Source organism: Vicia villosa, unplaced genomic scaffold (genome assembly GCF_029867415.1).
Source record: "Vicia villosa cultivar HV-30 ecotype Madison, WI unplaced genomic scaffold, Vvil1.0 ctg.003776F_1_1, whole genome shotgun sequence".
NCBI lineage: Eukaryota > Viridiplantae > Streptophyta > Magnoliopsida > Fabales > Fabaceae > Vicia > Vicia villosa.
The window spans coordinates 27007-99095 of NW_026706296.1; the positions used below are offsets into that span (position 1 = coordinate 27007).

At 36.9% G+C, this 72089-nt stretch overlaps 2 protein-coding genes across 11 annotated transcripts; both read left to right on the forward strand.

Moving 5' to 3' along the window:
* Positions 1–20542: 20542 nt before the first annotated feature.
* On the forward strand, positions 20543–34635 carry LOC131641478 (histone-lysine N-methyltransferase ATXR7-like). Of its 10 annotated transcripts, none has more exons than XM_058911779.1 (20): positions 20543–20910; positions 21289–21887; positions 21982–22098; positions 22544–22855; positions 22956–23276; positions 23353–23664; positions 23742–24206; positions 24341–24761; positions 24846–25004; positions 25091–25240; positions 25378–25808; positions 25898–26020; positions 26600–26680; positions 27468–27521; positions 27634–27785; positions 28770–28856; positions 29234–29353; positions 29880–29996; positions 30828–30880; positions 34372–34635. In XM_058911779.1, the coding sequence occupies exons 2-16, from the start codon at positions 21354–21356 to the stop codon at positions 28789–28791; spliced, it is 3654 nt and encodes a 1217-aa protein (XP_058767762.1). In that variant the 5' UTR covers positions 20543–20910; positions 21289–21353; the 3' UTR covers positions 28792–28856; positions 29234–29353; positions 29880–29996; positions 30828–30880; positions 34372–34635. The 10 variants fall into 10 exon arrangements, with proteins under 10 accessions (XP_058767762.1, XP_058767758.1, XP_058767759.1 ...); XM_058911775.1 differs by lacking the exon at positions 34372–34635 and adding an exon at positions 31634–34278 and having other exon boundaries at positions 29880–30576; XM_058911776.1 differs by lacking the exon at positions 34372–34635 and adding an exon at positions 32923–34278 and having other exon boundaries at positions 29880–30576.
* A 24064-nt stretch (positions 34636–58699) lies between these two features.
* LOC131641479 (uncharacterized) lies at positions 58700–60470 on the forward strand. Its single transcript, XM_058911781.1, has 3 exons — positions 58700–58936; positions 59218–59285; positions 59372–60470. The coding sequence occupies exons 1-3, from the start codon at positions 58834–58836 to the stop codon at positions 60407–60409; spliced, it is 1209 nt and encodes a 402-aa protein (XP_058767764.1). The 5' UTR covers positions 58700–58833; the 3' UTR covers positions 60410–60470.
* The last annotated feature ends 11619 nt before the right edge of the window (positions 60471–72089 follow it).

Sequence of the window (72089 nt, forward strand, 5' to 3'; positions counted from 1 at the left end):
AACTAGTTTTTAATTAAAGAATGTTGGTGGATGTTGGGTAATGAATCGGTACTGGTGTAATGGGCCAAAACAACTTCATCAAGCATGTTGGGCCTAGGTGTCGTACGGATCAGGGTACGGTGGACCGGGTCAAACCTGACCCGGATCTTGTTCACCTTCACTCTCAGCCAAGCGCAGCCGTTCTACCAACGACAAACCCTAATCCAATAATCATCCAAAACCAGGCCCAAGTCCAGGAATCTCCAGCAAATCCTCAAGACAATCTCAGTTACACAAATCAAATCGGATCAAATCTTAACAAAATTATAACATAAATCAAAACATAAACAATAACAAAGCAGAATCAAATCTTAACAAATGAAAAACCAAAATAAAGGATTTTTATTGAATGAGATGATGAATCAAATTACAAACCGAATCTGAATCAGACTATTCCTAATTCAAATCTAACTTAAAACAACTAATATAAAAAACGAAAAAGAAATCGGAGATGGGGGGGATTTTGGCCGAAGAACTTTGGGCGCCGCTACAGAGACGAATCCTTGGAGCTTGAATCCCAAACCAAAACCTGCGAACAAAAAAAAGAAGAAAAGACACAAAGTGGGAGAAGACGGAGACATTAAGACGAAAAATACAGAAGGAGTGGAGAAAGAGACTTTTGTGGTGAGATCGCCCAGGGGCCTCCTAGTTGATTCTTCCGCCGCCTCCTGAAACAAAGCACAAGGAGAAGATCATAAATTGGGGATCCTCGAAGTAAATCAAAACAAAACCGCAGGGATACTCAAGGAAAGGAAGGTAATCCAATACTTAGCTTTGATGTTTGATAACGCATGTTCATGTTAAATTTCGATTTAGGGGTTTGTGGGGATGAGAGTTATAATTGATTTTGAAGAATGGTGTTTGAAGGTTTGGGGTTTGTTTATGTGTTTAAGAAATTTTTATGAACATTACTGTGTTAAGAGGAGAGAAACGAAAAGGGTAAAAGAAAAGAAGATGGAAAGTGGTTGGGATAAGAGGGAGGAGTTAACGATGATGTTATCCCTTCATCGTCCATTAGCGTCGTAACACGTGGCCACCTTCGGGCCGCGTGATTGGATATTGGCCAGTGATTCCCCATAGGTTCCCCATCGCGCACCTTCAGCCACTTTAATATGTGAACCGTCTGATCTTTTTGTTTTAGATCTACGTGCCAAATTATAATCTTGTGAACCATCAGATCTGAATCAAACGATCAGAACTCTGCAGTCGATCGTAACACCGTAGGCGCACCCCTACTGTGCCCAGACGGATCTCAAAATCTTTTGGGCCTAGCCCTTTTACTATTTACGCCCCCAAAATCACTTACCAAACACAAAATGCACCCCCTTGCAAATTAAAAAAAATAAAACTTATTTGATTAATTTTGATAAAAACTAATTGTTTAATTGTTTTGCTTCTTTTGATAATTTAATTTAATTTTCTCCTCGAACCGACTAAATCCATTAGTCGCATTATACGAGAAATAATTTTTTAATTAATTAATTTATAATCCTATTAATTCTAAATCAATTCTCTCCTCAACTCGACTAAACCTATTAGTCGCATTAGACGAGAGATAAAACTTAATTATAAAACACATTCAATTTGCTGCCCGCGATGATCAAACCTATTGATCTGAGTAACCAGCAATACCCCGTAATCCGTTAGTTATACTGATCAAATCTATAGATCATCGCATCTAACGGTGTCATATTAAATCAGGGTTGTACGCCCGAAACACCTAAAACACACTAAACCACGACACTACGGATTTTCATCCTTTTCAATCAGGCAATTCAAAAAGCCTTTCAAATCACTGCTTCTAAAACTACGATAGGCCATTCAAAAAGCCTTCAAACACCTCCATAATCAATTCTAAGGCGTACAACCCTGTGCCCGAACTACGTTGACTCTGATTCTCCATAAGGAGATACGTAGGCACTTGGATAACCAAGGCGAGTCCCCTTCCCCATAAATCTCATTTTTCCCCCTATTCACTTCCTTAGCTATTAAACCTGAATATTTTAGCCATAAAATTTGACCTTAGATTCAAATCCATAGGAAAGGGTTGAGGGTGCCTAACACCTTCCCTCGACCTGATTATAATAATCTTACCCCGATCTCTCAACTGCGTAGGGTTTCCTATTCGCCATTCAGAATAGGTGGCGACTCTAAAAGCTAATTTTTTATGGCAGGTTGCTACACAATTCTACATGGGTCAAACCAAGATAAGTCTGAAAGAACTGGCTAGCATCAAGAGGAAGTTTACGGAGCCTATAGATGATTACTTGAATAGGTTCTGTTTGTTGAAATCAAGATGCTTCACGACTGTCCCAGAGCATGAATTAGTCGAAATGGCTGCAGGCGGTTTAGATTACTCAATTCGAAAGAAATTGGATACTCAATACCTAAGGGACATGCCCAAGTTGGCAGACAGGGTTCGACAAGTCAAATGACTAAAAGCAGAAAAGGCCAGAGCAAATAAAAGTTACAAGAAAGAAAAGGTAGCATACGTCGAGGCTGAAGACGTAGACGGCGAATCTTTCGAAGATTCGTACAGCGTGGAAGAGGTCGAAATAGATCTAGCTGAATTAAAAGAAGCACCACCTTATTCTTGTAAATTGCTCACCCCTGCCAATGGAAAAAATCCAGTGGATAATGATAAAAATGATAGATTTCCTAAGAAAACTTATACATTTGACGTCACTAAATGTGACGAAATATTTGACTTGTTAGTAAAAGATGGCCAGATGATAGTGCCTCCTAATTCCAAAGTTCCTCCGTTAGAACAACGGAAGAAACGAGGCTTTTGCAAATATCATGGTTTTTTAGGCCATAAAACCTCACAATGTTTTCTTTTCAGGGATCTAATTCAGAATGCTATCAAGGACGGACGTCTGAAATTCGCCGACAAAACCAAGAGTCATATGAATGTTGACACAGACCCTTTGAATGTTGCTTCCACTAACCTGTGTGAACCACTTGACGTCAACATGGTGGAAGTGTCTGAAGTAGATGTTGCTGAATCGGAGACAATTTCAACTAGAAAGCAGGCTACTGAAGGTCTAAATGACAATGCAGTCTTCAACACTGATGTTGAAGAATCCTTCGATGCAGCTACGACTGAAGATCTGAAAGAAAAAACTAGCGAGGCCACTGAAGACCTCAGGGTGAAACTTCAGCAGATACAGATTTCTGAAGCTCCTCCGGCAGTTGTTAACATGGTCAATGTTAGGCGTCCTTTGTCTGAAATAGAGGAACTAGAAAAATGGCTAATAAGGGAGAAGGGAAACATTGAAATCCCATCAAGAGGGGAAAGCTTGAAAGATTATCTCTGGAATTGCCATGAGAAGAATGGCGGAAAGATGCTGATGTGCCCAAGGTGTTCAATCATGCTAAATCGAAGGGTTCAGGCTAACTTCGAAAGGGCCTTACGAGAAAGATTGGAACAACCCTGGAGAGGAGGAAACCCTTTGCTAAAGGTGTACCCGAAGATGGAAGAAAGCTTGGTGGGTTTCTTGGTCAAGTGTCATAAGGAAAACACTAAGATTACATTGTGTCCCAGATGTGGAGAAGTCTATGAGGAATTGCTGGCATGATCATTCGAAAGGGTATATTTCTACATGGGTCGAGAAACCCAGGGGCTTCGTCCCAACCTGTATGGGTTCGATATATGGACCCCATCGAAGAGGCCTGACAGCCCACACCCTAGAGCTCGAAGGGTCACGTTCAAAGTCCCTGCAGACATACCCAGTGATAGATGGATGCAAGCTGGTGCGAGAACCAACAAATGGCGAAGTTGGGACCAAGGGGGAAGGACTGCGATGGCATACAGGAAGCAATTCCAAACCTCAAATCGAGAGATGTACAGGTTGGAGAATTACAAAGGCAAAAATCCTATGTCCATATCTCAATGGAGAAGGCATCAGAGGATGAAGAAGGCCCAAAGAGAATACAAACCAAGGGAGATTGGAGAGTCTAGTAGCAACCAAGTCCCAACCCAGGGGGCAAGGACAAGTAAACCTCCAGTAGAACGCAAGTTGTTCGACTCTGAAAATGAGAAGGAAGAAGAAAAGATGCATTCCAGCCCTTGGAAAGAAGACGATAGAATGACAAATGATTTTGACTCAGATGGAGTATCATCTATAAACCTCAATTGCAATGTTGTGTCAGTGCTCCCTCATGAATTTAATCAAGAAAAAAAGCCGAGGATTGTGAGGAAGCTGATATGGAAGAGATGGCAAGACACAAACCTGTGTGTTATTATGTGCTAAACAACGAGGCAGTTGAAGAGCAGAATGCATTCTTCGAGAGGCCAGATGAAGGTATGAGAAATCATCTAAAACCACTCTACATAAGGGCTAAGATTGAAAATGTTGGCATTAACAAAGTCCTAGTAGATGGAGGGGCAGCAGTGAACCTAATGCCCCAGTACATGTTAAAGAGAATTGGTATGTTCGACACTGATATAAGGCCACATAATATGGTCTTGTCTAACTCCGAAGGCAAAATAGGGCAAACTCTCGGTGTCATTCAAGTAAATTTAACTGTGGGTTCGGTCACTAGACCAACGATGTTCATGGTGATACCGACGAAGGTAAACTACAATCTTTTGCTAGGTAGAGAATGGATCCATGGAGTTGCTGTTGTGCCTTTGACAATGCATCAAAGACTGACCATTTGGAGGGAAGATGGTGTCATACCCCAAAATTTGCCCAACGTATTCATTCATATGTCAATCCATCTGAAGATAGAAGAGGATTGAAAAAATGGCATAGTAGAAAACATTGAAGGAGATCAGAGTTACTACATGGCTGAAGTTAATCAAGTCAATAAAACCAGTTTCGACAGGAATCTGGCGAATATAGGACCTTGCCATGCTGCTGAAGATATATACACTCCGAACAAGAATGCTTTATACTATTTGTCTTTACACCCTAATGGATTCCAATGGAATAGAGAAATAATGGACGGTACAGAAGATACCGCACCAATAGAGCATTTTCCAACAATACGGCCAACAGGCTGGGACGACGACGTTGATGATGCCTGAATCATCCTTCTTCGAAAAGATCTCGACTTACATAGCCGAGAACAAAAGAAAGACGGCTCTCGAAGCCGAATTATCAGACATGATTGTTGATACAATTTCAAGAAAGGAAGAAACGACGGATTCTGGTATGCATTCGATCCCTCAATTCCTTGAAGATACAGTTCAAGCTGAAAAGATTTCAGGTGAAGAGTTGAGTCAAAGGCTGGATGCAATCTACGAAGAAGAACCCTTGGGATTCGAGAAAGACCCATTGGGGGCAAATATCAAAATGTTAGCCCAAGATCCACTCGAAGAAGTAAATCTTGGAGACGAAGATTAGAAGAGGGTAACATATGTCAGTGCAAAATTAGAACCAGCATTGAAATCAAGAGTCATTAAGTTATTGAAAGAAAACAAAGATTGCTTTGCATGGGATTACGACGAGATGTCTGGTTTAGGGCGAGATTTCGTGGAATTAAAGCTGCCCATAAAAGAAGGGAAAAAGCCCATCAAGCAGACTTCTAGGAGGTTCGCACCAGAAATTCATTCGAAGATCAATGCAGAGGTCGAGAGACTTCTACGGTGCAAATTCATCAGAACCACAAGGTATGTTGAATGGATTGCTAATATTGTGCCAGTTATTAAAAAGAATGGTTCATTAAGAGTGTGCATAGATTTTCGTGATCTAAATGCAGCAACGCCTAAGGATGAATATCCCATGCATGTGGCAGAAATGCTAGTAGATTCAGCCGCAGGCTTCGAATATTTAAGTATGTTGGATGGATATTCTGGGTATAACCAGATCTTCATTGCAAAAGAAGATGTGTCCAAAACAGCTTTTCGTTGCCCAGGGGCAATAGGCACCTACGAGTGGGTTGTAATGCCTTTTGGCCTAAAAAATGCCGGGGCAACTTATCAAAGAGCAATGAATTCTATATTCCATGATTTTATAGAAACTTTCATGCAAGTATACATAGATGACATTGTTGTAAAGTCTGTTTCAGATAACAGTCATCTTGACCATCTGAGCCAATCATTCGAAAGAATGAGAAAACATGGCTTAAAGATGAACCCCCTTAAATGTGCTTTCTTTGTGCAGGCTGGAGATTTCCTGGGCTTCGTGGTCCATAAGAAGGGAATAGAAATAAATCAAAATAAAACAAAGGCTATTATGGAAACAAAGCCTCCATCCACGAAGAAAGAGTTACGGTCTTTACTAGGAAAGATAAACTTGTTGAGAAGATTTATCTCAAACTTGAGTGGACGCACGCAAGCCTTTTCCCCCTTACTTCGACTCAAGCAAGGAAAGTTCGAATGGCGTGCTGAACATCAAGAAGCTTTTGAAAAAATCAAGAAATACTTGATGCATCCACCAATATTGTTTCCCCCAGATGGGAAGAAGCATATGCGCCTGTATATCTTAGCTTCAGATAATACAATAGGCAGCATGCTAGCACAAGAAGATGACAATGGTGTTGAAAGAGCTATTTATTATTTAAGTAGAGTACTCAATGATGCAGAGACTAGGTATAGCGCAATAGAAAAACTCTGCCTTTGTTTATATTTCTCTTGTATCAAACTCAAGTATTATATAAAGCCAGTTGATGTTTATGTTTCGTCTCATTGTGATGTTATTAAACATATGTTATCAAAACCAATATTGCATAGTCGAATTGGCAAATGGGCTTTAGCCCTTACTGAGTACTCTTTGATATTTCAACCTCTTAGAGCAATGAAAGGTTAGATCGTGTCAAATTTCATTGCTGACCATGCAGTGGTTGAGAACCCTCAACAATATGTAGACTTGAAGCCTTGGAAGTTATACTTCGATGGTTCGACTCATAAAGAAGGAACCGGCGTTGGAATACTGATAATTTCTCCTGATGGAATTCCAACAAAGCTCAAGTACAAGATTGAAGGTCCCTTATGCTCCAACAACGAAGCTGAATACGAAGCAATGATCGCTGGACTTGAAGCTTTGTTAGAATTGGGGGCAACCAGAGTCGAAATTAAAGGAGACTCCGAACTAGTGATTAAGCAATTGATGAAGGAATACAAATGTATCAAAGAAAATTTGATCATGTATTTTGTCATAGCAAACAGGCTGCTTAAAAAGTTCGAGTACGTGGATTTAAGTCACGTTTCAAGAGTGAATAATCAAGAAGCAAATGATTTGGCACAGTTAGCCTCAGGATACAGAGTATCAAAAGAAAAACTAGAAGAGCTGATCGAAGTAAGAGGCAAAGCAATGGCCACCATGCTCTCCCCAAGTGATCTGGAGAATTCACAATTAGGTTTTGCTAACAAAGAGGAGTTCGAAGTTTTAAATATAGTCTCTTTAGCAGACACAGATTGGAGGAGTCCAATTGTGAACTATTTAAAGGATCCTTCGACAGATACAGATAGAAAGGTAAAGTATCGAGCGTTATCATATTTCTTGATGGGAAATGAATTGTTTAAGAAGACTCCTGAAGGAGTTTTGCTAAAATGTTTGGGTGAAGCTGAAGCATATTTGGCTCTCTCGAATGTACATAGCGGAGCATGTGGTCAACACCAAGCGGGGCACAAAATGAAATGGCTTTTGTTTAGGTACGGAATGCATTGGCCCTCTATGTTAAAAGATTGCATATAATTTGCTAAGGGATGTCAAGAGTGTCAAGAACATGCAGGTATTCAGCATGCTCCTGCAAATGGATTAAGTTCAATAATAAAGCCATGGCCTTTTAGAGGTTGGGCACTAGATTTAATTGGGGAAATTCACCCCAAATCTTCTAAAGGTCAAAGATATATCCTAGTGGGAATAGACTACTTCACAAAATGGGTCGAAGTGATACCACTTGCAAATATGGATCAGGAGGCTGTGATTGAGTTTATTCAAAGACACATTATATATAGATTCGGAATCCCAGAGAGTATAACCACAGATCAAGGATCAGTGTTCACTGGGCGAAAGATCCAAGACTTCGCCAAAGAAATGGGGTTCAAGTTGTTTACCTCTACACCTTACTACGCTCAGGCAAATGGACAAGTTGAAGCAGCAAATAAGATAATAATTGGTCTCATAAAGAAACACGTAGGGAAAAAACCCAAGAGTTGGCATAAAACTTTAGACCAAGCACTCTGGGCCTATCGGACGTCGCCAAAAGAAGCTACAAACACTACACCTTTCCAATTGACGTTCAGACACGATGCAGTGCTTCCAGTCGAGATATACTTGCAATAACTCAGGATCCAGAGACAGGCAGAAATTCCTCCAAATACATATTGGGAATTGATGATGAACGAATTGGTAGATTTGGACGAAGACAGACTTCGAGCGTTGGAGATGATAAAAAGGCAAAAAGAAAGGGTGTCTAGAGCATACAATAAAAAGGTGAAAGGTAAAACATTTATAAATAATGACTTAGTTTGGAAAGTTATTTTACCTATAGATCGAAAGAATCAGGCACTTGGTAAATGGTCCCCACACTGGGAAGGACCCTTTCGAATCTTAAAAGTATTCTCAAATAACGCTTATGAGATAGAAGAATTGGCAGAAGATCGTAGGATCTTAAGAGTAAATGGAAAGTATCTGAAAAGATACAAACCAAGCATGCACGAAGTAAAGATTGCAAAAACGTAGATATTCGAAGTATGCTACGTAGGCCAAAATGGTAAAACAAGCACCAAAATGGCTTCATGTTCAAGCAAGATATGTGGTAAATAAAGTAAAAAGACAAAGCAATGCCAAAACATATTTCATTAGAAGAAGAAGAGTACATCCATTTGGGGATTGTCGTTTCCATCAACTACAGAATTAAAAGCATACTAGAGGCTAACAAAAGAGGCATTCAAAAGATTTTGGATAATAAAAACTAAGGCCTATAACACCTCCAGCAAAGCTTCAAACAAAGCACCTTCTAGTTGATCCTTTGTTCTAAACCCTCCAAGGATAGCAGGGGCAAGCTTTATGCTTCGAACATGTCTAGAGACCCTGAATTGCGCATTCTTCTCACTATGCCCTTTTTGAGGAACATATAGGATAAGAATCTTCCATAAGGAAGGCACGTCACCACACCTTGACGAGAAGCAGCCATGGAAACAGCTTCGACAAGCCCTTTAAAGATCAGCAATGGAAAGTTGATCTTCTTTCCCCGGAGGGCACCGAGTATAAACTCCAGATCCTCCATCATGATGCTGTCTAGGTTATGGCTTCGTGGGCGGAAGTTGCCCATTAAAAGCTGGTGCCAAATCTTAATGACTTTAGCACTAAAGGGATCCTTTTCCATGAGGGTCCTCAACATACGGTAGGTGGTCATGTTGATGGTGGTATCATCAAAAGCTTCTCCAAAATTTTCACATCTCAGCAGTTCAAAAATGGTTAAGGGAGTGATGGTAATGTGAGCCCTTCGAACCTCAGATATGATGGTGGTTCTCCCTTCTGGATCTATGCGCAAGGATGCAAACATCCAGAAATCTGCTAACATGTTGGGATAAACAGACCCCTCCAGGATTTCGTGATAGAATTGGAGTTGTTGATTAGCAAAAAGTGCGCTGATGCTGATGTGACTCTCTTCAAACTCTTCCTCAGAAAGTTTGAACTCCTTTTTGATACAGGCCCTGATGGTATTGTAGGTCAAGGGTTGCGCCATTTTTGAGGGAGAGAATACAAAGAGGTTTTATTAAACTCTGTATTTGAAAGAGTGTAAGGGGAAAAAGGAAACTTGATAAGAGTATGATGAAAGAGTGAAGGTTTGAGTAGAATGCTAACGCTTTATATAGACTAGGTTGGCCAAAAGAACGATTCATTTTTTAGTGTTGATTGGACTGCATTTGGTATCCCCAAGAGAAGTTATGGCCTCCGCCGTTTCCCGCCTTGGAAGTTGAAGTGTAGTCATGATTGAAAACTGATACACGCACGTCTCAAGTAGACGTTTTGAAAAAGGTGATGTCATCATTTAATGATGGTTACGGCTAAGGGAAGTGGAAACGTTAAGTCTAGGCTTAAGAGGCTGCGAAGGGTAATCATGTCACGTTGGTGCATTATTAAAATCATTATGATAATAAAATAATTTTGGCAATTTTTAGGAATTGTTAAAATACTACTCGTGACAATTGCAGAAACAGATATATGGAAGATGGAAAGACAAAGTTACTTATGTATTTCTGGAGGAAGTTCGATTACAAAATAAACTAAGTACGGAATACAAAGGGTACTACAAGGTTCAAAGTAACTAATTAAAGTCCCTAGGAAGATTATCTTTCATCTTCGAATACTGAGTTTCCCATAAGGACCTACGACGTTCGATTAATGCATGTTGTCTTTTCAATTCTTCGATCTCTGGCACTAGCTTATGTGTCGTCTCGAAGTGTCGAATCCCTAACTGCGCCACTTCAGTCAATTCATCCTGATTAGTTTGTTGGATTGCTGCCTGACGAGATTGAGCATTCTTTATCTTCTCTTCGAGGAGCTCAATTTCTTGCTTCCAGGATTTGATATTCGTTTCGCAATCTTCATATTCCCGCTGTTTCTTCGAACGCTCAAGCTTAAGGGCGTCAGCCTTTTTTGTTGCATCATCTGCAGCTTTCCAAGAAGAACTATGAGAGGTCACCTTTTTTGTAAGTTGCTCATCAATATTCCGTTTTCGAAGAAGATTAGATTGGAGTTGTTCAATCAGAGAACCCAGTAAAACAATCACTTCTGAGACTTCCTCTGAAACTAGAAGTAAGTCCACTTTCTTCAAAAGGTTGTTTAGACTATAACATTTGGTGGAATCCTTGCTTAGAGCTTCAACGAGGTTGGTTTCAAAGAACTTTTCTCTTATCTGACGAAGGAGATTAGGAATATCATCCTTGTCGCCAATATCCGCCAGGACGTTAGATAGAGTTCCAAGCCCAATGGGAGAAACATTATCAACACTCATCATGGTCTTGAGGAAGCTTACGGGATCAGTTTTCTTGAGTTGCTCAAGTTTTGAAGGAGTAAGCATTGCAGAGGCCTGCTTCGAAGTAATCGCAGGGATGACTATAGTTCCAAAGGTCGAAGTTTCATGAAGACCAGGTGTAGGCTGTTTTGAAGTTTCCTCTGTAGCATCTTGTTTAGATATAGTATCTTCGCTGCCAGTTGGTTGTCCGGCTGCGTTATTACTATTCGAACATTGAGGGTTCTCCTCCATATTTTCATCTTGATGAATAGGTGGAGACTCATCATTTGAATGGCTCTCTTCAGCAGGCACAGTCGGAATGATAGTTGCAAGGGGCTGAGTGTCGAGAAACACCTGTGGTGGGCAGTTTAGAATTGATCAAAACGAGAAGGGTGCAAGAAATTCATCTGTCATTCGAAAAGTCAGATATTTACCTCGAAGATTGTCGAGATCAATGTTTAAACTTGAGGTTTTGAGATCAGAAGTGGCTGTGCCAGCATCATCCTGCATTTATAAGGTAAGATGTGAACTTAATCATTGGAATTAGAGTTTGAAAATGATTAAATTGGGGAATCCAAATACCTTGGTTGGAATGTTGTCTGGGCTTGAGTTATGACTCTCCACAATGGGGATAGTACTAGCAGCCTTCAAGGGTGAGTCCTCAGAAGATACCTTGTCACTCGATGAAGTGAGCTTCGAAGTCCCAGATCCCTTTCCTTTGGCTGAAGGGGTGGCAGATTTCTGTCTTTTCTTTATTGCTTGTCTAGTACGAAGAGGAGATTTATCTTCGTCATCTGAAGCAGCTGTTTGAGGAACTTTTCGCTTCGAAGACGCTGGAGGTTTCGAGCTCTGAAATACATATTAAAACCAAGTGAGTAATATTCATTTAATTTCACAAGTTAAAATATAAGGTATGCATGTACCGTGGGTTTCTTGTCAGTGGTGACAGAATCACTCCCACTCGCCTTGGTGTTCCTCGAAACTCCAGAACCCTTCTGTATAGGGGCTTCCTTGATTTGTCTCTTTCGAGTAACAGTTGTGAACAAAATATAAATCGGTATTTCAATGAAAAAGGAAAAGTTAGTCGAAAGATTGTCTAAACCCCAACCTTCGGGTATTGGAGTCAAGACACGAACGTGCTTAAGATCTATATGAAGATGTCCTTTGAAAGTATCCAAGGTATGCTTAGTCGGGACCACTCGTTCAGCGCGTTTTTTAGATTCTTCCTGAAGAATTTTTATGAGATTCCCACACATGAACCAGTCTGGAAAAGGAGGGCTTAAGGCCACACCAAAATCAGCACTAGGAAGTGGAGGAAATTTTGGAGGATGAAGTTCGAAAGCCACTTTATAACGTAGTTCAGGTCGAACAGACGTGGGCAATTTCAACTTATCCAATTTAGCAGAGAACTTTTCACGTAAAGTGACCGCAGCTTCACGAACGGTCCGACTAAGGTCATCAGGCCTGTAGATAGTTTCAAAGAACTTTTGAAATGCTTGGATTTCTTTAATATGAGTCGAAGTACCTTTATGGAAATTCTCATGCACATCAGCAAAAGCTTCAGTTAGTTCCCGAGTAAGGCTTTCGGCATCGAAGATTTGTGTAGAATAATATTCTGTCCACCATTGATGAAAATCTATGGTAGAGTAAAAAGCAGGTTCGAAAGAAACGGGAGACAAAGTGGTGATGCCAACATATTTGGAGATTTTTGACTCATATTCATCTTCTGCCAAATGCGAAGTGTGTAGACACATGTGATTCCTTTTGTCATACAAGCACTTTGGTTTGAGTTGAACCAATCCAAATTGTCTCGAAACAAGATTTGGTTGATAACAAAGGAGGCAGCAGTGACTTTTTGAAGATCGAAGTCGGTGATATAACAACTTTGGGGTGAGGAAGGCTTCCCAGATAGCCATGGATTCAGCTTGTTGATCAGGAGAAGTTGCTGGAAATTCTCGAGTAAACCATTCGGGACCCACCTTACGTTGTACGAATGGAGCCATCGAGGGAGTGAATTGATGACGTTTGGCGAACATCATTATGTATGCCAAGAAGGTTTCACGAAGTTTGCCAGTTTCTTCTTTTGGGGTTAGGTAAGCTAATCTGGTTCCTTCCACTGTTCGATTCTTTATAGCTGCACTTTCTTCATCCACGACACTTTTATATGGGAGGTGAGCCTCATAAGTGGCATTAAGCCATAGTTGCAACAACCAGAAAGGACCAGCAAAAAGAAGAGATCCTGTTTTGTAGTTCTTAACAAGGTCTGTTGCTTCACCAAGGTTCTCGTAGAGAAATCCTAGGATTAACTGACTTAGGTTTAACTTTTTCCCAGCATTTAGCTGGTTAGCCATGCAAAGGTATCTCTTTGCTACTTGAATGGACCTAGAGCAAAAGACGCATCTCGAAAGCCAGAGTGCTAGAAATGCTATATGTTCTTCATCTGAGACGTCTGGGTTTGTTTCGTTGTGGTATTGTTGAATAAAGGCAGTATAAGTGACTGTTGCTTCATTAAAATTGATGGTGTCAGTATCCATGAAATTGGGGTCGAAGGTTTCCCCAGTTGGTCGAAGCCCTGTGATGGCATCTACATCAAAGAGGGTAGGGGTGACCATTCCACATGGAAGGTGGAAAGTATTGTGAGAAGCATCCTAGAAATAAACTGACGCTACTAACATGGTTTGGTTATATTCTAGGCCTGTTTTGGATAACTAGATTAGGTCATAAATCCCTAATTGTTTCCAGAAAGAAGCCTTTTGTTTTTCCACCTTCGCTAGCCAAGAGTAATACAGTTTAGTATCTTTTGCTAAAGGGATTGACCTAAAGACTTTCACAAAATTGGTTACATAGTTTAACCTAATTTTCTCTAAAACCAAAGAAGTTTCAGTTGAGGTTTCTGTTGTGTGATCAGGATCAGCTAAGACTGGATGACCTTCTTCATCTATCTTATTCTTGCTAACTAAAGGTCTAGTCTTATAATAAGCAGGGAAGAATTTACTCAAAGAGGGGTTGTTTCCTCCTGGTAAAGGACCCATGAAAGCATGAGTTTTTCCAGAAAGTTCAAAAGGGATGATTACCTGAGAAGCGTAGATAGCGCGCGCCTCTACGTCATTTGGGTCTGGAATATGTTCTTGATTCTTTATCTGGGTAGGATGTTGAAGTTTCTGAATGGATTGAAGAGCATTTGAAGAAGACGCCATGAGTGAATTTGATTTAAGATATAGGTTAAACGAGGCCAAAGAGGATTTTTTCTATGTTGAAGGTGAAGAAAATAGAAGTGGAAGTTATGCGAGGGTAGAAGTTCAAGTATTTAAAGGTTTAGCAGAAACCCTTTCAAATCTTTTGGGTAAAAGTCAAAAGACACGCGGCAGGTGTTGATTTAATCCAACGGCGGTCGAATAATTATTAGCCTTACTCCTAGTATATAGGAGTAATGATCATGAAGTAATCAGTTGTCTTGGAACTCTAAGAAATGAGTAAAACGAAATCTCATCATGACAAGAATCGCCTATTTCTCTTGTTTTCAAAACAGGCATTTATTGGGGGCAATTTGTTAGTTGAAGATTTCGTTTAGAAAGAATATCCTTTGAAGAGTTAGAATTCGAAGGAAGATGGTTACTGATGACCATTTCTGAGATTAAAGATGGCTACTGATGGCCATGTTTCGAGAATGTTTGTTTGAGTTGGAGTAAAGATGGTTAGACTTTGAGCTAATTCGAAGAGGATTATCTTTAAAGACTTAAACGTTTTGCGAAATACGTAAGGTACTGAGGCTGAACGTGTTTTCGTGGCATTCTCGGTTTTGACCACGTTGCCACGCGTCGAAAGAGGATTCAGGCGGGAGGATTTGAATTTCGAAGTAGTTTGTGTAACTACACAAAGACAGATGGCATCCCAGGGATTCTTGTGGGCAACGTGGCATCAGATTAGTGTAGGACCGTTAGGGTCGAAATTAGTATAAATAAGGGTCTTAATGTTAGGATTCCGTGTGTTCATTTTGTACAAATCACTCACAAACCACTTAAGTATCAAGTGTTTAGAGAACGAGTTCGCTGAGAAATGTACGTATGACACCAACACCAGTTTAATACATTTGTATCTTTCTTTATTCAAGTATCTTTTCATTATTACTGCTTTCGTTTACTTTCTGTTATTTACATTCCTGCACTTGTTTTATTTCGTCTAACTTTCATTTCGAAGCACTTTATATTTCTGCATTTAACATTACTGCATGTTATATTTCTGCACTTTATATTTCTGCAGTTTATACGCTTTATTTATATTTCTTTTGTCGAAAGACATACTTACGTGTATAACAAGTGTTGTTTTTAAGTAAACATTCACATGATCATATCATAAACAAGTTTTCTCGAAGCCAGAACAAACAAGCATGAATCAAATCATATCGAAAGACAATTGTTTGACTATGTCCTAGGATCAATCTAGTCGATCCTGCGAGTCACCAAAGTATATTTTATAGTTTGGAGGACTAGCGGTTGTTTATCGGATATCACCGTAAACAAATTGGCACGCCCAGTGGGACAGTGTCAAACAGATTGTTATTAATTGATTGTTTTGTTTTGTCTAGAAAATATCAATACCTTGTATGAACCTTAGGAACGGTAAATTAACCAACAGTGCACAACTGATTCCTAAACGAAGGTACAACAAGAAAATGGTCAATGCGGCCAGTGGAGGGGGAGATCAAGATCCCCCACAAGGGTCAGGAACAGTAGCGACAAATTCTACGCACGTTTCGACTTCTACTCAAGAGGCGCATGCTATACCGGTTTCGACAGGATCTGAACCCATAGGTAGTTCCCAGGCGATACCCGAAAATACTACAGGGACAACAGGGACTGTACCAGTTTCGAGTTCGACTACCGCGCCTCCATTCATCAGCGCAAGCGAGATACCACATTTTTCGACAAACACTGCAAGTCAATTATTTTCCCCAGGACCATCATCCACCTTCGAAGGATGGAGACCCAACAATCCATATGGAATGCCATATTCATATATGACAGGATTACGAGGATCAGGGCCTACATACACTGCAACTAACCCGACGATATTTTCGCCGAATGTTAGTTCGATATGTCGAAGCGCACAGAATACTGGCTTCTCTGCCCAAATACCCCCTTTCACTACAAATAGTCAAGCAACATTTTGACAGGAAATGGATGCAAGTAACCATGATATGTTAGGAACCCTTGCTAAAGAATTGGGGTCGATCTTGAATCCATTAGCAACAAACATTGCCAGGACTAACCAGGATAATGTGAAACTTTCCAAAAAATATCATCCCAAATAAATCGAATGGCGGATTTCTTAGGAGTCCCACAACCTAGGCGAAAAAGTAATCAACCTCCTTATAGGGAGGGTGAACCTATTATGGAACGTGTTCAAAATACGATTCCTCCGCCTAGAGCAACAACTGTTGATGTAGTTCCCCCATCTAGAACGGCAGCAATCGAAAGGAACCAAGTAATAGACCTAGAAGGTTCGAGTCAAAGGACCGTTCCTGTCCAACAGGAGATTGCGGAGGAAAGACCAAGGTTAAGGATAGTAGGTAAGAATGAACACCCGGATGAAGTAGTTCAAAGGGTTAGAAGAGAGAACCTGGCAACAGAAAACAACCTAACTACCATGATAGAGATAATTGTGGCCAATAATGGCCTCAATACTGGGCTTCGACGTCCAAATTATACATCCCCTATAGCAGAATATGTTATGCAAATAGAATTGCCAAGGGGTACCAAAGTACCAAAATTCACTAAATTTTCAGGGGACACCAGTGAGTCAATCGTGGAACACATAGCCAGATATTTGACGGAAGCAGGAGATTTAGCAGGGAATGAGGACTTAAGAATTAAATACTTCCCTAATTCGCTAACAAAAAATGCTTTTGTTTGGTTCACCACGTTGCCCCCAAATTCCATAGATGCATGGGCACACTTGGAGAGATTATTCCATGAACAATTTGTGATACCCCAAAATTTACCCGATATAATTCGCATATTTTAATTTGTTAAGAGTGTTAAAAATTAAGAGTCATAGGGTTTAATATATCTATTATTAAACTCGATCTCTTATAAAACTCCCTTACAAATCGGTTAAATAAAATAAAGGGTATGTTAAAAATAATAAGAGCGCCTAATAGGCTTGACATTTCATTTGTCAAGCCCATTCTTAATTGTTTCTCCAAAAAAAGTTCAGAATGAAGATGTTCTTTAGAAGAAATTCATTTGGGCTCAAAATGAGTCTAGGCCCATCTAGTTTTTAGAAATAATAAACTCTTTTTCAGAATTTATCATTTATTTAGTGGTTATTCTGTGTCTAATCAATTAAAATTTATAAACAATGCATGGGTAATAATAATGCCAATATCATTGTTAGTAAATTTTTATTTTTTAATATGGTGGTTAATATATTATTAAAATTAGTCTGATTAATAACTAGTTTTTAATTAAAGAATGTTGGTGGATGTTGGGTAATGAATCGGTACTGGTGTAATGGGCCAAAACAACTTCATCAAGCATGTTGGGCCTAGGTGTCGTACGGATCAGGGTACGGTGGACCGGGTCAAACCTGACCCGGATCTTGTTCACCTTCACTCTCGGCCAAGCGCAGCCGTTCTACCAACGACAAACCCTAATCCAATAATCATCCAAAACCAGGCCCAAGTCCAGGAATCTCCAGCAAATCCTCAAGACAAACTCAGTTACACAAATCAAATCGGATCAAATCTTAACAAAATTATAACATAAATCAAAATATAAACAATAACAAAGCAAAATCAAATCTTAACAAATGAAAAACCAAAATAAAGGATTTTTATTGAATGAGATGATGAATCAAATTACAAACCGAATCTGAATCAGACTATTCCTAATTCAAATCTAACCTAAAACAACTAATATAAAAAAACGAAAAAGAAATCGGAGATGGGGGGATTTTGGCCGAAGAACTTTAGGCGCCGCTACAGAGACGAATCCTTGGAGCTTGCTTCCCAAACCAAAACCTGCGAACAAAAAAAAGAAGAAAAGACACAAAGCGGGAGAAGACGAAGACATTAAGACGAAAAATACAGAAGGAGTGGAGAAAGAGACTTTTGTGGTGAGATCGCCCAGGGGCCTCCTAGTTGATTCTTCCGCCGCCTCCTGAAACAAAGCACAAGGAGAAGATCATAAATTGGGGATCCTCGAAGTAAATCAAAACAAAACCGCAGGGATACTCAAGGAAAGGAAGGTAATCCAATACTTAGCTTTGATGTTTGATAACGCATGTTCATGTTAAATTTCGATTTAGGGGTTTGTGGGGATGAGAGTTATAATTGATTTTGAAGAATGGTGTTTGAAGGTTTGGGGTTTGTTTCTGTGTTTAAGAAATTTTTATGAACATTACTGTGTTAAGAGGAGAGAAACGAAAAGGGTAAAAGAAAAGAAGATGGAAAGTGGTTGGGATAAGAGGGAGGAGTTAACGATGATGTTATCCCTTCATCGTCCGTTAGCGTCGTGACACGTGGCCACCTTCGGGCCGCGTGATTGGATATTGGCCAGTGATTCCCCATAGGTTCCCCATCGCGCACCTTCAGCCACTTTAATATGTGAACCGTCTGATCTTTTTGTTTTAGATCTACGTGCCAAATTATAATCTTGTGAACCATCAGATCTGAATCAAACGATCAGAACTCTACAGTCCATCGTAACACCGTAGGCGCACCCCTACTGTGCCCAGACGGATCTCAAAATCTTTTGGGCCTAGCCCTTTACTATTTGCGCCCCCAAAATCACTTACCAAACACAAAATGCACCCCCTTGCAAATTAAAAAAAAATAAAACTTATTTGATTAATTTTGATAAAAACTAATTGTTTAATTGTTTTGCTTCTTTTGATAATTTAATTTAATTTTCTCCTCGAACCGACTAAATCCATTAGTCGCATTAGACGAGAAATAATTTTTTAATTAATTAATTTATAATCCTATTAATTCTAAATCAATTCTCTCATCAACCCGACTAAACCTATTAGTCGCATTAGACGAGAGATAAAACTTAATTATAAAACACATTCAATTTGCTGCCCGCGATGATCAAACCTATTCTAAAACCTTTCGTAAAATGTTTTTAAACTCTGAAATTAATTCTAAAAAATTTTGAAAATCAAGTTTTTATGAAACACACAATTCATTTTATATATTGTGTGTGAAGTCACATGTGCAACATATTTTTCTCAACCTTGCCACTTATGTAAACATGTTGAAATAAAATTTGATAATATTTTAAATGAGTAAAACATTTTATCTAAAAATTGTTTATCTTTAAAAAGCCAATTTCATGAGATAAAGAAAGAAAATGAAATGCAACTTTGGTTTCTGCAACATTTTATTAACGGAGAAGTCATTCATGGTGATTATTTGATATTAATGGAAGTAATTCACGAGTCTTCGAGCTGATAAATTTAAGGCAGATATTACTTTCTCCAATTTTAGGTATCAAAACTATATTATTTGCAATACCTTGATTGTAAAGTACACTAGATATTATGTTTATTCCCATTCATCTAAAAGAATCGAGTTGACAACACTTTTTTGTTGCAACTAAGTAAAGAGTTAACTTAGGTCATTTGTTGGCATAATTTAGGTTGAAAGTGATAAAATGAACCTTTTCAAGTCAATGAAGGCATGTTCACACCAAAGAGTCCATTAAAATCGCTCATGCATTTTTGAGGAACCAAGATAAGGATGATAACCAACCATATAAATGTGTACTTTTTGATGGATGTCATACTTTACATTTTTATCATTTTAACATCAACCAATCGTGTTGTGTAAATGATTTCTCGAATGAAACTTGTATTTGCCATCTTATGAGTTTCTTTATGTATTGGAATCTTGTATGCCAACTTACTTTTCTTATGCACCACGAGTCAATCTTTATGGTCGACGGGTAGATGGCGGGAGACTTCCTTTGGTTTAATTCCTAACATGTTAGTTTGACTCATCGAAAATAGATTCTAGATGCCACTCAATATATGTGCTAAAGGGACTTTCTCTTTAAACCCAAATTAAGTGGCGACCTTTACGACCTTATCACTATATGTGAGTTCAATCTCTTTTACCTTTTTTTTTTCCGTAAATTTGAGCTTGTGATTTCTTTCTTCTTTTGGATCAAACTCTACGTACTATCTTTTTTTCTCTATATTCTTTTGATGAGATGTCTTTCTCATCTTGGTCAAGTCCTTGGCGATTTTTATTTAGGTTGTTGATAAATTATTAATTTTTTTTAGGTATGATATAATAATTTATTATTAATTTTTGTTTTAAGTTTTTTTTTCATTTAACTATAATTTTAGAATAAAAAAAAGTTAAATTGGGCCAAAGAGAAAGGAAACGGATTCTCTCATGCTCTGTGTCTCTGCTGCTCACTTCTCCTGTACAATTTTTGACCATTGGATTAAATCTAATGATTGAATCTCTCTATTTATTTACTACCATTTTTTACTTTTCATTGTTAGATTAATCTAAAGGCTGGAATTAAAGCAAATTAGGTAGGAGGTGTTAAAAATTTCGAGAGGATCCATATACAACGAGAAACCAATAAAAATGGTAGCCGTCACTCACAAGCCAAATCCCGAAGACAATTTCGCAGCGCTATAAGCAACAAAATGAAAAATTATAGAAAAATCAGTTATCAAGGAGCTAAGGAGAGAGTACGAAGAAATACTCGTCACACCCTCTTAAATTTCATAATCGATTCCCATCCACCGCAAAAGCTCGAAATTGTTCTTTGAGTAGAATCCAGTTTTGAAGAAGAATCAATTTTCTCCCAAACAACTTTCAATAGAGGAAAACTGCGATTGACCGAACAAAACGCAAGTTAAACACCGTCGGAACCAGATCCACCGAAACCCTATCACATTCAAATCAAACCATAGCTTCATCGTCGAGATCCAAAGGTTTCTTCCTCTATTCCATTCATCTCGATTAATATTTTGATTGTTTCTTCGTAGTTAATACCTAACTGTTAGTTATTATATACATGATGATGATGTTAAAGATGATGATGATTAATGTATATTTCAGAACAGTGCCATAAAACGGAAGCAAAAAACAAAACAATTTTGTAACGTTATCATCAATGCAGTAACACTATTCTTTAATTAATTGTGTATCACTTTCGTCAAACTTGAATTAATTTTGAATTTTCTACTAATTTTCCTTCTAATTTTATGTACTATCACTTTTTGTTTTCATGTGAAACCCTAAGTCCATTGTTCTTTATGTTTTATTATTATGTTTATTCAACCTACATGCTTGAATGCTTCTTGGTGCAGGAGTACTGGTGATATATATTCTCTCCCCGTGGCTTAATTGATGAACAAGTTGATTGAGTTCTGGAATGGAGATGAGCTACCCGTCAGATGTTAATCGAGATGTCACCATGTGTTCTACGAGCGCAGTTAATATTTCAGACTCACACCAGAGTTTTGTGCAACAGCCTGTTTTTGTGAGTGGATGGATGTATGTGAATGAACATGAACAAATGTGTGGTCCATATATTAAGGAGCAGTTATACGAGGGGCTAACTTCAGGTTTCTTGCCATTCGAGCTTCCTGTGTATCCTGTAATCAATGGCACAATAATGAACCCTGTACCATTGGATTATTTCCAACAGTATCCTGACCATGTTTCCACCGGGTTTGCATACATGGGTATGAATTTCGCAGACACAATGATGTCTACTAATGGCTCCTCTTCTTCTCAGGATATGACAATATACGGGCAAGATAGATCTTGTGAGCCTGCTGCTCTTATGGCTGTTAACCCAAATTCAAAGTCTGTTTCACAGTCAAATGTCAATGACTGCACTAAGGAATCAGATCACTTGAATTTGAATTCCGAGGCATTCAGGAGGATTATTTCTTGTCAGATGGTAGTGCTATATCTGTTCTCTGCTTTGTTAAATATGAGTTAGGTTGACATTCATATTGCTTATTTTGATGACTGTGTCCTGTTTCTTGTTTTAGCCGGGAGGAGAATGTTGTTGGCTTTATGAGGATAAAAAGGGTACGAAACATGGGCCACATTCCATTTCAGAATTGATTTCCTGGCATCACCATGGATATCTTGAAGATTCAACAGTGGTAAGATACTATAATTTATTCAGTGAAATAATATATAAGCTGTAGATCTGGTGCAGGAAAAGAAATGATTAGTTGATAAGTTTTCTTAAAGCATTTTATGATAAATTTGTGATTATTATCAGTTTCCTTTACCCAAAGTATACATTGCACCTCATTTTTTCCCCCATAAGTTTATTCATGAAGCTAGGATTAAGCTTTCTTCTATTGCAAGGATTTTGGAGGTGTCCACTAGTGTTGGTGGGGTTTTCATGGATATCCTCAAATATAATCTCCTGAACTTATCCTTTATTCTTATAGTGGTGTGACTTTTATTTTTCAACTGGACATTATTTTTGACTCTGGTGTTCTATAAAGAGCGATTTGTTGGAACATGATGTTATTGCCCATGTTTGCCACTGGGTTCTAAAAATAATCATTATTTTGATTTCTTTATATTTATCTATAGATCTCCCATTTTGACAATAAGTATGGAAACTTTGTGTTGTCGGCGGCTGTAAATGCATTGAAAGGAGATATATCTGGAACCATCTGTGGATCAGATTCCCAAAGCAACGGAGTAGGTGATGTGATGAACTTAAATTGTGAAATATCTGAAGACATTTCTTCACAATTGCACATGGGTGTAATGAAAGCTGCCCGAAGAGTTGTGCTAGATGGGATTATTGGCGATATCATTTCAGAATTTGTTACTAAAAAGAAATGCAAAAACCAAAAGCTTAAGTCTTCTGATCGAACTTGCACGTTGGACAGTAAAATGGTAATGTTAAAATGCTTTGCAGTTTTTGAATACTTGAAATTTTGTTCTTTGTTCCAAGTCATCGAATATTTCCTTTTAACAGTTCTTGTTTTATGTGTAGATGAATAATAGTACTTCCATTCCTCCTAGTGAGCCTGCAGCTTCCCATTTTTTGGATGACCAGGCTTGCCATGAAATTTCCAGACAGTCTTCAATGAGTGTGAAGGCAGTTGGAAGCATTGAAAATTTTTGGTGGTCATATTCTGTTGTTCGTAAAGCACTTGTTGATTATTGCTTGCAAATCATGTGGAATGCAGTGTTTTTTGACACGGTAAAAGAGTACTTATTTTCCTGGAGGAAGAGGAAATATTGGTCTCAACCTAAGCCTCCACCAACTGTTAATGAATCTAAAGATTATGTTGAAAAGATTAAATCAGAAGCTGTGAGTTCTGAGTGGCTTGCTTACTTGAGGTTTTTGCTTTAATTGTACTTATAATAATCAAACAGTTGTTGTCCAGTTGGTTCTCAGGCCAGGTTCCTCTATATGCAATGTTGATGCTGATATCCAGTCTGGCGTGATGGCGACAGAAAGAGATTGTCATCCTGAGTTGTTTTTATCTACTAATAACTTCGAAAGCCGAAACATAACCGAAAGTCAAAGAGTTTCATGCAGTTATCCTAATTCTAAAGTTTTGACATGTATTCTTGAACGTGTGGAGAACGATCTTCACTTCTCTGCAAAGGTGTCTTTAGCTGATTATGTTCGAAGTGTTGTTGAAAAGGAAGTAAACCAAGTAATTCCTTCCTTAGAAATAGATAAATTCAGCGAGGTAACTTGAATACAAGTGTTCATATTCTTTGATCTATTTATACGGTAGACACTATTTGTTGAAGAGTCCTTTAATAGTTGCAGGTTGATGATAGTAACTGCCGTATCTCAGAGATGCTTACCAGTAAAACATCTGTTAAAGAAATTCTAAATGACAAGTCTGTCGATCCTGTGAAAAATAGAGACTCACTTTGGGTGTCTTCACCTGGAAACCGAATGTCTAATCTTTTCTCAAAAGCATTTCAAGAACTGCGTGGACATTTAAATGATGTGGTTGACGAAGAGGAGGTTGGTGACATGCCACCTGGATTCGAGAAAAACTCTCAAATGACATACCCTCACCACAGCTCAAAATTTCGACCTTCAAGAATAGTTGAATGTAATCCCAAGATTACAGCGTATGTTGCAGCTGCACTGTGCAGACAGAAGCTGCATGACGAAGTCCTAGAGAATTGGAAGTTGTCGATTCTTGATTCTACAATTAAACACGTTCTTATGTCATCACGTACCATAAAGAAGAATTTCCAGTCTCGTGGTCATGAGGTAAGAACTTGTTCAATATTATGAGAAGTTAAATACTGCATTTGGTTTCTCTGAATGTCTGTCTTTGTTATTTGGTTTTATTTCATCTCATTCTTGTATCTTGATTTATTTATCTTAACTTTATAATTCGTTAGAAAAGGAAGTCATTTGGTGCAAATAAGGAACTTTTGAATGATGCTACTTCTGGACTGGGAAAAGGGAAGAAAGGCTCAAAAAGTTCTGGAGTTCCTCTGTTGGATGGAAAGCATACATATCAACGTAAGAAGCTTCCACGGAAAGAGTTTTGCTCCTCTCAGCCTGTTGTAGATGATAATTTAGGGCCAGGGAAGAAGCCTTTGGCTAACTTATGGAAACATGTTTCTGGAGATGTGAATGAGAGTGCAGAGGTTAAAATAACTGCTATTAAATGTGGAAAGACTAAGATGATTAAAGGGAAGGATACATCTTCTAAGAGCAGGTCTTCTTTCAATGTCGATAATAGCTCACCCAGTGATCAATTATCCTTGAAGAATAAAACTAGCCAGAAAGTAGTGAAGTTTGCGCATACAGTTCAAAGTAAATAATTTCCTTGTTAAGTTGTCATTAGTTTTATAATTATAATTTTTTTAGGAATAACATCTGTTATTTCCCATTATTCAGATGGTGTTATGGATATTATGAAGTTTAATGAAAAGAGGCCATCAGCATCTTCTAAGAGCAGGTCTTCTTTCAATGTCGATAATAGCTTACCCAGTGATCAATTATCCTTGAAGAATAAAACTAGCCAGAAAGTAGTAAAGTTTGCGCATACAGTTCAAAGTATATAAGTTTCCTTGTTAATTTGTCATTAGTTTTATGATTATAATTTTTTTTAGGAATAACATCTGTCATTTTCCATTATTCAGATGGTGTTATAGATAAAATGAAGTTTAATGAAAAGAGGCTATCGACATCAACTGATAATATTGTTGGTATGAAAGTAGCTAAAGTAAATAGCTCTGATGTCACCATTCACAAGAAGACCACTGGTCATATATCTAGCGAGAAACTTAGTGGTATGTTTATTTGTAATATGTCTTTATTAGTTCTCATTTCTTGTTTCTTGTTGAAACTTACCCGATTGATCTAAAATGTCTTTATTAGTTTTCTGTATAAATTTATATTGTTTTTGGCTTGTTATTTCCATTTGCAGTGACAAATAAAGTGTCAAAATCAAAAAGGAAGCATCAAACAGATGTTGTTACATCCTCACATCCTGCCAAGGTTTTGAAAATTTCAAATAGGGGGTCTAGTCTGAGAGCTACTGGCAAACAAGTAACTGAGGCACAGAAGAAATCTTCCGTATCCAAGTCATTGGATTTATGTCCTAAATCTAATGGATGTGCTCGGACTTCTATTAATGGATGGGAATGGCATAAATGGTCACTAAGTGCTAGTCCTGCATGTAGAGCACGTGTCAGGGGTCGTCTTCCACGTTCACAAAACAAGTGCAGAAATTCTGAAAACACTTCATCCCAGGTGTCAAATGGTAAGGGTCTTTCTGCAAGAACCAATAGGGTGAAATTGCGTAACCTTCTTGCTGCCGCTGAGGGTGCAGATCTTCTGAAAGTGCCTCAATTGAAGGTGATTGAAAAATGAGTGTGTTTTTTGGTCACACTTATCTAGAGCATTGTGTAAATCAGATTTCAACTATTATATTTTGCTTCTTTCAGGCACGAAAAAAGCGATTATGTTTTCAAAGGAGCAAGATACACGACTGGGGTCTTGTTGCCTTAGAGCCAATAGAAGCGGAGGACTTTGTGATCGAATATATTGGAGAATTAATTCGTCCTCGGGTATAAACAAATTAATATTGATTTAAAGATGCATATTTTAAGGCATATCAAGCTGGTCTATTTTCAAAGTAAATTTTGACTTTAATACTCATATACCATAACATACATAAAATCAATCAAATTAGGCATTTTTCTTGTAACCTTTCCAATTTTTTCTGCAAATATTTATGTCTAGGAAGATGCGTCACTTTTTGCGTAATTCATTGCAAATGAGCGCCTATATTCTTGGTGAAAGATTTTCTTTTGAATATTTTTAATCTAATAGTTGCTTTATTGAAGAATGAATAGTTTATTGTTGATGGCTATAAAATCTGTAACTTGTTCAGAGTATAATAATTAAGGTGCACAGAAACTAAGGAACTTGGAATATAAGTAAATCAATATGCATAGAAAAGGATATAAAAAATAAATTATGTGTACTTATTTTTTTTGCTCTACATATAAAAAATTGATCATTAAGCATACTAGGTCTTCCAATTTGCAATCCAGTTCTTGGTTTGACTTGTGGCATAGGCTGATTTTTTTACAATTGATTTTTTTTATTTGATATATTGACTGATGTGGTTTTATCGCTCACAGATATCTGATATACGTGAGCTTCAATATGAGAAGATGGGAATCGGAAGCAGTTACCTTTTCAGAATTGATGATGGTCATGTGGTTAGTATGCAGTGTAGTATTTTTAAAATTTTTGATGTTGAAAGTTTCATTAATGTTGCTTTCCTATTACAAGTTTGGGTCAATTTTGTCAGATGTATCTGATATCCTATTATCCTTATTTACCCTATGTTGGTATTGAATGGTATTGTTGACCATACTTTTCTGCAATTAAAACATAGAGAAATTAAAGGACCAAAGTCTTGCAAGAATTAAACCTAATGGATTGTGTTTGAGACTCTTGCAATTTTGTTTTGAAGTTGATGAGAATTCACATACATGTCCAGGTGTCTATGGATAGACTTTAGAAGGTAGATATGAACGCTTGTAATTAAAATCTCAGCTGTTACTTAATCAAGAAGATGATTCACTTTTGTGCAGCTATGTTTTGAATACAATAGTTTGGTAAATCCACTGTAGTTATAATTTGGCTCGTGGGATGGTTAACTTAATTGTTAGTTGTTGCTTTCTTAATCTGATCATAGGTTATTTAGTCATGAAAACATTATAACCCATCCTTGAGAACTGAAGCTCCATGCTATGGCTTGTAATGCATGTATTATTTGGTTCTTCACTTCTTCTAGACACATTTTATACGACAATCCTTCCAGACACACATGAACATGTTTGCATATGGTTGATTTTTCCACTAAATAAGTTTGAATAATACCTAATCTACAAAAGCTTATCTAAAGGAGTATTAGTTAAATTTAGTTTTTCATGTCCTTTAATTAGTATTATTATGTTGGGAAATCCAGTGATGACATTTGCTTTTCCTGGCTGTTTGTAGGTTGATGCTACAAAGAGAGGCGGGATTGCAAGATTTATCAACCATTCTTGTGAGGTACTTGTGCAGTAATATTATATGTTGAAATGCATGTGTGTTTGGGTGCATGCTTGTTTTACTTCAACTCTTGATTTCACATTCTTCCTAATTTGAACTGAACTTTTGGCAGCCCAACTGTTACACAAAGGTTATATCTTTTGAGGGTCAAAAGAAGATTTTTATATATGCAAAGCGGCATATAAATGCCGGTGAAGAAATTACATACAATTATAAATTTCCCTTGGAGGAGAAAAAGATTCCCTGCAACTGTGGTTCCAAAAAGTAAGATTATTATACTCTTCAATTTCTTTGCATAATATGTCCTACAATCATATTGGTACTATTCCAAGATATTTGAACTGTATTGATTTAATCTATTTGATGCACAGACACGATACGAGTGTATCGGATACAGATTGTATCCAATATGGCAATACCCCATTCCTTGAAAACGAGTAGGGAGGATGAGTGGATATATTAGAAGTGATGAGATCACAATCCGATATGGCAATATGTGAAAACTGAATAATATATTTCGATCATGAAAATGTCCAAGCACTAATCTCTATATATAGACTATTCTAATCTAATGGGCCTGACTAATGGACTAAGGGTCCGTATATAAATTACTATGAACAATAGTAAAATTATCTACAGTAGTATTCCTTAAAAACCAGTACAGGAGTTGAGTTCTGCACTGGATGAGTGGATATATTATAAGTGACGAGATATCACAAACCAATGTAATTTGACGGCAGTTTTAATAGCCTCCTTTTGATGAGTAGATAACTAAAATTCCCAAAGATAAGGGTTTGGTCATGTGAAGAAAAGACAAAACGACAATCATTAAGAATGGGTCTAATTGATCAAGTGAAAGTTGGTCCGATTAAATTTTGTGGAGAAAAACTTCAAATAAGTCCTCTCCTTCCAATCTCTCTACACCTCCTTTCCGCTTTTAATCAATTTTCCTTCTTTCTCTTCCTATTGAAATAGAGAATCCAACTCCGTTTGGTTATTTGATAACCCTACAAAATCTATATAAGGTTTGCTTTGGTGATTGGGATGAGGGAGTTCAGTAGTGTGAAGTGATAAGGAAGTTGAGTTTTCCGTAACATTTACTATCATTAGAGATTCCCCAAAAAGCATCAATTTGATAGACACTCGAGTAGGATCAGCTTTTTATCAGAACTTTTAGGATGGAATAAAATGTGAAAGTCACCTTTTTCTTCTCTTTGTAATTGCAACATTTATGTCCTTATTATGCAGGTGTCGCAGATCATTGAATTAAGCTGTTATTGAAACTAATACGTGCATGCACTTACTACTGGAGAGTGGAGAATTTTTCTCCCTTAGGTATGCACTTGTCTTTAAAATTTGTGCTTAATCTTGGCATGCATTGAACAAATGTTGATCATTTTATTATGTGCTTCCTCAATCTGTGCAGTGGTCATGTATGTTTATTTAATCTTCCTTATATGACATCTTGATCTTTCATTGATTCAAATGATAAAATTTCCATGCATTCAACTCTATAAACATGTATGTTCGGCTTCAGTTTTATCATTTATGTGTTAAAGACTGTTTTGGAAATGGGCATATCCTAGTTAATTGTGAATGTTCAGTGGATGCAATTGATCAGAGATGATTATTTTATTGACTGGAATATTTGTCAGAAAGAGTTATTCTTCTTCGATTGGAATGTAATCTTATTGTTGCTTTCCACCTTGCAGGATAATTCTCCCAAAATACACGTTGCTCACTGAATATTCGAGGACTGTTACTTTATATTTCACTGGACTGTTGACATCAAATTGGACGTGTTGCCACAATGCTTGTAAACCTTTTACCTTGTATGTTTCACTCCCTTAAATTTATCTGGTGTTCACTGGGTTAAGTATCTATTTTCTAATCATCAGCATGCTATATTAATTTTTTTATTAGTTGATATGGACCTCATGTGAGTAGTTGCATAGATTGGTTTCCTCTGTTAAAGAAAGGACATGTATTGTTCATTTGGTGTCTGCTTGATATATGTTGTCTGCACTATTACATTTACAACTTGCATTAGCTTTCCTTCACTAAGTGGAAATCTTGTGGTTGTTGACACTTTATTAAAGTGTTGTAGTTTTTTTTCTTCTACGTGCTCTGTATCTAAAGATGTCAAATGCTTTGCAAGCTAATCTAGATTCCAACTACCAATGAATGCATGTTTCTATTGGATAGTTTAGCATACCTTGTTTTGTGATAGCTCTTGATCCTTTTATGCCAAGAATTTTTTGATGTTTTGATGATAATAGTAGAAGTTAAACTAAGACATACCATCCAGTGCATGAGTTCTGGCCTCTGGGTATTGATTTAAGTATTATGGTGTTTCAGGTAGTTATATCACCATTTTTGGAGAAAGGCTGAACTGAATGCTGTTGGTGACCGGTGTTGCCTACTTGTTTGGTGATGGGATAACAAACTTGAGCATTCTTGTAGATGGTTGTGGCAGTTGAGTTTCTCATCTTAGAAGCTGTAAATAATTGTTTTTCCATGTCTATATAATTTAGTGAAGGAATGATTTGGTACGAAGATGCCTAATTCTTTTAATGAGTAAAAACTTTGGAACATTAGTGCATGCTTCTCAAAATGACCATATTGCACATCTCAAACCCCTTTTTTTGCTCCCCAGTTCCTTCTTTTTTTTGTCTCACACTCCTTGTTTCTATAACAAAAGTTTGATTGAATTGTACTAGTGCAGCTGAATAGGTGGCAACTACTTGACCGACGTAACTACTGGCCAACAATATATTAAAATTGGAATTCCTGTTGAGAAGTGGATTGTAAAATTATTAGACGTCTATATCAACCTTTTTGAACAGTCAATTGTTAAATATTAATGTGCCAATACTTGTTTTATTTGCATGATGGATTTAAGGATTTTTTTTTTCTTGCCACAAGCGAAATCACTTGCCTATAACATTAATTGGCAACTCTTTTTTGGGTCCGGAAAACCATACCTTAAAAATGGTACTCATGCATGGTGTCAAATCTCTCATTTATCAACGTTGGGAAATTGATAAGATTTCAGGTAAAATGGTTTGTAATTGGGGAGTTCAATTTAGCTATGTTAATGATGATTGGTAGGAGTCATATAGTCAAAATAATTATGGATTTTTTTCGTCCACTAAATAATAAGTGATATTGAGGTTAATGAGTACTTAACATTTAATATCTTTTGTGGCAAATCTTTGTTTGCCAGGGACCGTGCATACTTAATTTTTGTTCCATGTTTTCATTTCGTTTATTTTGCTTCCCACCTTCAATTCCTGTGGTTTGCAGGAGTAGCTCAAGTAGGAAAAACTGTTAGGTTGCTGAATTGGATTATGCTCCTGGTATGTTTCTCTTTCTGCCCCTTGTTATAGTCATTCCTGGTCAGCTTTTTTTATATGTTCTCCAGAGGTACCCTCAATCAACTCCTCTGCAAATAAAGCGAGCACTAATCAGCAACTTAAGGTATTAAAGCATGAATTCCTGGCCAATACCACAACCATTTAGAATGTACCAATGTTTGGACGGGAGAGCAGTAGTTTTCGGCATTAGCTTTGTTTTGTTGATCGGTTTTTAGAAATTACTTCAAATTGTTCTATACTAATTAACCAAATAATTTTTAAATTTAAATTAGTGTGGAGTTTGAATCGGTGCGATTAACAAACATAACTCTATTTTACATGTTTTCTTTACAAGTACAAAAAAAGAACTATTTTTTGATGAAATGGCAATTTACATATGAATACACTCTTAAACATACACATTCCAGCATATTTCATTCTATTGGTCAAAGTTCACGAGTCCACTAAATTATGTAGGCTATATAATTTTTAACCATTAAATAAGTGTTTGAATGCGTGTTAGAGAAATTTTTAGCATTTTGATTTTTTAAAAGTGATAAAATGTAGAGATTAATTGAGATATTAACAACGTTTGTGAGAGGGGTTGCATGAAAACAAGGCCGGGAATGGGAAACTGGTATTTGGTACGGATGAAATTTAGAATACATTGTCACTTGTTTTTATAGTTGTGTGTTAAATTGTGTTACTGTACTAACATTTTTATCATTTGTGTTAAACTGGTATTTGTTTTTGTAGCACTAAAACTTGGCACCGTTGAAATGACAAACTCATGAATACTCCAACATGAACTTGGATGTGGTAGAAATTCAATGACTGAATCTAAGTGCTTATTAAAACAAAAAAATTTAAATTAGTGCAATTTATAACTTGTGTTGAGTTATTGAGCACCAACATTTAACAATAAATTTCAATATCACTTGAACATACATCAGTGATGTATATGGAACATTAAGTACCTCTTTGATAAAACTAAGCATAACATTAACAAACCAAATAATCTTTAAGAAAGAAATCTGAATTTATAATATAATAAATAATGAGTTACCTTTCAATAATATGCCATTTGAATTAGAGGAATATGTGCAATGCAATGATTTAGAAGGAAGCACGAACATCCAAACACGACACTCACACACCGACATCGTTAATAATTTTACAAATGTTAGTGTTTGTGTCCGACACCAACACGAACATAGCCACATCTTTTTCCAGAGGTGTCGGTGCTACCTAGGGTTTGGTAAATATGACATGAAAAATATTTGTTCATGTGATGAGTTTGTGTTTATTAAAATGATTAAAATTAAAATTAATATTAGATGAAGTGCCAGAATAAGTTTGTGTTTATTATAATGATTAAAATTAATATTAGATTAGATTAGACGAAGTGCCAGAATAAAATTGTAAATAAATTACAAATGTGATGTCTTTTTTATTTAGTGTTGTTAGATGTATGTGTTAAAATTGAATAATATTTTAAAGTGATATAAAAACAATGTATTTGTTGATTCAGACATGTAAAAGTTTATCTTTAAATTGTTTTATTTTTGTGTATTATTATGGTTAAGATGAGAAAGAAAGACTAATTTTGTGTAATCCGAAAACATGTAAAAGTTTATCGTTAAATTGTTCTCTTTTTGTGTATTATTATGGTCTAGATGAGAAAAAATGACTAATTTTGTGTGATCCGAAAGTGCACTTTTGGACAACTTTTGCTACTTAAAAGTATAGTTCTAAATATATTAAGCGGTGGTTGTAGTAGTTCTTTTTGATAAAGGCATGCATGCCAATCTTGGTTTTAGAGTAAATTGTTTAATTGGTCATTGACTTTGTAACATGTTCTCAAATAGATTTTTGAGAGTATGAATATTTTAGAGAGTATGTTCTCAAATAGATTGAATTGACATAGAGATATGGATTAAGTTGATATTTTAATAGAATCAGAGACTTCATGGTTTTTTACCTTTCCATTCATGAAATTTCCGGTTCATCACTTGGTTTTGATTATTGAAATTTCCGGTTCGCAGACAACATGCATGGAACGTTGGGACACTTTCTTCTATTGAAAATTCTCCAGCAATTGAAAATTAAGTAAGACAAAAATGGACATAAAGACCAGTGTAGTTGCACTATGTTGGACCTATTAGATTATGAAAGCTCTATGCTAACCCAAAAATAAATATTGGGGTGGTCTATGAGGGTAGAGTTTTTGAGGTGTCAAGACCGACAGAAGAAGGATAATGGGTTGATGCTTTGCAATTATAATGCTCTAAAATGTGCATGTCCATTGTAGGATTTCTATATTGAATAGATACAAGTATTTTATGTGATATTTTAGTCACAATGTTCTTTCATCTTATGGACTAATCTTTTGGATTAGACTCTCATCAAGTGCTTAAATTCTACCCATGAGTGTATTTATTGTGAATTGAACATTGCTGGATTAAGGTGCACCACCTAATACATGTAGGTAAGTGAAGCTACCAAAATGAAAAGAACTGTTCTCAAGGGCAGTGCCGAAAGAGTGAAAAATTGCCGCGGACATGTGCTCTTAAAGGGTGTGATAATGTTAAATTAGTCAAAGAGATTCTTCTACTTAATAGCCTAGTCTTTTGAGTCGATTTAAATGATCGGAGTTTGTTTCTCTTCAATGAGAGAGACAATGCTTAAAGACATGGAGGATTTATGTGATTTTTGCAATTAACTCCGCCTGTGTCTCATTTGATATAAACACAGCCGGTCCCCAGCCCGGACAAAGGAGGAGGGTTGCACTTACAATGGTTATTTTGACACACAACCAAGTTGGGTTCTTTACGGACTTTTGGTGAACCTAGTAATGGCATGTAATGTTTAAGATCATTGACAATATTTTCGACCAATGGTACAAGAATGGGAAACGCAAGAACTATGCAAAATATTGCAAAAATTGGAATTCAGGTAGACAATATTCCACTTTTTCACGTCTAGGGTTCTTTAGCTAAGCATCAACATCTTCACATTTAATGTGTACTCAGATGAATATATTTTCAACAAATTGCCAATGATTGCAAAAACCTTTGCTTTTCACACATATTTGGAAGTATTATCATTTAGGTAAGGATCATGGAAGTGAAGAGGTGTAAGGTAAAGTTGATGGACTAGTGAGTGGAGTGAGCTTGTTAAAGCATTTTTTAGCAACAATCTTCGTTAAGAAATTTTTCAAGGCTTTGATTTAGAAAGCTTTTTGAACTTTAAGGTATTTGCCTGTTGAGTGAGTACAGTACCACATTCCTAAGTATATGAATAGATTTTCATTCATGTATCTTAAAAGTGTGTATTATGTAAATTATTAAGTGGAAATGTAAAGGTGAATTTACAATAATGTGAAAATGTGGTTATCTAAATGTGTTTTGTCCGAGTTATTGTTATACTCACTGTGATTTGAGTATTCACCCCTTTTGTTTACTTGTATTTGCATGGTTGTTGTGATGACATAGACGAACCACAAGAAACAAGTGAAGAATAATGGCTCTGAGGATTATTTTGAGACTACACCGCCACCTGTAGTATACCAAAAGCCAACATTTGATTTCATTGTCCTCGACTACAATTTTTGATGGCTTTTCATTTCTCAACAATTGTATATGATTTCTTTAGCTTTGAGGTCTAATAATGCATTATTTTTAGGAATTTAGGTCTATATAAAGACTTGTATAATTGAGAATTAAACACCAAATTTTTTATATGGTACTCTTAAATTTAGTTTATCTTTTTGCACTTTTTTACAAGCTTTGTTGTTATTGTAATTGTCAAAGTCTCTTTAAATTTAATATGAGTACTATATTATATATTTAACACATAAATATTATAAGAGCTCAAGGAGTATTTTCCATATTTGAATATTATATGCATATTTAACTATATTTATTTTAAACGAATATATTTATTTGAATATTACATATTTAGTCACATGCAAGTAGTTTTCACAAAATAATAATAATACGTTAATTGGTAAAGTAGTTGGTCCTATGCAGCTCATGTCTATAAATAATATTATATATTAATTTTATGTAATAAATAATATTACAAATGTAATATTAATTTAAATAAAATGAATATCTAAATAATATTACATTATTTGTTATAAATTTATTTGCTTATTTTAAATAAATATAATTATATCAAATATAATATTTCAAATAATATTACATATTTATTTCAAATAATATTCATTTATGTTTTGTATTTTTGATATATATACACACTAGTATTTCAAAATGATTATGAAAGATTATATTTAATATTATTTGAAATTTAAATTAGTTTTAAATTTGAAATGCGCATTATTTGAATTAAATAACTATTCTTTGAAATAAATATAATATAGAGAAATAATTATGAAATAAAATTTAAATAAATATTATTATATAGAGAAATATTCATTTTGTTTTGTTTGGGAGTCTCTTTCTCAAATCAAGTACTTCAAAGACCTTTTGGGAGTCTCTTTCTTTATCCACCTTCCTATGGGGTCACCCCCAGCGAAAACCCCACTTTATCTCTGTTTCAGAAATACATCTCCGAAGTATTTTTTTCTCTAAATTTTCCCAGACTTCGGAAGTGCATCTCCGAAAACATCAAATTGGGGGTGTTTTCGGAGATGCGCTTCCGAAAACACATTTTTTTACATTTTGGGGGGTTTCGGAAGTGCATTTCTGAATTATGCCGAAGTCTCTTTTTTTTTATGCTTTTTCTAATAGTCCAGTACGAAATATATACAAAACGAAAACGCCGAACAAAACAAACGACATATCAACGTAAAATACTAATATAATAAATAAAATCCAAATAATATATAGAGACCGAGTCATAGTGTGCGAAATATACAATCCGAATACAAAAAAAATAAACCCGAACCCCTACTGGGTATGCCTAGCCCTCTCTACCTGGGACCTTCTCTGTCTCCTGTATGCCGCCGCACGGCCCACATCACCGACGATCCTCTCCACCAGGCGACTGCCTCTAGACCGCCCTGATCAATGATACCTCGACCCAACGCGTCTCTCCCAAGCAGCTCTATCCGCTGGCAGATCGCCAAGAGATCAATGGCATGGTCATCCTCGGCCTGGTGGTTCTCCAGGATCTCCTCGTATGCTGGCCTAGGAGCGCCGGGAGCGTCGGATGTCATAAGAGGATGTGACACCCGATAGAACCATGTGACATACCTCTCCACACTGTGTCAGTCCTGGGTGACTTGCATGCGACGATACTCCTCCGAGACCACATGACATTCCCAATCCGCAAATATGTTAGTGAGCTGCACTCGGGTAACTGTGTCGGGAGCAGCCTCAAAAGGTGACCTGGGTATCATCTGCACAAATCCAAATTGACGCATGCACCGCTCAGGGAGATATCTCACCATGGTGTTGGTCCCGCATGTCAACCAGCCAGAATATAACGAGATGCTGTCAAAGGTGACAACATTAGTGTAGTCGCTGAATTGCCTCCAAATGATGTCATCATGCATCGTGTGGTCGAGGTACCCACGGTATGGTCCCACTGCATTGTTCCCCCTCTAGAGAACGTATTGGGCGGCCTTGGGCATGGCGTCCTCGTACGCAGGATCAACGCGGAAGCCGTGGATGCGGGGAAAGTAGGAGATGATCCAACTCTGAAACACAAACACGATAATGTATTAAAAATAAATATGAAACATAAATAAATGTGAAACAATTAAAATGGAACGTACCGTCAGTAGTGTGCAGGATCCGGTCAACAGCTTGGTCCTCCAGTTGGAGGCCTTATTCAGCTTCTGGTATAGGTATACCAGAATAGCTGACCCCCAGTTCCACTGGTGAACGGTAGTCAAGTCCATGAAGTAGCGGAGGTAGGTCACATCGACATATCTTGCACTCTTGTCCACAAAGAGTGCAACGCCTACATAAACATGAACCAACACCGGAGAGCGCAGGCACGGTGATACTCCACAAATAGGGCGTTATCTGCCTCCTCGGATTCTGCCGCCGCCACCAGGTGGTTCGCGAAATAAGCGCTCAGTGTGGAGAACCGGATATGAGGCCCATTTGTCGTCTGGCACTCAAAGTCAGCCATATCTGGCTCCATACCTAGATAGAGCGTCATCCACTCACTGGCTTCGACCCTCTAGATCCGGGAATGGTACAGCAGCATCCCCCTAATTGGCAAGTGGAGAAGACACTGCACATCATGCAAGGTGATCGTCATCTCCCCAACCGGTAAGTGAAAAGAAGACGTCTCCCTGTGCCACCTCTCCACAAAGGCCTCCTGCATGTCGTGGCTGATGGTGGTATACCCCGTCATGCACAGTCCCCTAGCCCTGAAGCTGTCACCGCGTCGTTAAACCACTGCGCCTCTGGTTTAAAGAGACTAAAAATCTTCTGGGCGTGGTTCACCTGTTTCAAAGTCTGTCTCTCCTGTTACAACAAAAACAAAAAAAACACTGTTAATTAGACCGTTAAGAAAATGTTGAATAATCAGCTAAATAAAAAACGGTTAAATAATAAAGTCGGACAAATTATAAAAAATACCTCCCCCCAGATACGTCGAGCGACGTGCTCGTGGTAGGTAATCAGCAAGGTCGTGTCACTGGGACCTCCCGGATAGCCCTCCTCCTCCTCCTCCCCGTGTGGAGGGTCAACATCTGGTACCTCCTCCGCCTCCTGGTATCTAACTGCCTCCTCCTCCTCCTCCTCCTCTCGTACCTCCTACTGGCGGGAAGAAGAGACCAGAGCCAGACGACTCCTGGATCCAGATGAGGAAGTACCCTCGTCCATCTGCACGGGTACTCGCACACGACCCCGTCCCTGCGTCGACGCCAGCTGCGCCGCCCGCTCGCGTCTAGTCGACGTTGTCTGAGTCTCTCTCCCCTGTCTGATGCGTGCTGGGTTGCCTGCCATGTTCCTGAAAACAATTGAAATCAATAAGAATGCGAAACAATTGAAAAAAAGAAATTCTGGACCACTTCGGAAGTTCATTTCCGAAACTGGGAATGGAGGTGTTTTCGGAAATGAACTTCCGAAACACCCTTGCGAAGCCAACTTTTGCAACTTCCATGGAAGACCCCAAAATCCAACATTAAAACAACTTATAATGATTCTAAACAACCTATATACCACTACCAACCTACCCCTATATCATTTTTGCAATCTCTAAACACCCTAAAAGAGATTTGAATCATAGATCTAAAGATTGAAAAGCTTACCAATTGAAGAGATTGAGTAGCTTTAGGTTGAGATTGAGTAGCTTTTGAGTAGCTTTGATGTAGACTTCAAACTTGGTTTTGCAAAAAATTTGAAGAGAGGAAGTTTGATGATGATTTAGGGTAAAAATGAATGGGGGAGGGGGCTGTTTTGCTTAATCTGCAAAACGCGCAGTATTTCGGAAATGCACTTCCGAAATGCTGTTTTCGGAAATGCATTTCCGAAATAAGACAAATTTTGAAGAAAAAGAGGCGTTTTCGGAGATGCATCTCCGAAAACAGCATTTTTTTCCATTTCGGAAATGCATTTCCGAAGTAAGGGGTATTTTGGGTTTTTCAGCAGAGGTGACCAAGAAGACATAGGGGTGGATAAAGAAATTTCCTTAAAACAAACATAACTGAAGCTAAGTGTCCTCCCATACCTATGGTGTCTAATCTTAAGCTAACAAAGATGAGTTCTGATTATCTACAAGACCCTACATACTACAGGCTAGTAGGCTAGTTGTGGGAGCATTACAATATGCTTCACAAGACCTGAGATTAATTTTTCAATCAACAAAGTCTGTCAGTTACTATCACAATCCTTAGAGCATGAATATCGCTAATGTTTTACCGTTCTTTCACAAATTTCAAAGACATTATGTCAAAATACAATGGATATTTGATTTTTTTATAGGCAAATTTATTTATATCAATTATATGATGTGAGTACTAGGGATACTCACAACCCAATACAAATCCAGACAGTCTACAAAAGCAATTACACATTTTTAAGCACTTCCAACGGTGCTTGTAACCAAGAGAAAAAAGGAATAAAACTTCGTCTTTTCGACCCAATCGAAAGCCAAATCCAAGAAACCGTTTTAATAGTCACAATAACGTCATCTAAAACTATTATAATGTTGTTGAAGATGAGATTGTTTCTTGAATTCCAAAGCGACCACACCGTAGCTAGCCAAATAAGACACAATTTCTTTTTTTTATCCTTCCATGTAGCGCCTGAATGTAACGAGATAGATGTTCTACCACTGCCAGCCCCCCTCCATATGAATATCCAGCCAAAGAAGAATACTGTCCCATACTTTTTTGAAAACGGACAGTGGCAGAATAAATGGGCAATATTTTCATAATCTGTCGAACAAAATCTGCACAATTTGTCTTCCTCATTATGAATAATATTCCGCTCAAGCAGCTGATCTTTCATCGGCAATCTGTTTAACATAAACCTCCAACCAAACACCTTAATTCGTGAAGGGACCTCTGAGCGCTAAAACCTGTTAATGGCCTCTAGATTGTTTGATTCTACAACTAATTCTAAGTTATATTCCCGCAAACAAGATGAACAACTTTTAACCGTAAAATTACCGTATGAATTTTTCCACCATTTTAGCACATCTTCAGCACCTTCCTCGGGCCGCACCCCTCCTAACAGTTCCAACAATTCAAGAGCCTCCAGCATCGCCCCCGGATTTTCCATCAAGACATTTAAGTCCACATGAAAATTCTAAGACCAAACCAGCCCCACGCGAATGCCCATCTCCATAATACTACCCCGCGGCTTCCTGGATAAACTGAACAACAAAGGAAACAGATATTTTAGAGGAACACCTCCAAACCATCTTCCAAACCAGGACATTATATTTTTGCCATCGTCGAGTTTGAAGCTTACATTACCTGCAAAACAATCAAATCCGTTAGTTTTCGACATGCTTGCCGCCATCATATCTTTCCACCATATATACTCTGTCTTTCTCGACTTAAAATCCACACCCATTATCACAACTTTCTGTACATCCCCATATCTTGATTCAAGAGTATTCTTCCACAAAGATGCCCCTTCTTTCATAATCCTCCACTTCCATTTGGATAACAATACGTTATTAAAATAACCGATATGTTTGATGCCCAATCCTCCATCCGCTTTAGGTTTACATATGTTATGCCAACTAACCCAATTAACACACCTTTTATCTACACTCCCTCCCCATAGAAAATGACTTTGGATACAAATAATTTCTTTGATGATTTTCATGGGAGCTTTATAAAAAGACATCGTGTAAATCGAAATGATAGAAAGGACCGCGTTAAGAAGTGTTACTCTGCCACCAATGGATAAAGATCTTGACTTCCACAATGATAACTTATTCTTCAAGCTATTCAGAACCAACTTCCACGAGTCTCCTATCCTAGGATTTAGACCCACTTGAATGCCAAGAAACTTAAATGGAAGCTTCTCCCTACTGCAGCATAAAATTGAGATGCTGCTTCCAAAAAGCTCTCCGCCACGTTCACACCCATCACCTTGCTCTTATGGAAATTCACCTTTAACCCCGATAGTAATTCGAAGCCCCTGAAAATTGTTTTGATACTTGTCATACCCTAAAATTTGCCCCCACAGATTTATGGACGCCATTTTATTTTGAATAAATAAATTGGCACAATGGGTAAGAATTTGAGCGTGAAAGTTACATTAGCGCGAGGTCCCGGGTTTGAATCTCATTCCCAATACATTTTTAATTTAATATTGCATCTATTCAAAAATCGAAAATATGCATTACATGTTCATCTTTGCTCCTTTTTGTTAGTTTCTACAATTTAACAATATTTTCGGTTAACTAATCCTTTTTAGGTTGATAGTTTTAATTTTTATCCAATTTAAATTTAAATTGAATTTTTAATTAAAATTAGTTATTGTTAGTTGTATTTTGTTCTATCCTTTTTGTCTTTGTTTTTATAGGTGCAAATAATAGGGATAAATTCCATTGGACTCAAGTTGGTACAATTACCAAGCCCATTTATTTCTAACCTAATTTTTTTTTTATATAAAACTAACATTCATGTACACGTTACCGACCCTGGGACACAAACCCTATTTTCTCTGTGGCCTCTTTCACGTGCATACATTCCACAAAACCTTATTTTCTACAGTAACCTATAAACGTCATCCTTTGTACATAAGTCCGGCCAATTTCTATTCACTGTATATACCACATCAGCTTTCCATCAAACTTAAACCATAACCTTCATGAGGAGTGCTATTCATACACCCAAAATCATACACCTATATTTACACTAGGTAGAATACAGCAATAACAAGCATTCATTTGTATTTGAAAAAGTGAAAAATTAATTATTAAATAAAATAGAAATATCAAACCGTATGAAAATACGGTGTAGTTGTCATGTGCAGTGTACAAATATCATTCCTGTTCATCCATACACTAACATTCTTAGTTATCCCATCCACCTTTCTTTTACACACTTTGACACCATATCCAACAAGCCATCAACAACAGCCAGAACTCTGCATCGTTATCATCTTTAATCACCATTCAATCAACAATCATTAACCACATCTACTTTTGTCGTTTTTATTTTGCAGGTTAAAGAGAAGAATTGAATTGAAAGGAGCAAGAAGATCCAAACACCGACTTGATATGAGTTGATTTCGAAACCCGAATATCTTTAAATATATAGGAAACTCAACGATAAGCTTCGCAATGGAATTTGTGGCTTCATCAACAACAGAACCACACGAACAGAAAACGCAGCCAACAATACCAAAGTGACGATGACAGTCGCACGTCATCACCTATCTACAACGCTTTTACAACAACACAACCTCTAACTTCATCCTTCAACAACCCAAAATATCACCATCATCTATCTAACAATTTCACTTGAATTTGTTTTGCAGAAAAAACAAGTGGAAGAAGATCAAGTTCATATTCAATCTAGTGCTTCAATGGTTCTGAGTAATCATGTGGATCTGGAAATCTATTTGTCTGATCCACAAGCTGGGATCCAATTGCAGCAATGTGTATATGACTCTAGACATTTACTGGAACAACAATTCGAATTCGAGCGACCACAACCGCTGCTCACTTCTATCACCGCCGACGAACTCCGATCGACCCCGCGAGCAACAACCTTCGGCCACCGCCTCAACAATCATCTTCCGATCAAAGCCTCCGATTGAAGCCGTGACAGCCGCGACGGAACACCCCTCTCTGCACAGCAACCTCTTCGATTCAGATCCTCACACGCAGGAATTCGACCGCCAAGCCCCCACCGCATCTTCGTGGTGTTTCTGTTCATATACCCAGATCTGACCGCCATTACCTTCCCTCACTTTCGATCGGTACCCCTCTATACAACTTCTTTCTCTGTTATTTTGAGTTTACTCTGCGCTTTTTTGTTTTATTATGTTTGTGGACTAAAAGTTGAATGGATCTTAGAAATATGATGCGTGTGATTGGCTACTGGGTTTGTATTTGGTTTGTTTTAACTGACATATCATGTATTTAGTTTTATGTTAGGAAGCAAAAGCTAAACCCTAACAAAATTAGAGAAAGACTAATAAAAGGTGTAAAATAAAAGAGACAATAAAACTAGACTAAGAAAATAAACTTCATTTCTTTTTATTGATATCACAAATGTGTCAAAGACACTACATTATATAACATCCCTAATGGACAATAAACTAAAAAGCCCAAATACAATTAGAGCCCAATAATAATACCAATAATACTAATAATAATGCTAATACATAATACTATAAATATTATTATAGCTCTCTATCATTTTATTATAGGTGTGAATAAAGGTTTTTGCCAAAAGTTTTTTTCTCTAGAATATAATAGTAATACGTGGTAATAAGAACCACATATGTATTAGTGACATTGTAAGAATTAGAACACTAAAACTTAGGTTGGATAACGAATGTCTAGTAACAAGTAATTTCCATTTTATTTAATATTAATTTTCACTAATAAAAAAATATTTTTGTGATTAGCATTTGTTTATAAATTAATAGGTTTGTTATCTCGTATTAATTTTTTATTAAGCACTGTTCATATTTCCTTTTCATTTTTCATCATCATCTTATATATAGAGGTGGCTAAACATTTTCTTGTTTATTACGAGGAACATTCGAGCGAGTACATCCGAGCTGTGGATAGTCGCAAATTCATCCTCACGCTCTCGCCAGGAGATCTCCAATAATCCAGATCTAACCTCCAAGAGGTGCACCTCCACCATGCACCTTCACAAGGGAGCCACACAAGATCGCAAGGTTAACCAAAATTCTTCAGCCACGCGCCGCCATGTCAATCAAAAGGCTAAGTTCCTGAATTCTTATTTTATTTAATATCATTTTATTTTGCGTCTTTTAATTAAAATAGGATTCTCTTTTCCCAAATTTCAGGGTTAGCCAACCGTCAAAGCTCAACAGTCGGTAACCCTAAAACTTATCTGATTTATTTCCCTTTTAATTATTACTTATGTCAAACCCGCTGGATTCTTATTCCCTTCCCCATATTCTAATGTATATGCTTCTAGTATGTATTGACTGGCCTTGAAGGCACTTAAACTGCTTTATACTTTCTGCTGTGGTTAGTAATCTTAGGGAGTGCAAACCTTTAAATTAATTTAAACAATTAATTACAAGATAATTTTCAGAATATAATCACGTGATTGTTGCACCCACGCACGCTTTTGGGGTAACCTCTTTGTTGCCTTGTTGCCTTGTTGCCTGCTGCCTTGTGTTTTTGCAGAATAGCCATGTCCCTCGAATACGAGGATACCTCAGCCATGTTGCCTCGACAAATACAAAGGTCATATGACCCTAAAATGATGCTGCCTTCGATACACTAAACATGATCTCGACCCTCGGAAGTTGCCTACGGAAAAGGCTGAGGTATCTTCTGGTTGCCTACGAAAAAGGCTATTCTGATCCTTCCCTTTAGACTACCTGCCTCTCTATGGCATGGGTCAGTCTTATGGCGAACGATAATGCGATGACCTGTTTACATCCAAACGAAAGGCTTCCTGCCCTCTCATGGAATGGATAGACCCTTTCATCCTGAAAGGCTAAAAAGAACATTTTTCATCTAACCAGGTAATTTGCCCTTAATTGCATGCTCTGGTTTAAAAACATCTTTCTACTATTTTCTAAATACTTTAAGGCTACGCTCATTTACGAGCTAAAGTCCTTATTTTCTCCTTCTACATTTCTAAAACTTTTTGTTTCGAAAACGAGCAAAGCAATTAAGAGCCCATGGAAAACCATGGATGCAAAGGGTGCCTTACACCTTCCCTTTGCATAAATTACCCCCCGAACTCAAAATCCTTTTAAAAGGTGTTTTCCTGTTCTTTTAGCCTTTCTAATTAATTTGGATAAAATAAAAGTCGGTGGCGACTCATGCTTAACCGCGACATTTTCAATTATAAAAGTCAGTTCACCGTATCACAATACTCCATAAATTCTGCCAACTCCCTTGCCCTACTATTACCGTATCGTCAGCGAACTGGAGGATCTTCACATCCACATTGTTGCTTAAGCTGTAACCCTCAAAACTTCCAGATGTTGCAGCTGATTTAAAAAGCACAGCCAGCCCTTCCGCCACCAAGGTGAATAAGAAAGGTGACAAGGGATCTCCTTGTCTTAATCCCCTTTCAACCACAAAATCTTTCGTCGGACAACCATTTACCAAAATCGATAACGAACTATTGAAAATACATGCTTCCATCCACTTACACCAATTCGCACCAAAACCAAATTTATCAAACAGAGATCTCAAAAATTGCCAGCTGACACAATCGTACGCTTGCTGAAAATCCACCTTGAAGACAAAACACTCCCTCTTTTGCCTTTTCGCATGATCCACAATTTCATTAAGAGCCAAGACCCCGTCTAAAATTTGTCTGCCAGGAACAAAAGAAGATTGTGTTGGAGATATAATGTTATCCAATACCTTCTTCAATCTATTCGCCAATACTTTTGAGACAATTTTGTATAAGCACCCAATTAAACAAATGGGACGATATTCCTTTAAGCTCTGAGGAATAGAGTTTTTTGGGATCAAAGCTATGAAGGATGCAGAGATCGCCTTTGGAAGGGAAGCAGACTTATGGAACTCCAATACGAATTTGAAGATATCCTCCTGTAGGAAAATTCCAGCATTCTTGGATAAAATTTAGATTGAAACCGTCGGGGCCCGGGCTTTTATCCCCGTCTGAATCCCAAACAGCAGCTCTAATCTCCTCCCTCGAAAACTCTGCTTCTAACGACATTGATTCCTCCTCTGTTAATCTCTTGAAACCATCATTGATCATAACCGGTCTTCTAAGCATAGGTTCCTTGAATCTTCCTTCAAAGACTGTCAGAACTTCGTTGCAAATTCCGCACACATCTTCAATCAACACCCCATTCTCATCCCGCACAGCCACTATATATTCCTTCTTCTTATTTCTTTTATCACTTGATGAAAATATCTGGTGTTTAAGTCTCTATCCTTCAGCCACTTTTGTCTTGATTTTTGTTTTAAGAGACTTTCTTTCAAATGAAGATTCTTCCATAAATCATCCTTGGCCGCTACATGCCCCCTGACCATCAGCATCCGCTCTATTGATCTTCTTAGTGTCCTCTTCTATATTCAATTCAATCCATCCAAACTTTTCCTTATTCCATGCCCTTAAAGGAACTTCTAAGCCTTTTGAGCTTCTCTTTTATCATATACGATTGTCTGCCTACCACCTGCATACTATTCCACGAATCCTCCACAACTTTTTTGAAATATTTATCCTCAAACCAACAGTTATTCACTCTAAAAGGTTTGGGACCCCAATCCTTGTCATTAGCCTTCATCCACACAGGAACATGGTCAGAGATGTCCCATTCCCCAATCTTTTGCCCCACAATTTTCCAATTTTCTATCAATTCAGCTGAAAGCAGGAACCTGTCTAACCTACTCTTAGAACTCCCATCCTTATTAGACCAAGTATACTTGCCACCAATTGATGGCACATCTACCAGTTCCAAAGCCTCGAGAAAATCATTAAACTCGTGCATTTCATTACTCCTCCCAACTGCACTTCTTCCCATTCTCTCACTATTGTCTCTATTGGAATTGAAGTCACCTCCTACACACCACCAGCCTGCTCCCATCCTGTTTTTCAACTCCCCTAGTTCCGCCCATAACATTCTTTTTCCATTGATGGAACACGAGGAGTATATGTTAACAAAGAAACAAACTTGACCCTTGTATTTAGCTCCAATACCCAAAGCCACTTCAGATTTGAAACTAAACAGGGGAGAGATAATACCTTTCTTCCATATTATGATTAAACCTCCTAAAGCCCCAATCGAATCCTTCCCTTTCCATTCACAATCCTCTGCCCCCCATAGACTCCTGACAAAGTTAAAATTCATATATTTTGCTTTGGTTTCCTGCAAGAACACCATGTCCGCTTGACCAACCTCGATCATCTTTCTCAAACACCTTCTCTTAATTGCACTTCCACACCCTCTGATATTAAAAGTCATTATATTCATGACCCATTCAATTTTTTCTCCTTCCTCCCCTTCAAAACTTCTGCATCCCTCCTTTCTAAACCCCTAATTGCTTCCACGAATAAATTCTCCCTTTCCCCTCCTGAAATGCCTAACGCAGTTAATTCCTTCCAGACTTTATCAGCCACATCCTGTGATTCACCCTTGTTGATACTGATTCCTTCTTTGATTGGAAAACAGACCTCCATAGATTTACTGCATATTATTGTTCCTTCTGATGATTGAGAATTCAAGACTTCCATTCTGGGCACCTTTGATGATTCTCCCCAATTTAGGGTTCTTGGACGCGCTAGAACTGAGAAAAAAGACTTTGAAATCTCAAAGTTTGACACCTCAGAAGACACTTTGGTGGAGTCCTTACTCTTCCCCTTGCCGGATATTTGATTTACTATTTCGTTGTTTTGTTTGCAAGCGTTTGTCTGCCAAGTTACGTTCTTTAACTTGAAATGGAGTAAAAAAATATAAATAATTAAATTTAGGATATATTGTAGTGTTTAATGAGACACATTGTATAGTTTTATATGAATTGTATGGATATTTCATAAATATATATGAGTTGTTAAGATAATTGAAAAGTGTGAAATAATATAAAATATTATATGGAGTCCAGTTAAAAAACCAAAATGAGGTCTTTGGTTGTGGGTGCTCTTAGAAAATTATTAGACTACAGTTAAAAGGATACTCAAGTATCTTAAGGGCACTCTCCATCATTGTTTTCTTCTCACTCCTGCTAATTCTCTCAAACCACTCTTATCATTGTTCTCTCTGATGCAGACTGGGTTCAGATCCCGATGATAGAAAATCTACTTCAAACTGTTGTGTCTATATGGGTCCAACCTTAGTGTCTTGGTTGTCCAAGAAATAGACACTCGTGGCTAAACTAAGCACTGAAGCATAATATAGAAGTATGGCTACAACAACAACAAAGGCACTTTGGCTTCAATTCCTCCTTGCAAAACTCAAAGTGCTCATATTCGCACATGTCTTGTATTGTGATGACTAGAGCATCGTGGCTCTTTGACATAAACCAATTCTCCATGCCAAACAAAACATATGGAACTGGATATTTTCTTCTTAGAAACAAGGTCATCAATAAGATACTCCTAGTCAAATACATTCTTGCCACTCATCAATATGCTAAGTTTCTCACAAAACCCTTATCCTTCTTAAGGTTTCTTGCTCTAAGAGATCAACTTAAAGTTATGAATAAAACAATCTTGGCTTAGATGGAAACTTGTGAGAGAATTCTCCACCATTTGAGGAGAAAATATTAGAAAATCCTAGTTATAGCATAAGTAACTCTTCTTTGAATATTTATACGTAAGTTGCATTGGGTATTATGCTTTAGTAAGAAGTTTGTGAGGTTGTTACAACAACTTGATGTGCTGACAACAAGTTAGTAATACTTACTGTACTTAGCCACTCTATAAAGATGTCCAGATTATCAAATGTAACTAATTTTTTCTTATTCAATAAAATCAACAACTGTTTGGATTATGATTGTTGAGAATTTGGACTGATGCCATAAATGGAAAATAATTGAGCCCCAGAGTCAGCTCTAGTGATTTTCTGAAATGCAATAGCAAAAAAAAAAAAAATACAAAAACACTTGCAGTTACAAAAACACAACCACTAATTTATTAATTGAATGAAATATAGGTTACTAATTCAAGTTTAGTGAAGTTGAAAATTAATTACCATAAGCACAGTGAACAAGGAGAGTGTGTGAAGACAATCTTTCTACAATTTGGTTTTGATGAAGACAAGATTTCAATTGCAAAAGGAATGGATCAATTCATATGAAAGCATAAAGATTCAAGCATTTCAAAAGAGCTTAAACTTCATTGATCAAAAATATTAAGGTATATGATATACAACTCTCTTAATGCATAAACAAGTGTTCTCAAACATTCATACATGTTCCATAATATTTGCAATTCATTAGAAAATCATTCAAGCCATTGAAAATGAGTTTTTAGTATTTTTTGCATGTGGGAACCGAGTTCCAGTTTGGAGGAACCGGTTCCCAGTTCCCACTGCCCAACATATTTTCGTTCATCAAGTCCAGGAACCGAGTTCCACTTTATGGGAACCGGTTCCCCAGTTCAAATTTTCAAATTTTTTTAACGTTGCATATAGGGAACCCGGGTTCTGTTTTAAGGGAACCGGTTCCCACGTGAATTTTTTTAAAAATTCAGAATTCTTTTCATTCTTCAAAAGGTACCTCTTCATCTTTTATTCTTGCATCCTTCCATACAAAATAACCATTTGTAAAGGTGTCTTAGAGGCTATATATTTCAGATTTTTCATAATTTATTTCTTACCTCTTTCATTCAAATAATTCAAACAATTCAAGTGTCCATATCTTTCACAAAAATCATTCAAGTGTCCATACTTCATTTTTATTTGAAACTTTGTTCATACAACTTTCATTCAAATATCAAAGTTTCATATCATACATCCATTGAACACTTGTTTATCATTAAAAAGAATTGTATGTTTGAAAGGGAAGATCAATCCAAGATTGATATATTATTCATCTTCATAAATTCTTGTATCATTCAAAAAATTATTTCTCCTTACTATCCAGGATTGTTGGAAGTAAGTGTTGTGTTTGAAGAGGATTGTTCTTCATTCACATTAGTGTTGTTTTGGTCTTAAAGGTGTTAAGAACCTTTGATCACCCTATAGGTTAGATAGTAGGCATAGGCTTGTACAATAAATCTAACTATAGTGAAATCTCTTTCGTGTTTGAAAGGGGACTGGAGTACTCTCGGATTGTGAGGGGAACCAGTATATATCGTTGTGTTCTTTATCTTTTCGCTTTTACCGCTTTCATTACCATTACCAAGAAAAAGATAAAAACCATCAAAAGCCTTCAAACACTTAACCAAAAATTAGTAAAGACATTCTCATAAAACCGATTAATTTTTGAAAACCTAATTCACCCCCCTCTTAGGCATATCTGATACTTACATTTGGCATCAGAGCAAGTTATAGGTAACTTGTTCCTAAAGATCCAGAATGGCTTCCGCAAATCAAAGACCGGTTTTCAAAGATGGTGGTTCTAACAACAAGCCTCCATTGTTTTGTGGTGAATATTTTGACTTTTGGAAAATCCAAATGAAGGCTCATCTAGAAGCACAAGGAGAAGAAGTTTGGGAGGCTGTCCTACAAGGTCCTCATGTTCCTACAACGGTCGTTAATGGTGTTGGATCGGAGAAACCTAAAGCGTCATGGGATGATAATGATAGAAAAAGGGTTCTTGCTGACAAAAAGGCGATCAGTCTTCTTCATGGTGCTCTTAGTATGGATGAATTCTTCCGAATATCAACATGTACAACATCAAAGGAAATTTGGGATACTCTTGTAGAAACTCATGAAGGTACCGCTGAAGTTAAAAGATCAAGGTTGAATACTTTAAGCCAAGAGTACGAACTGTTTAGAATGAAGCCCGGAGAAACTATTCTCGATTTGCAAAAACGATTCGTACATTTGACAAATCACTTGAAGGCACTTGGTAAGACTCTTACTACCGAAGAACTTAATCTTAAAGTGCTCAGATCTTTGACAAGGGAGTGGCAACCAAAAGTGACGGCGATATCCGAAAAGAAGAATTTATCAAAACTTACTTCCGCAACACTATTTGGAAAACTTCAAGAATATGAGACAGAACTTGGAAGATTGGAAAAGCATGAGAACTTAGAGAAGAAATCCAAAGGCATTGCATTAAAAGTAGATTCAATAGAAAGCAAAATGAAAGATGCATCGGATGAAGATGAAAACTTCTTGCTTCTTGTAAAAAGGTTAGGCAAATTTTTTGGTAATAAAAATAATATTGATAATACTAACTATGTCAAAAGAAAGAAATTCTCAAAGCATAAAGATAAAGAAGCATCCACTTCATCACAAGAAGTTACATGCTATGAATGTGGGAAACAAGGACACATAAAGCCGGAATGTCCAAAGCTTTCGAAGAAGAATGGATTCAAAGGCAAAAGGGAGTTCAAAAATAAAAAGGCCTACATAGCATGGGAAGATAATGAAGTAAGTTCCTCATCGGACTCCGATAGTGACGAAAGTGCAAACCTAGCACTAATGGCATCACACCACTCCGACGATGAAGAAGGCGAGGTTAGTTATGATGATTCTCTTTTTGATAATGGTGCGCAAGGTGCAATAGAAGAATTATTAAAAGAATGCAAAATTCTCTATAAAACTATCTCATCTCAAAAGAAAATAATATCATCGTTAGAAGAGAAGGTTAAGATAATTGAAGTAGAACATAAAGATGACAAAGAAAAAATGATTAGTGTTCAAGAAGATAATGTTGCATGCAAGAATTGTGAATCACTTTCCTTCCAAATTGTCCAATTAAAACGTGTTTTAGAAAGATATGAAAAAGGGCAAATTGGATTGGAAAATGTTCTTAGCACACAAAGATACTCCAATGATAAGAGCGGACTTGGTTTCTCTAAATTTGATAAATCAACATCCAACAAGACTATCTTTGTCAAGGCTAGTAACCAACCAATTCAAGAGAAAGTGATCAAGCCTAAAGTAATACAACATTATCCTAAAAGGAAGAACTTTGTTAAGAAGAAATCTTATCCTCCTAGATATAGAAGTAACTTTGAATCTACTTGTTTTTATTGTGGTATTATTGGTCACACACCCAATGCTTGTTATGTAAGGAACTTTAGTGTTCCTAGTGGACATTATGTATGGGTGAAGAAAGGAACTAACTATGATGGACCCAAAGCCATTTGGGTACCTAACAAAACTTAATTTGTTTTGTAGGTATGCTTGAAGACCACTTCAAACCTATGGTATCTAGATAGTGGTTGTTCAAAGCATATGACGGGTGACTTAAATCAATTTTCAGATCTAAAGTTAAAGGCCAAGGGTTTTGTCACTTATGGAGACAACAATAAGGGAAGAATTCTTGGCAAAGGCAAAGTTGGTGCACCACCTTTCACATCCATTGAAGATGTTCTTTATGTTGAAGGACTAAAGCATAATCTTCTAAGCATTAGCCAACTTTGTGACAAAGGCTTCAAGATCAAATTCACTAAGGAAGAATGCTTGATCATCGATGAAGTCACCAATGAGGTAAAACTCAAAGGTACAAGAATTAATAACATTTTTATGATTTCTTTAAATGATTTATCTTTGAAAGTAAAATGTCTTTTGGTAAACAATAATGAATCATGGTTATGGCATAAAAGAGCAGCCCATATTCATATGGATCATTTAAATAAGTTAACCAAACATGATCTTGTTATTGGCTTACCTAAGATAAAGTTTGTCAAAGATAAACTATGTGATGCTTGTCAAAAGGGAAAGCAAACCAAATCATCTTTCAAACCAAAGAATGTGGTGACTACAACAAGACCACTTCAATTGTTGCATATGGATTTATTTGGTCCATCAAGGACAAGAAGCTTCGGAGGTAATGTATACGCTTTAGTTATTGTTGATGATTATTCTAGATATTCTTGGACTTTGTTTCTTGTGCAGAAAAGTGATGCTTTTAGAGCCTTTAAGAAGTATGCAAAACAAATCCAAAATGAAAAATCATTAAAGATTGTATCCATAAGAAGTGATCATGGTGGAGAGTTTCAAAATGCATCATTTGAAGAATTTTGTGAAGAACATGGTATCTCTCATAATTTTTCAGCACCAAGAACTCCACAACAAAATGGAGTAGTTGAAAGAAAAAATAGGTTTCTAGTGGAACTTGCAAGAACAATGCTTAGTGATGCAAATCTTCCTAAATATTTTTGGGCGGATGCGGTTAGTACGGCATGTTATGTTGGAAATCGAGTAATTATTAGACCTATCTTAAAAAAGACTCCATATGAACTCTTCAAAGGAAGAAAGCCAAACATTGCTCACTTTCACATTTTTGGATGCAAGTGCTTTGTTCTCAACAATGACAAAGACAATCTTGGTAAGTTTGATGAGAAATCCGACGAAGGTATATTTCTTGGTTATTCTCTTTCTAGTAAAGCATATAGAATTTATAATAAAAGAACTTTAACTATTGAAGAATCCATGCATGTATCTTTTGATGAGACTAACACCTCCAAAGAGGAAATAGTTGTTTGTGATGATGATGATCCTTTAGATTTACCCTCGGAAGAACCTTCAAATGATACAATTATGAAGGCACCGAAAGAACTTTCAAATGATACAATTGTGAAGGCACCGGAAGTTCAACAAGAAAGTGTTCAACAAGAAAGTGTACAACAAGAATCAAACACCAATGATCTACCAAAAGAATGGAGAACTCATAGAGATCATCCTATTGATAAAGTTATTGGTGATATTAGTCAAGGAGTTGCAACAAGATTAAATCTCAAAGATGCTTGCTTACACATGACTTTTGTTTCTCAAATTGAACCTTCCAAAGTTGATGAAGCCTTAGGAGACGATCAATGGATAAATGCAATGCAAGAAGAATTAAATCAATTCGAGAGAAATCAAGTTTGGGAACTTGTTCCTAGACCAAGTAATAAACATATCATAGGTACTCGATGGGTGTTTAAGAACAAACTTGATGAGAATGGTATAATTGTTCGAAACAAAGCAAGATTGGTGGCCCAAGGTTACAATCAAGAAGAAGGAATCGACTTTGAAGAAACATTTGCTCCGGTTGCAAGGTTAGAAGCTATTGGTCTTTTACTTGCTTATGCATGTTCATTAAATTTTCAGCTTTATCAAATGGACGTCAAGAGCGCATTCTTGAATGGCTACATCAATGAAGAAGTCTATGTCAAACAACCCCCGGGATTTGAAGACTTCAAGAATCCTACACATGTCTTTAAGTTGAGAAAGGCTCTTTATGGCTTAAAGCAAGCACCAAGAGCATGGTATGATAGACTTAGCAATTTTTTGTGTGAAAAGGGTTTCGAAAAGGGTAAGGTTGATAAAACTTTGTTCATTAAGAAAATCAAGAGTAACACTTTATTGGTTCAAGTCTATGTTGATGATATCATTTTTGGATCGACTAACAAAGAAATGTGTGAGGAATTCTCATTAATAATGCAAGGAGAATTCGAGATGTCTATGATGGGAAAGATGAACTACTTTCTTAGACTACAAATTAAGCAACTCAAAGATGGAATCTTTATCAATCAATCCAAATACTGTAAAGAATTATTGAAGAAGTTTGATATGGATAATTGTAAAGCAATGAATACTCCAATGGGCTCCGGTACATATGTTGATCAAGATGAATCCGGTACTCCAATTAATATTACTAAGTATCGAGGTATGATTGGTTCTTTATTATATTTGACGGCAAGCCGTCCTGACATAATGTTTAGTGTTTGTCTTTGTGCTCGCTTTCAAGCAAATCCAAAGGAATCACATCTTATGGCGGTTAAAAGGATCATGAAGTATCTCAAAGGAACGACCAACGTTGGCCTATGGTATCCTAAAGGTAGTGTTTGCAATTTAATTGGTTATTCTGACGCGGATTATGCAGGTTGTAAAACTGATCGTAAAAGCACAAGTGGTACCTGTCACATTCTTGGAAATGCATTAGTTTCATGGGCTTGTAAAAAGCAAGCATGTGTTGCTCTTAGCACGGCCGAAGCAGAATACATAGCAGCGGGTAGTTGTTGTGCACAAATTCTTTGGCTTAAGCAACAACTTCGTGACTACGGACTTGATCTCGGATGCATTCCTCTTCGATGCGACAACACTAGTGCAATTAATATTACAAAAAATCCGGTCATGCATTCTAGAACCAAACACATAGACATTCGACATCATTTTCTCCGAGACCATGTCCTTCAAGGAGATGTCGAAGTAAAATTTGTGGATACTCATAACCAACTTGCGGATATCTTCACCAAGCCACTCGCAAAAGAACCTTTTTACAAAATTCGGCGAGAACTTGGAATTTTAGATGAAAAAGATATATGATTCTTCTTTTGGTAAAATAAAGGTACACATATATCTCATACATTTTTTTTATATGTACTATAAAAAAAATGCTTGCATTATATGCTTTTTTTCATTTTTTGGTTAAGGAACCCGGGTTCCCAAAAGAGGGAACTGGTTCCTAGTCTAGTCTGCCAGATTTTTTTCGCATGCTAAGGGCTGGAACCCGGGTTCCCAAAAGGGGGAACCGGTTCCTGCGTAACTTTTTTATTTTTTTTTACTTTTTATGCTACATGTGATAACTCTCTCTTCTTTCTATATGACATATTCTCTCCTCTTTTATGTTCCCTTGTCTTTATTCCTATGTCATAACTTGTTCCCTTCTCTTCTCTCTATGTATCATAACTTGTTTTTTATTTTAATTTATTCACTCCATCTCATTACTCTCTTCAACAACTTTGACCTACTTTATTCACATTCAAACTCATTCAAACTCATTCATCTCACTCTTGACCACACTACTCATCTTCTTCAACCTTCCTCCACTACCATTAAAACCCACTAAATCAAGCTTTTACTCCACCAAAATTAAAACCCACTCATCAAATCTCCTATATATACTCTCACATATCCAAAACTCATATCACAAAACTCTCCATAACATCAAAATCCGAAAATCCCCTTCTCAAACCCTAACTTTCAAAAAGCTTCATCCATGGCTTCTTCATCAAGAGCATCAAAGGGAAAGAAAAAGGCAAGGAATGATTTCGATGAACAACCTCTTCCAAAGAATCCAAAGCTTAACATTCGGAATAGGCCTCTCTTGATCTCAAAATATGGTAACCTTGAATCCTTTCCTTCTCATAGTTTTATATTTCCGGAAAAACTAAGATATCAAGGGGTTTATGATTTTGTAAGTGATTATGGAAAAATATATCCGGATTTGGTTAAGGAGTTCTATGATAATTTGACTATTGTGTTTGGTAATGATCTATCTAATCTAGAAGAAATTAAGCTCACTTCTTCGGTTCGTAACAAAACTATTAGGATGGATGTTGCTTCTTTTGGTAATTGCTTAGGAATCCCTACTACCGGCCAAGTTTTGGTTGCCGGTTATACACCCGAGTGGGAAGGCTTTAGCAAAACACAAAGCTTTTTGGATATGATCCGACCATCCCAAACCGCTACCGTAACTCAACAAAACCCTCTCTCTTCAAAGTTTAACATGTTTGGATCAAACTTTCCGGTTAATGAGAGAATGCTCCATTTCATCATTGCTTATGTTTTGCTCCCAAAACATTCTAATCACTCCCGTGTCAATGAGGTAGAACTTCAAGTGCTTTATGCTCTCAAGAATAACATTCATATCAATTGGGCTGTCACAACGTTGCTCCACATGCATAGGCTTCAACACTTGAGTGGTGGTTTACCTTATAGTAGACCCATTACACATATCATGAAAGCTGCCGGTGTGAACCTTAAGAATCAACCTTCTTTACCTATGACTCCAAGGGAATGTGAGATCAATGACAAAACCGCACTCAAGAATACCGGTATTGTCTTAGCTTTGGATGGAACTTTTGTTTACAAGGATGATGATGTTCCACAACCCATTCCGGAAGGAGGAGCTACTTTGGATATAGTCTTCAACAAATTGTGCTCTATTGAAACCACCATTGCTAATCACTATCAAGAACAACAAGCGGAAAATGCCTTCTTTCGCCAACAATTTGCTCAAATCCTCCAATACCATAACCAACCCAATCAAGAGGATAATGGTGGCCAAGGCCAAGATGATGAAGGGATTGATGGCATGGATGATGAATGAGCATTATGTGTTTTATTTGTTTCCTTTCAATTTACATGTATTTTCCGTTTAATGTCCTATTTCGTTTATGCATTTCTAGTTTGTACTATGGTTTAATTTCTATGTTATGTTTCATTAAGCTTCAATTCCTATATTGTAAGACTTATGGTATGTTATCTTAATCATCATTTCTATGTGTTAACTTTTGTTTATATTATCATACATGATATTTTCTATCTTTCATCTTCTTTCCCATTCCTTTTTGCTAATGACAAAGGGGGAGAAGAATTATATATAAACTATATATATACACATGTATGTTTGTATGTTTCTCTAACAATTTGTAGCAAGCAAATCTTCAATAAAAAATGGACTCAAGCAAAGCATCAATTATCATATTAAGGGGGAGCTTTGTTTTAGGGGGAGGAGATCCAAATGTTAAAGAAACATCACCATTCTACCAATTTCAAGTAATTTGTCATCATCAAAAAGGGGGAGAATGTGAAGACAATCTTTCTACAATTTGGTTTTGATGAAGACAAGATTTCAATTGCAAAAGGAATGGATCAATTCATATGAAAGCATAAAGATTCAAGCATTTCAAAAGAGCTTAAACTTCATTGATCAAAAATATTAAGGTATATGATATACAACTCTCTTAATGCATAAACAAGTGTTCTCAAACATTCATACATGTTCCATAATATTTGCAATTCATTAGAAAATCATTCAAGCCATTGAAAATGAGTTTTTAGTATTTTTTGCATGTGGGAACCGAGTTCCAGTTTGGAGGAACCGGTTCCCAGTTCCCACTGCCCAGCATATTTTCGTTCATCAAGTCCAGGAACCGAGTTCCACTTTATGGGAACCGGTTCCCCAGTTCAAATTTTCAAATTTTTTTAACGTTGCATATAGGGAACCCGGGTTCTGTTTTAAGGGAACCGGTTCCCACGTGAATTTTTTTAAAAATTCAGAATTCTTTTCATTCTTCAAAAGGTACCTCTTCATCTTTTATTCTTGCATCCTTCCATACAAAATAACCATTTGTAAAGGTGTCTTAGAGGCTATATATTTCAGATTTTTCATAATTTATTTCTTACCTCTTTCATTCAAATAATTCAAACAATTCAAGTGTCCATATCTTTCACAAAAATCATTCAAGTGTCCATACTTCATTTTTATTTGAAACTTTGTTCATACAACTTTCATTCAAATATCAAAGTTTCATATCATACATCCATTGAACACTTGTTTATCATTAAAAAGAATTGTATGCTTGAAAGGGAAGATCAATCCAAGATTGATATATTATTCATCTTCATAAATTCTTGTATCATTCAAAAAATTATTTCTCCTTACTATCCAGGATTGTTGGAAGTAAGTGTTGTGTTTGAAGAGGATTGTTCTTCATTCACATTAGTGTTGTTTTGGTCTTAAAGGTGTTAAGAACCTTTGATCACCCTATAGGTTAGATAGTAGGCATAGGCTTGTACAATAAATCTAACTATAGTGAAATCTCTTTCGTGTTTGAAAGGGGACTGGAGTACTCTCGGATTGTGAGGGGAACCAGTATATATCGTTGTGTTCTTTATCTTTTCGCTTTTACCGCTTTCATTACCATTACCAAGAAAAAGATAAAAACCATCAAAAGCCTTCAAACACTTAACCAAAAATTAGTAAAGACATTCTCATAAAACCGATTAATTTTTGAAAACCTAATTCACCCCCCCCCCTCTTAGGCATATCTGATACTTACAGAGTGGTTGCTGCTAATCGCATATTACACAAGACTTTTTTGCCCCAGCCCTAAAAAGCCCAGGGCCCATCAGGACCTACCCGTTTAGTGCCGGGTAGCCCATTTTGACAGCTCTAGTTGCGATGATGAGAATAGAAAGATGAGGAATCGAGGAGACAAACAAAATCGATAAAAGAAGACGAGGAAACAGTGTGCACACTCTATGTAATGAGTGCATTTTTTTAGGGTTGAATATTTGGATAGTGAAACAATGCATTATACAATAAAAAAATGATCCACTAATAACTTATTATTTCCTAAAATATTTATTTAAAAAAAAAACCATGCAAAATTATATAAATATATAATCATATTATATAATTATATTATATAAAAGTTAAATAATATGGTTGGAGTCGAAGAATCTGCAGGATGGATTGTATTTCTCCAATCTCCACCCCAAAATGTTGTCGGAAGAACTTTTTCCTCCATATTTGTCTCATCAGAAAAAAAATCCCCAACTTAAAAAAATAATCTTAACATAAATTTCCACTTAACAAATATAAATCGACATCCCTGCTATCTAAAATGACTTAAGTACTTTTAATCAAATGAGTTTTTGGATAAGTGAAACAGTGGAGACAACGTCCTTGCACTTGTACACACTACACACCTTGTCTCGATGTCTGTTTTTGAGGATGGCTTTTGTGTCATTTTGTAATATTATATTAATTTAATATATATTGTAACGTTTAAAATGTTACTATCCAAACTTTTTTTAAATTCCTTAACCATAGGCAAAATTCTAAGAGCTTCATCAAAACGTCTTTTTCAAAAAAGTGCTTCTCTAACCCCAACCTCCAAACACTACACTACTGCCGCGTCATCTTCAACCACTCCGCTGCGTCGTGCATCCATTCATCCTGAACGACGGACGATGAAAGGAACGGTGCCCGAAGTTGCAATCTTCGCCGACACAAATCTCGGCACTCGCATTGCTTTCAATTCCCCTTTCCACATTACAGCCGGAACACTCAAAAGTAACAACAATAACTACATCTATTACTTTTATTCTATTGCTTGCTTTAACTAGGTTACCCATTTTCAAATTCATCTCTTTTTCTGTTTCAGATTATGTGTATTTCTGTTTCTACATGTTTGTGTTAGGTTAGAAAGAGGAATCTTTTGCACTTGCTTATATAGATTCATATATTTCTATCTCATAATCATTTATTCATTTCTTCGGTGATACTAATCATCGAAGGCCTTCGGTGATTGATGAAATTATTGTTCAACCATGAATGCAATTATTGTTTTGCAGGAGATTTTGAGAAAGTGCACTTCACTTGTTTACCGGACATCGGAGAGATTCAAGTTCATGGATTAATGGTATGTGCTTTCCTTTTTAGTACGTGTCTTTTGTGTATTTCTGCTACAAGGGTTTGTGTTGATCATATTGCTGTGTATTCTGCTAGGTGAGGCGTAAATCATGCTTCTACTACCTGCCTGATTCCTTTCTTGTAAAGAATGTTTTCCCAACGATGAGAGAAACATGGTTTCTTCACGTGGAAGTAAGGCCTTTAAAATGTTTGCGAGTTCCGTGTTTACCCTGTGACGCGGCTATTTCTTTAAAACAACGGGACTTAATGACATGTAACTGTGAAAATAACACAAGATGCAACAGTGAAGAAAAGAGAGAGAAAGAACTCAATCCCTGTGCAGATTCATCAGAAGAGAATGAAGTTATTGATCATGTTTTGAAGGAAAAGGGGAATTCTCATGAGAATTCCGAGCATGGAATACCAGAAAGAGACTCCTGCAGATTTGAAGACAAACCTACCAGTACAGCCAGTAAGAGTAGATGTGCGATGCCAGAGACTAATGTTGTCAGTAAGAGTCAATGTGCGATCTCAGAGACTAATGTTGCCAATAAGAGTCAATGTGCGATGCCAGAGACTAATGTTGAATTTCAGGTTGAATTGTGTGCTAGCTCAGTGCAAGAAACTCCGAGTAAGATGTCGACACAAGTAATATCAGTCTCTGGTATAATCAATAAATATTTTTCAGGTTTCAATGGCATTGACACATTTAGCTGCTCTTCAAACTCAGATGTTACATCAAGAGTTGTTCATAGTGAGTTTGAAGTTCAATCAAACACAGGAGCACAAAGTTGCTCAAAGAAACAAGTTGATTCACTATCACAGTTCACTCCCAAAACACCTCCACATGTTCCATTGCACGTTGAATTTGTTTCCAAAAATTCAGGTAGCAAAACTAGGAAACCCAAAGTTGAGAAATGTAGCAGAAAAAGAAGATCCAAAGTTGAGAAATGTAGCAAAAACAGAGGATCTAAAGTGGGGAAATTTCTTCTATCAGCTTCAAAGAGTCTCGGGGCTTCTAATAATAAGCAGAGTCCTGCACTCTCTTTATGTAAATTCAAAAATATAAAACTACTAGAGGAAATACCTAAAATTAATCGTTCGATATTTTCCATATGTGATAGTGATGATTGACATTATTATCGTGTAGACTGTCAAAAAGGTGTATATATGACGTAACCAATTATATTTTGATTTGTTTATTTTGGCAACTACATGAACTAGTAGAAATTCTAATTTGTGGGAAACATGTTGTAATTTAACTTGATAGTTCTCCAGAAAGCAAGCAGATCTGCAATTGTCTAGCAGTTTGTTACTATTTTGTTACAAAGATATCATAAGTAATTGTATTAGTGTGATGCTACTTCTGAACTGGGAAAAGGGAAGGAAGGCTCAAAAAGTTGTGGAGTTCCTTTGTTGGATGGAAAGTGTACATATCACTGTAAGAAGCTACCATGGAAAGAGTTTTGCTTCTTTCAGCCTGTTGTAGAAGATAATTTAGGGCTAGGGAAGAAGCCTCTGACTAACTTATGGAAACATGTTTCTTGAGATGTCAATGAGAGTGCAGAAGTTAAAATAACTGCTATTAATGGACTTCTTAGGGCGGGGAAGATAAATAATGCAAAGGAGATAATGTGTAAAATGTACAAAGCGGGACTTGTGCCAAATTCAACATTGGTCTACAACTTCTGCAAGATGGGAAACCTAAACGAGGCGTTAAATGCTTATGCAGTTATGAACCACAGTGGTCAAGTTTCAGATCACTTTACATGTAATGTGTTGGTTGCCACTTTTTGTAGATCTGAAAGACTTGAAGAAGCCGAGTATTTTATGGACCACATGAGCAAGATGCCTTTTCTTTTTCTAGAATTGTGAGTTGGCATGAAGGATGTTAAAAATAAGAACTCCGATGGCACCATTCACGGGGAAAACCACTGATCGTATCTCCGGAGGGAAACTAAGTGGTAGGTTTATTGCATATTCCTACTAGATTCTTGTAGAATGTCTTTAATAGTTTTCAGGATCTGATTCATTTTGCTTTTGGTTTGTTATTCTCATTTGCAGCGACAAAAAAATGAGAGCTTGCAAACAAGTGACTGTGGCACGGAGTGCTGAATCTTAGTCATCAGATTTATGTCCTAGATCTAATGGATGTGCATGGATTAAGAAAATAATTCACCTCAGTTGTTACAAATGGTAAGGGTCTTTCTGCAAGAACAGATAGGGTGAAATTGTGTAACCTTCTTGCAGCAGCTGAAAGTGCGGATAACTTGAAAGTCCCTCAAGGTGATCGAAGAATCGTAAATGTGTGTTTTGGTCATACTATCTAGGGCATCAAGATAAATCAGATTTCCACTATTTATTTTCCATTTTTCAGGTATGCAAAAGCGATTACGTTTTCAAAGATGCAAGATGCACGACCGGGCTCTTGTTGCCTTGGTGGGAATAATAGCATAGGACTTTGTGACATATTGGAGAACAAATTAGTCATTGGTTATAATCAAATAAGTAGTTTTCAAGATGCATATTTCAAGGCATTTCATGTTGGTTTGTAAGTATTGCAAAGTAAATTTTGACTTTTATATTCATACTTATATATAACAATGCACATAAAGTCAATCAAATTAGCCATTAGGCAGTTTTTCTTACCACTTATCAATTTTTTCATGATGAAGTGTTTGTCTACTTCAACATTCTTTATTCTGTCATGTAGATTTTGATTATAAGCTATGGAAATAATCAAATAACTAGTTATCACAGTAGACTTTAATTGGTGTTGGACTTGAGACCTTCAACTTCACCATGAGTTTTTCAATCCAGAATGCTTCACAAACACCTTAGGGGACAGATCAAAATTCAACCTTAGTTACTACCCTTAGTTTTTATTCCTTCTCCTTACAACCAAATATTTTCCTACAAAAATGTAGTAACCTGAACTACACCTCCCATAATTTGTACTTCAGGCCCAATCAGCATCATTGTCAGCTTCCAACTTGGACTTTGTTTTTATTCCTTTTCCACACAACCAAATATTTTCCTACAAAAGTGTAGTAACCTAAAATAGACCTCCTATCAATTGTATTTCACGCCTAATCAACATTTGTGTTAACTTTAATAATCAACATCTGTGTAAACTTCAACTTAGACGCGCCTCCTATTTTTTACAAGATTCCTTTTCTCATAGTTTCCTTTCCTTCGAGCATGTCAAAATTTTAAAAAACAACTTCAAAGTGAATAAGTCATAATGCATATTCTTATTCAGTTAGTTAGTTGTATATAAATAGATACTAAGTAATTCCGTTTTTATTATTTAATAATATCAATCTTTGTTTCCTTATTTTCTCTCTCTTTCTCTCCTCACAAAAGTGCCTCACGCACTAACAAATTGGTATCCGGAGTTCCGATTACGTTTTTGATCGTGTTTTCAAGAATCACATGCCGGTGAACGTGTTTCTGGGATCGTGGGTTGTTAATCAGTTGCTGCAAAGATGAATGGTACTAAATGGTATTCGGAATTGTCTTCCAATTCTTGACGATAAAAATTGGAACTGATGGAGCAAGCAGATGAAGTCCTTGTTCGATTTTCTTGAAACCTAGAAGTGGTAAAAAACGGTGTTGTTGAGCTTGCTCAGGATGCAACTGGCGTGTAGAAAATTGCACACAAGAAGGCAAAGAAGAAAGATTGTAAGGCTGCGTATTGCATTCAATCGGTGGTAGATTCTACGAATTTCGACAAGATCTCTCATGATGAATGAAGAAGGCATGAAATATTCTTGTCAGGTACTATGAAGGAGGTGAGAAAGTCAAAGTCGTCGAATTGCAGACTTTGCGACGACAATATGAATTCCCGCATATGGGAGAAGATGAAAAGATTGTCAAAAGGATATGGATTCAAGATAAGATACAAGCACTGCATGCTTAGGCATGGAAGAAGCATGGTAGTTCCAATAAATTCAAAGACAAAGGAGACAAGACTCAAAGCAAGAAGTCTTGGTAGAACCCTCGAAACCGTAAGGTCGATGGTAGGGCCTGAATCCTCAAAAAGAGGAGAAGGAAACTCCTATCAGAAAGACAAAGAAAAGAAAAAAGGTGTGCAATGCTATAACTGTGAAAAGTGGGGTCACTTGGCCAAGAATTATTGGTATAGGAAAGACAAGGGAGCGACAAAAGGCAAGGACGAAGGAGTGAACCTTGCACGTCAAGATTCAGATGATTTGGTGCTCATGGTTGCAATTGCAGATAAGCATGTCGACTCTGAGATCTGATTCCTCGACTTAGGCTGCTCGAATCATATGACTGGTCGAAAAATGAGTTTAGCAGTTTTTGACGAGTCGAAGAAGAGGAAGGTCAAAGTCACTAGTAATTACTCGTTACAAGTAAAAGGCACTGTGTCATACCCTAATTTTGACCCCCCCTGAGATGTCATACCTCCAAACATCTCATCAAACTCAAGACAGGTACTCAGAGCCGTCACTTGTTTGTCTGATACCCAATCGAGGGTGCTCAAGGACAAAGGAGTTCAGGAAAAGGATCAATCAATATGAGAATAACCTTTAATACAATCATGGGACTCAAATGACTCATTTATCCACCTATGTTGATTAGACATCAGTCATCAGGGCTCAGGTTTGCTCAGATCACTAGACTAGGGTTTTGGGCCATCAAGGACTAAGATCAGGGACCACATTTGAGAAACCCCAAAAAAGCCCCAGGGCATCACTCAAAGGATTCAATCATATTCAAATGATCCATATAACAATATCCACTAAGCATTGTACTTCAATTCAAGATCTACAGTCATCAATTTCATCTGGTTGACAATTAGGGTTTCAGACCTAATTCACCTGGATAGTTGACTTTTAATCAGGACATGGGTCCACAATTCAAAGCATAGCTCAAAAACTTCTATTACCTCAATATAATCCATTCACATCACTCATTTGAGGAGGAGAACTTGATTCCTCACAAAAGTCCAAGATTTCACTTCATCTGGAAAAAGTCAACTGTACAAGATCACCTTTGACTTTTAAAATTATTGGTCAAACCATGACTTTTAAGGATCAATATCATCAACATATGATTATTGAAGTTATTTGACCAAAGAAAATCAAGAAAATTCATCAAGGATCAAAAAGTCAACAAAAAATCAAACTAGTGCATTTTGACCTAGTTCATGGATCTCAAAATTTCACCTACACAACTCAAAAAACTTCCAACATGAAAGTTGTAGATCTCATCAAATAAAACAACTTCTCACAAGGGAAGTTTTTTCAAGAGATCAATCATTTAAGATATATGAGCTTTGGAAGTTATAGGTCATAAAAAACTTGGAAAAGTTCTAAGTATTTTAACCTAGTTTTCTTCAAACTTTAGGCCTATTTTTCACAATTTTCCCAAATGATTTTGAAGAAACTCCAAACTAATGAATTGAAGTACATGATAAGGGCTTTCCAAATTGTGCTCAACCTTCTCCAAATTCATTTTGAGCTAAGAGTTATGATGATTCAAAGTTGGGCTCATGAAGTGAAATTATAGGTCATGTACCATTTTGAAACTTTGCAAATTTGTGCAAATGACTCCACTAATTGATGCTACACGACCCATAACACATAAGTAAAGATGCCATGCATTCATTTTCACCATGGCATAAGGATTGGAGAATATTCCCAAAAACAAGAACATGTGATTATGTAATGATTACATTTGGGAATTTATGGCAAATGGATGAATCACCAAAGGAATCTTCTCACCAACCAATTGGAACACACTCTGCATCAGAAATGTCCCCTAAGATCAGATAAGATCAATGGATAGGGAGCTAACTCGGTTTGGCCATCATTGCATTTTGGAGATTCTTTGAATTCCTTCATGACCAAGAAACCAAAACTCCCTCACTAAGCAAGCTCACTCCTCCAATATGTACTGAGCTCTTGGCCTATAAATACAAGTGCATTCCTCAGTATTGATCACACCAAAGCAACTCTAATTCTTGATTTCTCCTTCTCTCCCTCTTGCTTATAGTTTTCAAGAGTTCTTTGGCAAGAAGAATCGAATTCTTCAAACCAGAGCTTTTCTTTTGAAAGTAAGCTTTCTAACATCTCAAGGAGGTTCATTATAGGTGATCCAAGCACCTGGATCACTTCTGTAAGTGCAATAACACCATAGTCACTTTCATTCTGGAGCTCGAGCAGTTGGAGGTCTGTAGAACAAATTAGAGGGTGTCAAGCAAGTCCAAGCATTCAAACACTTTCCTTGGAGTGTAGTGAAGCTATCCAGATGGTCGCAGCTCATCTGTAGGTGCAGAATCATCATCTTCAATGCCTACTTGAAGCTCAAGCAAGAGGGGTCGAGTAGATCATTTCAGGGGTTTTCAAAGCAATCTAAGTGCCCAAATATCATCATCAAGGTCCCAGGAAGCTTTTGCAAGCATTCACTCAAAGCCAGAGGCTCTCCATCATCATCACGACCTTCAGTTTCAGAGGTAAGTTTTTGAACTTCATCTCTTTAATTTGTGCACTCTTTTGGTTAAAACTCGACACCATTTCATTCAGCATCATCAGAGGATTAAAAACCCTCTATCATCATCTATTTATCTTTCAGTATGGTCATTTAATTTGATTTTCACATTTTAGGGTTCTTCACGTTTTTCAGTTAATTCATTAGATGTAGTTAATATCAATCTGTGTTAGTTACATATTTTAGTTCGTGAGGAAATTTAGAGTGAAATCCATGTTTACATCACCCTGTTTGGTTGAGAAACGAGCAAGTTCACAAATTCAAAATTTGAGAGCTTGAGGTTGAAGACAACCATGGTTGTGGCGCGCAAATTTCAAATCCATGGTTGAAGTTTATTATATTTTGAGTGGAAGGCGTTTTCTAAACGAATTCATCGTTTTCCCCAGTGGCCTCACATGCGCTCTTAGTCCTCTCATGCCTATAGTCTGGGGTTCGAATCCCCCTCACCCCAAACTTTTTTATTCTTTTATTTTTCAATAGTTTTCAACTCGTTTTGAAAACAAAACTAACTGAACGCGCGTTTCAATCACCAACTGGCGTTTGGCCCAGTGGTGTTATTTTGAGTGTGTGACCATAAGGGCGTGGGTTCAAACCTTCTAAGGACCAAACCTTATTTTTTACACTTATTTTCCTTCATTTTTTTCACAAACTTCATATAATTATTTCACCTATCAAATTAAGTCATTTTCACTTGATTTTTCACACACTTCTCATTTAATATATCTATTTTGAGAATATACCCAAAAATCATAAAAAATCTATTATTTTAATATGTTTTAATTAGGTTTAAAATCACATATCTTTAAGTGTGTTTTAATAGTTTAAAAATATAATTTTCACTTGATTTTAAAAACCTAATCTCTTGTAAATATTTTTGAGTTAAAACCCTAATCATTTAGGTCTTAATCAGGTATAGACTTTTTCTTTACTCTAATTAAGTTGATTTTCTATCAATTTCCAAAAACTGTATTTACAAAACTCTCTCTGTTTTCAAAACATTCTTCTGGTATTTGAAGGGCATTATTCCCGGTGAAACTCTTCAGATACCTATGTGACCTAAGGTCCATCTTCACTTCTTCTGTTTTCAAAAACCTTTAACTGTTTATAATAAATATTCAACTGTTATCAATGAACGACCAAGCTACTGGTAAGGCTTTGTACATACATCTTCGAAGGCCTCCACTCCATCCAGGTTAGGCTTTACAAGCTTTCAATTTACAAGCTTTCATTTAAATTACTGTCAAATATAAACTGTATATATATTGTTTAGAACTACGTCTGAGTACAACCTTAGGACAGATAAACTCTATATATATATATATATATATATATATATATATATATATATATATATATATATATATATATATATATATATATATATATATATATATATATATATATATTATAGGACTATGACCTAGGATTGAGAATGTCTTCCCGGTGAAGGCTCTTTCCTAATTAGAGATCTTTAGTTCAAACCTCAAGATGAATTATTCCCGGTGAAACATCTTGAAAAAGCCTTAGAACCAAAACTAGGACACATCCACCCAAGAGGAATTATTCCCGATGAAACCTCTTACCCATTTGATTAGAGCCAAAATAAGTTCAAAACCACATAGCTTTCTCTTGTGCTATAACAAGGACTCTCAATGACCCTCGATTAGCCTCCTCTTGGGCTTTATACAAGGACCCACAGGCTTCTTAAAAGCATTTCCAGCTTTCTCTTGAGCTTGTATACAAGGACCCATCAGGTTTCTTATAAACATAGGAACAGGTCTTTAGTCACCTTTTAGCCTACCCTGGCGAGTTTCTTCTACTCTTCAAACCAGACTTTAAACAAGCTAAGATTGTCTCAATCCCAGTATTGAGTTCACCTTTTGGAATGAGAGACATGGACAATCTCTGTCACCCTTATCTCCATTAATTTTCCTTAGCAGAGTTTAGGTTCCACATCTGTCTATCCTCAGTCAGTGTCAGCCTTAATCTTGGGCTTTAAACAAGAAGTCTCAAATAGTTAATCATTCTGCCATCATCTAAATTCCCTGGAAAGGGTTAGCCTCCAACACTCCTCCATTTTTATAAAAATCCCTAGAAAGTGTCAGCCTCCATTCATTCCTTCATTTTAACAAAATTCCCTGGAAAGGGTCAGCCTCCATTCATTCCTTCATTTTAACAAAATTCCCTGGAAAGGGTCAGCCTCCATTCATTCCTTCATTTTAACAAAATTCCCTGGAAAGGGTTAGCTTCCAAAAATTAAACTTTCAAAAGATAAACTCTCCAGCAGAGTAAAACCCCTGGAAAGGGTTAGCCTCCAAAATCAGTCCTCTAAAGTCACAATTCCCTGGAAAGGGTTAGCTTCCAAAATTTCAACTTTTAAAAGATAAATCTCACTTAAGGTCAGTCTCAGTCAATAAAAAAACCAATTCCCCGGTAGAGTCTACTTTAGGTCAATCATCCAAACAAATTCTCCAGTAGAGTCAATCTTCAAACCTGGGTTTTTCATTCATCAATTCTTGTTTAACAAAAGCACAATCCTCAGTAGGGTCAACTTTTAGTTCCTAAACAATAGGATGATCCTCAATAGAGTCAAAAATCCCCTCTGAGTCAAAAGATTCCACACTGGTAGATCTTTCCCCATTAAACAGTCAGCCTCAACCTTGGGCTTTGTACAAGGCACATACTCCTTTTAGAGTCAAAACCCTACTCATAGGTATTCCCCTAGAGAGTCAGCCACAACCTTGGACTTTGTACAAGGCAGATAATAGAGTCTCCCCAGTGAGTCCTTCACTATCAAGTAGCCACAACCTTGGGCTTTGTACAAGGCAGATAAAACCACATTTTCCTGTGTCAAAAGATTCCTAACCTTCAGGATCTTTTCCCCATAGAGTCATCCATACTCAGTTTCCTCAACAGTCAGCCACAACCTTGGGCTTCATACAAGGCACAAAATAGAGTCTTCCCTAGCAAGAGTCAGCCACAACCTTGGGCTTCATACAAGGCACAAAATAGAGTCTCCCTAGGTAGAGTCAGCCACAATTCTGGGCTTTGTACAGAACATCAAATAAAATCATAAAACAAAATAAAACACTCTCCAACTAAAGTCAGCCTCAATTCTGGGCTTCATACAGAGCACAAATCATTCAAAAGTTAATTTCCAGTGGAGTCATCTCCCAGAGTCAATAAAAACAATCAAAAAGCCTCAAGCTTGGGCCTCATACAAGCCAGCTAAAAAATCATATCTTTCAAACAGTAGATAGACATAGCTCATCTTTATAGGGAGATATTTCTCCTATCTCACCACAAAAAAACAATCATTTCAAACAAACAATCATTTCAAACATTCTCCCATTTAGAACTCGTGAAAGGCATGCTCTGGCAAACACACCCAGGCCTGTACAACTTTCCCTAATTTGGTCGAGAATCTTTCATTTAAGAGACAGGTGACTGACATACTTGATCAACCAAGTAAGGTCCCTCTCTTAATGAAACAAACTTAGCTTTTCTGTCACTTTTAAATGTTTGTGGTGGAATAGTAGAAATACCTCTCTGTAAAGATGACTTCATGTCTCTTTACTGTAAACAGAAATTTAATTCAAGCTTCAACCTTGAGCTTCAAACAAGGCACCAAAAATAATTAACTTCCCTAATTAGTTCTCCGAACTACAAAAAGCTATGACTTCCATTAGGGATATGTAGGCATGAGGTTCACAAGGAATCTCAGCGAGCTAATCAAAAAACCAAAAATAGTCAGTCAGTCTGTCTTTTAATTCAATTCAATTTTCCCTCCTAACACAAAGGAGAAACTTTCCCAATCATTAGCAACAAACACAAACACATAGACACAGAGAAGGTTCCCGTAGAGTACTACGGATATGTAGGGTGCTTAAAACCTTCCCTATGTATAACCGACCTCCCGGACTCCAGAATTTCTAGTCTAGGTGAATCCCCACACTTAGCAAACTCCTAGGGTTTATTTGAGATCTTTTTCCCCTTTCCTCCTCGTAGGATAATTAAAAAGTTCGTGTGTTATCGTAGGAAGAACTGAAATAAAATTCATCCCGCAACGGGCGCATTCTCCTTCCAAATTCCGCGTGAAGGGTCTAGCGTGCCGTCCTCCCAAGTGAAACGGTGAGGTAAAAAAATGACACCACACACTGGTGACATAGTTATTCAAAGGAGCAATGGCGCAAAGGCTATGATAAAAAATGTACTATATGTACATGGAATGAAGTGCAATCTGCTAAGTGTTAGACAATTGGTCGAAAAAGGTTTCTCAATGGTTATGAAATATGGAGCCTTGGAACTATTCGACACTCAAAATAATTTGGTCTTGAAATCTCCTCTATCGTAGAATAGGAAATTTAAGACCATGATTAGTTCGACTGAGGTAAAATGTCTGAAAATAGTTGTCGATCACAAGAATAGTTGGTTGTGGCATTTGAGGTTGGTCCATGTAAACTTTTGATCGCTCAATCAACTGATCACTCAGGATATGGTAACGGGTATACCAAGTCTTATGATGCCCGACAAACTCTGTGAAGGTTGCTTAGTTAGGGAGAAATCTAGAAAGTCTTTCGTTTTGACTATGCCGATGAGATCCTCTTGCATAGTAGAAGTAGTACATTCAGATGTATGTTCCCCCTTTGAGGATCATACCATTGGTGGAAACATGTATTTTGTTTCATCTGTCAATGAGTATAATCGAAAGCTTTAGATCTATGTGATCAAGTGAAAGGACAAAGTATTTGAAATCTTTAAGAAATTCACCATGCTTGTCGAAAACCAGAGTGAAAAGAAGATCAAGGTTATGTGAACATATGAAGGTGGCGAATACACATCCAAGATGTTTGAAGAATTTTGTGTAGAACATGGTATTAATCATGAGGTAACTGCTCCTAATACGCCTCAACATAATTGAATAGCAGAAAGAAGAAATAGGACCATATTGGATATGGCAAAATGCATGCTATAGCAGAAGAATCTGCCAAAATCCTTATGGGGTTAAGTTGTCACCATTGCTGTTTATATTCTGAATAGGTGCCCTACAAAGAAGCTGAAGAACAAGGTTCGTGAAGAAGTTTGGAGTGGAAAACGACCACCACTGAGTCATTTAAAGGTGTTTGGCTCTATTTGTTACAAGCATATTCCTGATGCGAGAAGAAGGAAACTTGATGACAAGAGTGAATCTATAATTCTGGTAGGATATCATAAAACTGGAGCATATAGGCTACTCAATCCAATAAATGTCGGATTTGGGAAACCTATCGTATTCCCTAAGCATCAAATTCCAAATGTTTAAGCAAGGTATAAGGCTATAGCTAAGCAAGTATGTCAAAGAAATACTTAAGAGATTCAAAATGGAAGACTCAAACCTTGTATCCTCACCTTTCGAACCAAATCTGAAACTGGAGAAACATGGAGAAGAGGACAAGTTTGATGCTACTTTGTTCAAACAAATTGTGGGATCTCTAAGGTTTATGTGAAATAGTCGACCTAATATAGATTTCACAATCGAATTAGTGAGCAGATACATGAGTAAACTTAGTGTGTCATACATGAAGGCTGCAAGAAGAATCATGAGATACTTAAAAGGGTCGATAAACTATAGAATTCTATTTTGACGAGACTCTGAAATCAAAAAAGCTATGGTTACTTGCTATTCAAATCCTGATTGGTGCGGAGATAAGGAAAATTGAAGAAGTACTACTGGTTATTTCTTTCAAGTATTTGGTGCCTCAATCTCATGGTGCTCGAGAAAGCAACCCGTGTTGGCATTGTCATCGTGTGAGGCTGAATATATAATAGGATCCTATCCTGCATGTCAAGAAATTTGGATCAGATATGTGTTTGAAGAAATGAAGGTCAAAGTGAAGAAACCGCTGGTGCTGCAAATCGATAATAAGTCAGCCATAAATCTTACAAAGAATCCTATTTTGCATGGAAGGAGTAAGCACATCGAAGCTAGATTTCAATTCTTAAAGGAGAAGGAAAATTGAGGTGAACTTAAAGTAAGACATTGCTTAAGTGAAGCATAGTTGACTAACATTTTCAACCAAAAGGATTGAAGATTGGCATATTCTTGAATTTGAAAAAGAAATTAGGAATAGTTTTAATCGACTATGATTAGTCTGCGTTCGACAACTTGAATTATAAGGGGGTGTGTTGAGAGTAAAATCCAAGTTGAGTAGCCTAAGCCCAAAGTTAGTTAGGATTTATGGTTTGTTACTTAGTATACAAGCTATTTAATTGAATATAAATAGACATCATGTAATTCAATTTTCATCATTCAATAATA

Coding starts and splice junctions, on each gene's coding strand:
- LOC131641478 (XM_058911779.1), top strand. CDS start 21,354: ATGGAGATGAGCTACCCGTCAGATGTTAATCGAGATGTCACCATGTGT. Junction 23,665..23,741: donor AAATAGATAAATTCAGCGAG/GTAACTTGAATA, acceptor GTCCTTTAATAG/TTGCAGGTTGATGATAGTAA. Junction 26,021..26,599: donor GAGAATTAATTCGTCCTCGG/GTATAAACAAAT, acceptor TATCGCTCACAG/ATATCTGATATACGTGAGCT.
- LOC131641479 (XM_058911781.1), top strand. CDS start 58,834: ATGAAAGGAACGGTGCCCGAAGTTGCAATCTTCGCCGACACAAATCTC. Junction 58,937..59,217: donor TACAGCCGGAACACTCAAAA/GTAACAACAATA, acceptor ATTGTTTTGCAG/GAGATTTTGAGAAAGTGCAC. Junction 59,286..59,371: donor TTCAAGTTCATGGATTAATG/GTATGTGCTTTC, acceptor GTATTCTGCTAG/GTGAGGCGTAAATCATGCTT.